The 71,034-nt window shown below is 45.6% G+C and overlaps 2 protein-coding genes across 3 annotated transcripts; one reads left to right on the top strand and one right to left on the bottom strand.

The window, feature by feature from the left end:
* The first annotated feature begins 13,937 nt into the window (after window positions 1-13,937).
* CD37 (CD37 molecule) lies at window positions 13,938-32,303 on the top strand. Its single transcript, XM_044447790.1, has 9 exons — window positions 13,938-14,092; window positions 18,408-18,482; window positions 18,645-18,717; window positions 18,970-19,094; window positions 21,776-21,850; window positions 24,128-24,232; window positions 25,201-25,389; window positions 26,984-27,067; window positions 30,684-32,303. The coding sequence occupies exons 2-9, from the start codon at window positions 18,417-18,419 to the stop codon at window positions 30,759-30,761; spliced, it is 795 nt and encodes a 264-aa protein (XP_044303725.1). The 5' UTR covers window positions 13,938-14,092; window positions 18,408-18,416; the 3' UTR covers window positions 30,762-32,303.
* Window positions 32,304-33,615: 1,312 nt separating this feature from the next.
* On the bottom strand, window positions 33,616-56,929 carry TEAD2 (TEA domain transcription factor 2). 2 transcript variants are annotated; one of them, XM_044447788.1, is made up of 12 exons: window positions 56,658-56,929; window positions 46,019-46,228; window positions 45,502-45,566; window positions 45,323-45,385; window positions 43,433-43,558; window positions 42,250-42,308; window positions 42,029-42,093; window positions 41,794-41,927; window positions 40,339-40,512; window positions 39,343-39,498; window positions 37,012-37,167; window positions 33,616-35,396 (listed from the first exon to the last, which is right to left on the bottom strand). In XM_044447788.1, the coding sequence occupies exons 2-12, from the start codon at window positions 46,164-46,166 to the stop codon at window positions 35,283-35,285; spliced, it is 1,260 nt and encodes a 419-aa protein (XP_044303723.1). In that variant the 5' UTR covers window positions 46,167-46,228; window positions 56,658-56,929; the 3' UTR covers window positions 33,616-35,282. The 2 variants fall into 2 exon arrangements, with proteins under 2 accessions (XP_044303723.1, XP_044303724.1); XM_044447789.1 differs by having other exon boundaries at window positions 39,436-39,498.
* Window positions 56,930-71,034: the final 14,105 nt, after the last annotated feature.

The raw sequence follows: 71,034 nt of genomic DNA, 5'->3' as shown, positions 1-71,034 counted from the left end.
TTGAATTCCTTCTGACACTTGGGATTCATGTGTATACTACACGGATTAAAGGGTATTATTCCTTCAGTAGTAGTACACTAAGGATTTATTTATAATAAAATAATATTTTAATAATCTAGCTCTGTTTCATTACTGTACAGCTTTCATACATTATGTGCATTAGGGATGGAGGTGAGACGGGAGAACTAAATTTAAATCAGGTGTACACTACATACAATCCTCTCTCAGTTAAGATGATCAGAACATCTTCTTTTAGGCTGCTTCTGCAAAGTTACTGAATAAAATTCAAGTTTTAAAAATAACCAGTGAGCCTTAACTGATGGGCTCCAGATGCGTTGGATCGCAGCTCATACAATTCTCAGTCTATGCACATCTGGAGAGGACCAGATTGGGGAAGGCTGGGTCAGGTGCCTTGTGGTGCTGACACAAACATCCATCGAAGAAACCCTTGTAAAGCCTTATGAAGTTTAGATCAGAAGGTGTCGGGAAACAGGCATGTTTTCATTGGGTGTGCAAGTCCCCTGGTGCTGAATTAATTGCAGCGCAGCTGGTGAGCCAGCAGGCCATGGCGTCTACTGCTGCTCCTTCTCACCACCTGCATTGTCTCGTCCAGAGCAAGAGGCATGTGAACAGCAGGTTGCAGCACTGAAAAGGACTGCAAAGGTCTTTCCAGGGGACCCATGCTGGGGTGTAGGCCTTCAGCAAGTGCCTGGTCATGCCTACCCTGACACTGGCTCTGCCCTGATTCACAGTACATAGCTGCCGACCGCTCAGCCTGGGCAGCCCCAAGCTGCCAATCAGATAACAGCAGCAACATTTGATTTGTATGCCACTTTGCCACGAAAAGTCTCCAAAGTGGCTAAAAACACAACAGCAATACAAAAACAAGAAATAGGCAGCAACTTCAATCACCCTAGCCTATTGTTACAATAAACCAATCCAAGCAGTTAATGATGCTACTACTAACATTACAGCATTTCCAGTTAATTACAAAATACAGACCAATATCTATTATTTATCAGTAATGTGTAAGCTGGAAGCAAAGACACAAAAGATCGTATAGATGCCAGGGCACTAGACTAGGGTCCTCCAGACCCGTGCTTGGGAACTAGTACGGGGCCGCAGGTCCCTCTGAACTGTGAGGCAGATGAGCGTTAAAAAGGAGTCACACTTTCCCTATTAAAAATAATAATAATAATTTATCTCTGTTCCTGGCCCCCTGAGTCTGATAGACTCTGAATCCCCGCCTGTCCAGCATTCTGACCAATCCTGAATCAGAGTTTGTTTGATGGACAGGCCTAGCTTTGAGCATGCTCAGTCGTGCTCTTTACCTTCCTGGTCATTCCAGCTCTGGGGAATTCAGGGAATGGTTGTGTACTGAACCTTGCCTTTGCTGGGAATTCTTTGGGCAGCCTGCCTGCTTGATCCAGAGGGGCTTATGGAGGAATCTCTGATTTTATTCTGAAGGTGCATTTAGAGTGTGAGGTGTTGAATCCTGTGGGTTGTGAGTGAAAGGATTTCTGCCAAGGTTTTGGGGTGCCCCACAGTACAGCAATAATAACATTATGATGCTTATGGTGGCCGGGCTTAGAGGCAAATCTCTGTTCTGTCTGCACTGTGGGTATGGGAGTTTGCTGCCATCAGTTTAGTAGGGACATTTTCATTCTACACCAAGAGAATAATGGATCACTTTGTGGCCAGCAGAAGCAAGGGGGATGTTCAGCCAGGGACCTGATGTGACCCTGAGGAGCTTGAACCTTTGGGCAGCTGTTCATCAGAAAGTGTCTCTGAACAAGGGGCACTTCTTCCTCTTCCTCATCCTCCACCCCCAATCCCAGCCATAAAGACTGCCAAGCCATGGACAAGGTAGCCTTCAGCCCTAACGCCCCAAGTAATCCATGTTCCAAACCAATCCTGTTGCTGCACATGAAGAAAACAGTGTGAGTGAAGAAAGTTTGGGCCAGAGGGAAAGAGCCATGAGATTACTTTCCAACCAGGACCAAATAGAGAAAACGACTGAACACAGCACGCGGTATGTGGGTTGCACTGTCCTTATATGGGCCAGACTGGGCCAAGTTAACACCCCGAGATTTTAAATGCAGTCCCTTGTGGAACCTTTGACTTCCCATTAAGGAAAGAAGTAATCCACCAAATCCTTACAGTAATTCACCAAAACACTTTGACCAATGAGTTAAAACAGCTTGAATTATCTTACAGATCATCTCTTTCATCTTACATGTCACACATCCTCAGCTAGGCACAGGGGTGATTGTTATTTGTATGCTTATGTGTTCTAAAGTGTCAAAAATTCATTAGGATGGGTGGGATGTAAAATCAGAATTAATTAATTAGGTCACAAGAGAATCTGACATTGCCAAAATGAGTCCTGGGGGGAAAACATTTGAAGGACTTTGCTCTGGACTCCAATAGGATACATTGGAGTCCTAGACCTGTTCTTGGCTGCTGGATTGGATGCCTGCAATCCTCCAAGTTCAGGAGGGTTTGGGCGACTACTCAGATGGCAGGGTGGATGTTCCTCACACTTTGAGGCATCAATAAACAATGCAAGCTACTAACAGGAATACAAAGTGTGGAAAATATCAGTCAAATTGCTTACAGCCTGAAGAGGCTGATTGTCGTCATTCCCCACTCTCTTGTGCTGGAACAGCTGTCAAGGATCCAACAGAGACTAAATCTGGTGCTGTTTAGCCTCTTTCCTTGTGCTGCAGCTCTTTCAGTGGCTTTTCATGTTCTTGCTTATGGATTGCATGAGCATGTTGCACGTAACATCACTGTAGTATCAAATAAGAAAGTCAAACCTTTATGGTTTTTAATGACACATTCCAGCTCCACCACTGAATCACAGCTATCCACAACGGTTGAAACAAATCACAGAAACATTAGTTTGTGGCACAAAAAGGGGGAAAAAAGCTGAGGTACAGATCTTTAGAAACCCACATTATTTTTACAGGCAGACTTCCCACATCCACTGTCCAATCACAGGTTACACTAGGTGGCACACTTCCCTAGCCATTGCACAGCTTTACGGGAGACTTATTCCAACCTACCCAAAGCGAGATCTGTTCTCAGGCTTGTAAATAAATGTATTTGTACAAAATGCCACATTCTGAGGCTTCAGGATCCCTCCTCCAAATCTTCCTGCTTTTAGCAAGCACAGGGTTAAAGCATGTTATGTCTTCTTACTTCCCCAAATTAAGCCAATAGACTATTTGCAGAGGTCAAAGAAAAGCTATTCCTCCAAACGTTGTAATCCTGCATTGTGCAAACCCAACTTCTTGTTTGCTATGTGGAAAATGCAGTTTGCCAAAGTTCAGCATTTAGTTCTCTTTGAGAACTAAAGACAAACAACATTTAGTTTGTCTTTGAACAGTATGTCTTTGGCACAAGAAGAAAATGAGGCCGGGGAGAATAAAGCGGATCCCTGAGGATCAAGAGCCATGTTTTTACACCAAAAGCCACTGTGGTTGGAATTGGAACAGTGCAGTGGGTAAGAATGAAGATGAGCTGTGCTTATACGGTGGATTGCTGTAGCTCACCAGGAATTGTCACCAGGATGACTCCACATCCTTGTGCCAGATTTGGGATTTCTATGGGACTGGCCTTTGCTGGTTATTTACAAAGCATGATCGATACTCAGTGTGTTGCTATACAAAGAACCCTGCCAGGCCAGCATCAAGGGCAGCTATGGCTGGGCAGCTGCCAAGGCCCCACACCCCAGTGGGAGTTGACGGACAAGCCCCCCCCCGGAGTTCTCCCTCCCCTTCGCCATCGCAGACTGCTTGCTCGCCTGCTTCTCACCCTGGCCCAGACGAGGAGGAGGAGGAGGAGGAAGTGAAGGGGATGCTGCAGTCTGCTTGCTCCTTGGCTCTCTGCCTCTCAACCAAGGAAATGATAGCAATGATGAGAAAGAGGTGGAGGAACAAGAGGCAAGTGGTTACGGTGGTGATGAGGAGCAGATAAAGTTACTAAAGAAGGGGGTCCCCTGAGGGTGCGTTGGCCAAGAACCCTCCAAAACCTGGGTCCAGCATCAGTCTTGGCTCCACCGCGTTTGCAATCCACATGCTGACACAGAGGAAACAATAGAGGAGGAGGAGTGTTGGGGAGGGAGTGGAGCACACAGGAAGGAGAGTCAGCTCAACAGTCTATCAGGGGACTCTAATCCTGGGACCTCCAACATGGCACCTTAAGATGCCATACTGTCCATGGCCACTTCTGCTGGCCCCTGCCAGCCTCCCTGCTCCTCTTGATAGTCATATCTTTAGAAGTTTTATGTAGGGAGAGGGCGGTGGGGAGAGAGGGGCAGGCTGACCTGCTGTGAAATAGCTAACCTCTGTGGCCATTTTTATTTCCCAGAATGCCTCTGGGTCCCTGTATGTCATTCTTCCCTGCATAGCTATACACTGCGCTTACCTTTGCTAAGATGGAAAGCTGCAGGTCTGCAGCCCGATGGGTGACCACATGTGGAAGTGGAGCAGGGGGATGGGATGGGCTTGAGGGCCTTATCAGCCCCTTTCAACTCTTCTCTTTGCCTCTGAGGCTTGTCAGTTTGCTTTTATAAAATTTATATTGAATCACAATAGTTTGAGTTCAGAAGAGCAATTTTGTGCTTTGGACCCCGCTTCTGTCTTGTACTTAGATTCTTGGCCAAGTTATTTTTCTTTTAGCCAACTGGGAAATGGGAGTTTTGTGAATAGCCACATATACCAGGGTAGCCAAATTATATGAACACACAACACTCTCAAAATCCCACCTGTTGTCACTATTCCAGCATGTTTGGAGACACCTCCTCTAAACACATTTAGCCATGTGGCTTTGTTGTTGTCATTACTGTCAAATCATCTCCAAGTTACAGTGACCCTATGAATGGAAGCCCTCCAAAATGTCTTTTCCATGACAATCCTGCTCTTATAAATTCAGGGCTGCTGCTTCTTGTATGGAGTCAATTCATCTCATATTTGGTCGTCTTCTTTTGCCTTCAACCCTCACTAGCTTGATTCTCTTCTCCAGAAAGTCCTTCCTTCTCATCAAGTGCCCAAGGTAGGACAGCATCCACTGTGTTGTTCTTGCTTCTAGGGAAATCTCTGACTTGATTTGATTACCTTTCTGTCAGTCTGGGGTTTTCGCACTGGTCTTTTCCTGGACCATGTTTCCAGTGCATGGATTTTCTTCCTGCCAGCTTTTTTCACTGTCCACATTTCACACCCATACACAGTGATTGGGAATACAATTGTGTGGATGATCTTGGCTTTGGTCTCCAGTGAAACATCTTTACACTCGATGAACTTGTTTAGTTCACGCATTGCTGCCTTTCCAAGCCTCAGTCTTCTTCAAATTTTGTGGCCACAGTTTTCATTTGAATTGGTGACTGAGCTGAAGTATGGGAAATATTTCACAGTTTTGATTTCTTCGTTACTAACAGCAAAGGTCTGTAATTCTTTGGTGGAGACTATTTTTGTTTTTTTAATATACAGCTGCAGTCCTGCTTTGCAGTTCCTTCTTTCACTTTTATTAGAAGTTGCTTCAGTTGTTTCTTTCTGCCAGTAGCAAGGCATCATTTGCATATTTTAAATTAGTGATACTTCTCCCTCCAATTTTCACTTCTTCCTCTGATTCTAACCCAGCTTTCCTTATCATATATTCTTGATACTGATTGAACAGACAAAAGAGATAAAATACACCCTTGTTTGAAGCCTTTGCCTGTGGGAACCATTCAATTTCTCCATATTCTGCTCTAACAGTAGCTTCTTGTCCACAGTACAGGTTAGGCACCAGGACAATCAAATGCTGAAGCACACCTATTTCTTTCAGGGCCATCCATAGCTTCTCATGATCCACGCAGTCTAAGGCTTTGCTGTAGTACATAAAACATCAACTCCCCTTCTTCTGAAATTCTTTGGTGCATTCCAGTAGCCAATGTATATCTGTGCTATGATCTCAAGTGCCTTTTCAGAATCCAGCTTGAACACCAGGTATTTCTCATTCCATACAGAGCAGGGTTCTTGGTTGTAGCACCTTGAGCATTACTTGCTTGCATGGGAAATTAGAGCAATGGTCCTATGGATGCTGCACTCTTTTGCATTTCCTTTTTTGGGGATTGGAACATATTCTGAACATTTCTATTCTGTGGACCATTGTTTTGTTTTCCATATTTGTTGGCATATTCCTGTTAAGATTTGGACTGATTCAGTCCCTGCCGCTTGGAATAGCCTATTTAGTCTGGGTGCTTTATTCTTTCCAAGTGCTTCTAAGAGCAGTTTTTGCAGGCTCATTGGATTCCTCTTTGAAGAAGTCTGTAGTCTTTTCATCTCTTCTGTATAGTTCTTCCATATATTCTTTCCACCTTCTCTTTATTTTTTCAGATAGTTGTCTTCCTGTTTGTCTTTCAGCATTCCTATACTAGGTTTGAATTCTCCTTGATTAATTGGATCTTCTGGAAGAGGTCTCTTGATTTTCCCCTTTTGTTGTTCTCTTTCATTGGTTGCACTGGTTATGGCCATGCTTCTTTTTGTCTGTATGACCGTTGCTGAAAAGTTGCCTTCAGGATTCTTGCCCTGTTTCTGTCATCTTTTGCGTTTGCTTCTTGCCCACCCTTAGCAACAGTGAGTATTTCTTCTGTCATCCATCTAGGCTTTTACTTTCTTCTTGCTACAGGAATTGTCTTTTAGCATGCATCCACAGTTCTTACTTATAGCCAATTAAGTTAAGTAATGCAAATCTGCTCTTTATGTGGACTTTAAATTCCTCAGGAAAGTTAAAGTTGCATTTTGGCATTATGTTCCTGTCAGTGATCTTTTAAGCTTTACTCTCATTTCTGATATTAAGAGTTCATGGGCATTACTGCAAGCTGCTCCTGGCCTTGTTTTGTCAACAAGAATTCCCCTTCTCCATTTTCTACTTCCAATTACAGAGTCAATTTGATTTTTGTATTGGCCATCTGGTGATGTCCATGTATACTACATCTGAGCGGTTGCTTGAAGTATGTATTTGCAATAAACAGATTGCTGGCTTCACAGAATTCTTTGCACTGTTTTCCTGTTTCATTTCTTATCCCAGGCCAACTTTTGCTGTAACGTTTGATTCTGCTCTGTTTCCTATTTTTGTGTTCCTGTCTTCTTGTTTTAGAACTGTGTCTTGTCTTGGTGTGTTATCAATTTCCTCTTGGACATCTTCATAAATGTTTTCTGTTTCTTCTTCCTCAACACCTGTTGGTGGAGCATAGACTTGATGGCGGTTATGTTGAGAGATGTTCCACAAATTCTGATTGCTGTTATTCGGTTGAATTTGCATGATAGCCTCTGACTGCTTGTGCTACATCATATATTAGAGCCACTCCATTTCGTCTGAGTTTGTCACTTCAGGAGTAAAACACTTGCTGTGTGTCCGACTGGAAACAACCCATTCCGGTCCACTTTAGTTCATTCACACCAATGTTTCACAGTTCCGTTTCCTGCTTTCTGGCTTCTGGTTTGTCTCCTACTCCTGTTCAACGTATGTCTTGTGCAGCATCAGACTTTCCCTTCACCTCTGTGCATGTTGGCCGCTAGACTTCCTTTTGACTTTGATCTGGTTGCGTCACTGGCAACAGTGTGATTCGTACTTGTCCTTTGCCTTTCCCCAGTAGCTCACTTCCTGCATTCTAACCTGGAAATCTCATCTTCTGGCACTGTCTCATGTTTCATTTTGGATTGTTTCATTGTAGGGTTTTCAAGGTAAGGAAATCCAGGTGTGGATTACCAGTGGCTTCTTCTGCAGGGGATTAACCAGAGTTACCCTGAGCATCTCTGTGGAAGGTCCTCTGCCCATGTGCTCTTCAACTGCAGATGCTGCCCAGTAGCTGCCCTTCAGGGGTTTCTCTCACCCCAAGAGATCCCCATTCTCTTCTGCTGATCGGGCCATCCTCCTGCAGGGGGAAATACATCTGCATCTGGGGTCTCTGCTTCGCCCATTCCACCCTGAGCGAGCCTGCTAGGAGGGTAGCCCAGTCAGACCATCTAGTCTCCTAAGAGCATTGCTCTCAGCTCCTCTGGCACCCTCAAACTTCCCCACCTTGTTAAGGTGCTTATCCAAGAGAAAGAATGTGGCTTCATGCTTGTATTATCTCTGTTGCATTTTCCAAAACGGGTCTTGTCATACAGCTTTGCTTGGAAAGTAGCCTATGAGCAATGCTTTCCAGGTGGGTGAAAACAAAATATGTCTGAGCTTGTGGGATACTTTTGTCCAAAGGAAACACGCAATGCTAGCAGAGAGAAGCAACTGCTTCAAGAAAGCCACAAAGAAAGAAACAAAATTATTTTTTTTAAAGGAACCAAACCAAAACAACACCTGCAGCATTAAGAACCCAAACCTCAACAAATTGCAGGAAATACAGAGAAACACAGGCTTCCCCATTGTGATGCACTTCAGTTGTGTTGGACAACAACTTTCATCATCCCCAGCAAAAGCCGTACAATCCTGTTTTGAAGGGTTCATGTAATCTCTGCTCAGAGGACTAAATTCTGGCTGAGCAGGTAAACAGAAAAAGAAGGGCGAACCACTCCCTTTATGACAAAACATTAGGATTATGTATGCATTTGTTTATTTCAAGATTTTCATCCTGTCCCTCAGCCAGAAAGGCTCTCAGAGTGGCTTACAAGCAATCAATAAAAAGATATGTATGTATCTTCAGGCTTACAATGTGCACAACATAAAAGGAGAAAGGAATGGAAAGGGAAGATGAAAGATGACTCAGGTAGTCAAGGTGTCTTACAGAATACGTTCCGCTTACAACCTAAAATCTGACAGAGGGAAAACAACAGAAAAAGGAAAGGCAAGGCTAAACAAGGGGGAAAGTGCAGGATTGCTTCAGTGATACACTTTTATGCTTCCTTTGCTAAAGGCTGAGGTTCCTAAAGGCATGACTTTAATCAGTCTTGAACACCATTAACTTTGCAACTGCTTGTTGTTGCTGAAGCTTTCACAGTGCTTTTCTTCCTTTGACATTGCAAGATCACAACTAACTCCTCAACCTTTGGGATTGCGGGAGGAAGAGGAGGAGAATAAAAACTTTAGGGGTGGTAAACAGGGGCACCTTGAGGCGTTTTTGAAGTCAGAGTGCCTGGAACCCAAGGCCAGTAAAGTGATTTTGACCCCTGAGTCATGACATTTCACAAGCGCTTCTCTTCCTGCCCGGTGGTAAGATGCTATAAAAGTATATTAAACAGTCAGCAATTTGCTCCTGTCCTGACACTCTGAAGTGGCTGCTTTTTGCCATACCCTCCCTCACAATTCCACAACTTCAGAAATTTATCCAGTTCCGGAAACAGATCCTCAGCAGCAGAAATATTGGTGGAAGATCCATTCCTCGATCCAGGCCCGCTTTTCAGAATGCTCTGAGTTCATCAGCATGGAATCCACCACAGGACTTAGACTCCATTGGCAGGATAAGCCGGATTTTGGGAGGGTGACCAGGTACCTTGTGCAAGCAATGAGAAACTTTAAAACTGCCTTTCTTTCCAAGAATTCTTAGGCTTCTGAACATGACAAGCAGTAATAGCTATAGAAGGAACTGGGAGAATGCTCCCTTCTCCCTTAAATTGTGAAAGGAAAATTGATGTTTATTTTATAGCAGCCTTTCCAATCTGGATCTCACTGGTTGGATGGTACCTTTGGCAGTTGTACCCTCCAGGGGTTACCAGGTTGGAGAAGGCTGCCCTTATAGCAACAGAAGTGTCAAAAGGGTTTCAATGGGTGACTGGGGAACATGGGAGATGTAGTCCAAACCCTTCTGGGGGGGTTGCCAGATTGGGCAAGGCTGCTGTTACAGCAACAGAAGAGGCCCAAAGGGTTTCAACAGGGATGCCAGACCTACAGCAGAGGTTTTTGTTTCTGCCAGAGGAGGCAGAACTCAGCCATGCAACCTTGAAACTTCATTTAAGTGCTTGTCTGATTAAGATGAACAGATTGGAAGCACTCTTTGTCGTTAACCGGCTCCCTTCTTGGCTGGTTGCTAGCTCTGATGCGCTGATAGACTAAGAAACCAAACCCGAAGCAGCTGCGGGCACTGCCACATTCTCCAGAGAGGAAGCGATTGTTCTCTCTCTCTCTCTCTCTCTCTCTCTCTCTCTCTCTCTCTCTCTCTCTGGTAGCACCACCAACCATCCATGTTCCTTACAGGGCAGTCTGTGATGTAAAATGAGCCTTAATTCTCTGTTGTCCTTCCACCTGCACATTTGTATTCAGGCAGGACTTTGGCTGGTAACCTGGTCTGTCGCTGAAGGAGATTTTAATAGCCCGGTGCCATTTATTTTATCGATTGTTATGGTTCTTATGTTACCCTTTGAGATGCTGTATTCTAGCTGGCTTTTAGCCACCTAGAGTCATTTTTAGGACAAAGAGGTAGGAAATAAATTAAATAATTAAAGAGACAATCCAATGCAATTTCAGGTAGAAAAAAGGCCCACAAGTCCCAGCTTGTCTCTGGGAGTTGTAGGCATTTTTCCCTGCCTGAGCTTGCTTAGAATTGCCCCTGTAATAAATCAACCTTCCTTGAGTGTGAGAAATTGATACTGTGGTTGTTATGCTGAGTTGTTTTCATGTTCCTTGCTTGCCCCCAAATAGTCTGATTCTCTTATAAAGTAAACCTAACTCCTGTTTTTGAGAAAAGTCGAGGAGTGTATTGTACCTAAACAGAACCAACCTGGTTCCACAAAGTTTGAACCTGTTCTCCCCTCTGAAATATTTATTCCCTTCCCTGCAAACCTGCTACCCCCTTCCATCTTTTTCAACTCCTTCCCCTGACACAATTTCCCCTCCCCTTGCTTTCTCTCTCATTGCCCCACTAATCACGCAAACCCAAGCCAAAACAAACATTACTTTAAATATGTGTTGGATAGCTGTGCCTTTTCCCTTTTTCTCTTACCCAAGAGTGGGTGCAGAGAGGGATAATTGGAATCTTAAAATAGCCCCTCTCAAACCAGGGGCCCAATATGGACTGGGGTCCCTGCATCTACCTCTAAAGTAAAAATAGAGGGGACCAGAAAGACACCTCTTTTAAGTAAGGTCTGTTTCTGTCTTCCCGCCCCTGCCTGTAGCACCATCAATGTATAATGATTGATTGAATCACAGGATCATACAAGGAGCCTATAATCTAAGCTTTGATGCAGGGGAGTGTTGGGAAAATTTGGATAAATCCTGTCAGAAAAACATTACTTCTGTGTGCCTTTGCATTGTGGGATCAAATCCTGTCTTCCTTCTCAAAACCAAGCTAAGTCACTGTTTAAAATGGCATCCCCCGCTCCTTTCTCTCACCTTTAGCTGTGGGCTACAGTAGACAGGCCATTCAGTCCAAATATACATTGTAGATAGTCATTGTTGGAATTCAGTTTACAATAATCTTTTGATAGCCCAGAGGGCTTCATGTGCCCTGATCATGCAGAATGTTTAGAGTCGAATTGAGATTCCAGGATTCTGACAGGAGACAACAGAGGAAGGGCAAAAGATAGGAAAGCACACTTAGAGTGCCCATGCATATCATTCTATGCTATGTTATGTGTAATACAAAAAGATGTGCTATGACATTCATTGTTCTGAGCCTAAAATGATTCAGCAAAGCTAACTACTGGGAAAGTAACTGTGTGGTTGCCCATCTCATTCTTTGCTAATCTGTTTATAGCAACAGCTAATGAAATGACACATCCTTAACATTTCCTATGTATGCTTAATCAGAAGTAAGTCCCAAAGACGTCAATGGGACTTATTTCCAAGTAACTATTTCTAGAGGACTCTTCAGTGCAAGAAAGCTCAGACCATAATCAGTATGTTATTTAATTTATTTAAGGTACAGTCCTCTGCCTGTTTAGACAGACGGGATGCATTCACACACCACCACCAGCAATGCCCTGTAGTTACCATAGTTTGTGCTTTTTTATCATGATCTACCTAATGGACTATCAAGTGGTTTCTACTTTATTGTGGTTTTTACTCTCCCTGCTCAGTCCTCCCACTATTGTCATGTATCCCATCAGCCACTGTGCCTGAAATTCACTCTCTGCCTACTAAACCTCCTCTTTTTCATTGGCCCACACAGAGCTAGATGACTAGAGCAGCTTCTGCACTTGCCACTCATTCCACAGGACTCTGTGATAATTGCATACCAGGCCTGTAGAAATCATGATACAACAAGCCATGATTGTACAGAAAAATCATAGAACAAACCATTGTTTCTTATCATGGCTTCTAAAGATCAAACTTAACATTGTGATATACCACAACTGTGCTCAGACAACAGGACAGACTAACAGTGTTAAGAAAGCAGCATAGCTTGTCATCTTGTCTGAACCCAGCCTATGATCTGGCTGGGGCATGCAGGGTTGTAGGCCTTTTTTCCACCTAAACCTTCATAGGATTGTACCCCATTTAATCAATTTATCTACCACTTACCATATCAAAAACTATCTCTAAGCTTTTTACTTCAGAATTAGTCGTTAAGGTACCACAACACTGTTGTTTTTCCACACGCAATGATATACTGAGTGTGGCTTTCTTTGCCTATTTGCCTAGGAAAACATTTTTTCTATTTCCTGTGGAAAGCAAAAAAAGTTCCTATATCATACTAGTAGAAGGAGGCCTGTAAATTGGACAAACCAAGTAATCTGAATGAACTTAAACCCACAGATAAAATGTTGGGTATTTCATGTTACATTAAAAATGTACTGTGTACTGTAGTATACACAGTATTATTATTTTTAACCTTCAAATAAATGGTGTTTGACTTGAGACTTGAAATGTCTAGATGCTTGCAGCATTTTTTTAATGAAGGCTTGAAAAACCCAACACTCTCCATTAAAAAGGGTGGAGTTCATTTCTTTGGCTGTGAGAGGACAGAGGTTTAGGATTCTCCAAGTAAAAATCAGAGGATTTGTCCCCAAGATCCAGGCTTCTTGTGCAGTGGAAGATCCAAAAATTAACATAGTGCTGTCTATTTATGAGCACTGGTTTGAGGCCTGATGGGGAATTTGGGATCTTTCTCCTTGTAAACAGGAACAAAAATGAGTACCCCAGTTTTAGATCCGGACTTTTTAGAGCCCCTTGGACTGCAAGGTGATCAAACCAGTCAGTCCTAGAGGAGATCAACCCTGACTGCTCTTTAGAAGGCCAGGTACTGAAGATGAAACTCAAATACTTTGGCCACCTAATGAGAAGGAAGGACTCACTGGAGAAGAGCCTAATGCTGGGAACAATTGACGGGAAAAGAAGAAGAGGACGGCAGAGGATGAGGTGGCTAGATGGAGTCACTGAAGCAGTTGGTGTGAGCTTGAGTGGACTCTGGGGATGGTGGAGGACAAGAAGGCCTGGAGGAATGTTGTTCATGGGGTCGCAATGGGTCGGACATGACTTCATGATTAACAACAACTCCACAACATACAGAAGCCACTATCTGTAGGCATGGATCTGAACAGTAGTTTGATGCTGGATGTGAGGTTTTTTCCTCTCCAAATAAAAACTGTAAGGAACCATGAGGAATGGCTCCTTGAATATGCAGTTGCTTGGTTTGGGTGCCTCAGAATGTTTGATCTTTATGGCGCTGGTTTTTTGGGCTAGAAAAGAGATTTGTTTGTTTGTTTGTTTGTTTATTACAGTGGAGATCCACAGTTCTGGGATGTTACCATGGTATGCTTGCAAAATTCCTGTGAATTTACAGGAGCCCGATTATTTCATTAAGTTTCTGGGTGTGAAGAGCGCAGGAAACGCGCGTCAGGAAAACTCCAAAACCACCTTAAGAAACCGTTCTACCTTAAAAAAAAAAAAAAACCCATATAAACGCTCTCAACCTCCTGGGGGAGGTTGGCTGGAAACTACAAGGCCTGTGGGTGGAACTCTGGAATATATTAATTTTTAATACATAACTCCGCCTACATTTCTTTCCCCTCCCATGGGCAGCCAATGAGAAACAAAAGAAGAGACTGGGGAGGCTTCGGGTGGATGGGTGAAGTTTGGAAAGTTCGCGTGAGTCAAAAGAATCGGAGGGTGGTACGTGCCTGTTGCGCTGTGGTAAACGAAGCAGCAAGAGAAGAGTCGTCTGTTGAAAAGCAGGGTAAGCCATTCCCCGCTGATGAACATCGAGAAGTGTTAGGGAAGCGGGTTGGAGGGTAAGCGGAGGGGTCTGAGAATGAATGGGATATTTGCATGACATATTTGGGGAAGGGAGTTGGAGATGTAGGGCGGGAAGTGTTGGCTTTCACCCCAAGTACACGACCCCAAGTATCCCCCTGTTGATTAAAAGAGCGTGCTTGTGCTGAAATGAATCTATGGGACATAGAATTAGTGGGTAGAGTTCGCTGAATGTTTGCTATACTTAATCTGTTCTTAATCTTTTTTTGATATCCGTGATCACTGCTCGGAAAGTTTCTAAATGAAGAGTCGTCCAAGTATGAGAACTCTGCCTGCCTGCGTGCGGGGGGTGCTTATGGGGCAGGTAGCTGAGAGGGGACTGTGGGGTGTTGAGCTTAGAGACGGCCATGTTGGATTGGCTGAGAAGAGAGGGGGCTCTGCCGACCGGGCTTCGACGTGGGGTGCTAGCTCAGAGGGGTTTGTTGCAAGGTTGCACTCTCTTGACCTGAGAGGGTTTAGGTGGGGTGACATGAAGGAGAGCCTGCGGTGTTCGGAGTGGCGTGCTGGCTTTGTAAAATATGCTGTGGGAAAGGAGCTGAGGGACATCTGTCCCCTTGGATGCCAGTATGCGAGCACCAGGAATTGGGAGGATGGGGTACAGGGATGGGAAGGTGCTGCTGTATTCGTGTCCTGCTTGGATTTGCTGTTGGGCATCTGCTCGGCCACCGTGTGGACAGAATGCTGCACTGGATGGACCCTGGGGCTGATCCAGCAGGACTTTTCCTGTCCTCTTATTTGGATCCTGTCTCTGTTGGTGTGTGTGTGAGAGACAGAGAGATTTTGTTCATGGTTCAGTCAGTCCAACACAAATGGGTCCTTGTCAAACTGCACTTGTGACAAAGCAATTACCGTGTCCCGTGAGACACCCTTGTAACTGAAAGTTGGCTTGCCTTCTTGGTGCAAGAGGCCAAGTATCATTGTGAATATGCATGTACCAGAGCATGCTTGCGCACACAATCTGAGAAGCTCTTGTGCAACCTCAGAAGTTCTCATGAGTTTAAATGTGTCATGGGGGGGGGGTTACATAAGTGGTACCGATTGCACATGTTTTTGTATGCGTAATGATGAGCGTACTTGAAACTTCTTGCCTGAAATAGAGTGTGAGTGAGCAAAATCACTAAAGAATTATATGGTTGAATCAGGATATAAGTACAGCTGAATTTTTACATTAGAAAGTGCATGTTGAATTATGCAAAAATGTTTGTGCCAAAAAAAGTGCCCTTGCCACTTCCCCTTTGCTTCACCACATTAGACAGTATAAGCTGTCTTAACAGCAGGGCTTGGTGCTGAAGCCTCTTTCCGGTGTCATAAATACCTGACATAAAACGAGAGTGCCTTTGGCCTAGAGCAGGGGTCTCAAACTCAACTTACCTGGAGGCTGCTGGAAGTAGAGTCTGGGTGAGGCTGGGCCGCATCAAGTATTCCACCACTGCGGTGGTGGTGGGCCGCTCATCCCGCGTGGCTCCCGGAGGCCGGCCCAGGTGCCGCCGGCGCTTTGAAAGCCGCAGGGCCCCTTCCCCGTGCCCTGCCCGTCCCGGCGTGCGGCTTAGAGGGAACATTGCGCCCAGGCTAACGACTCACGCAGGTGCGTGTGAGAAAAACACGTGGGCCGCACTATCACTGAACTTTGATATCAAGTGGGGGCCACGAAATATCGTCCCACGGGCCGCAATTGGCCCGCGGGCCGCGAGTTTGAGACCCCTGACCTAGAGTGTATTTTCTTCCATCACCAGTAGCAGTGGCTTATCCAGCTACAGGAACATGAACATGAAAAACCTGTGTTAGATCCGGCCAAAAATCTATCAAGAAAAGTCTTCCCTTTCCCAACCTGAGAGTGGATGATGGGAGCTGTAGGCCACCACACCTGGATTGCACCAGGTTTGGGAAAGCAAACCTGTCTCAACACTCTATTTTCTACAGCAAGGTAGACAGAAAGTAAATCTTCAGATGTTTTGGACTCCAGCTCCCAGTATTTGGGAGTCAGCACGCTGAACAAATAGAGATATAACTTCTGTCCACCGGGACCTCACCCCCACCCCCCCATCCCACACACACACACACACAAAGGCCATTGGGAACCTCTCACACAAGAGAGCACCCTCTCCTGCTGTTTATTTATTTATTTAAAACTTTTGCATGCCGCCCCTTATGCATGGCATCCCGGGGCAGCTTACAATCACATGTTGTTTCTCCCCAGCATATGCAGCAGCGGCATAAATGGGACTTGCAACAAAATGTTGCAGCGCGGAGAGCTGCTGTCCCAGATTACAGCCACAATTACAGCCCATTTGCCGAATACTCCGTTCTGCCCTGCTGCCTTGCCCCTGTGGTTTCCCACCTGTGGCTACTGACATTGCTCAGTTCCTCCAGAGAGGCCTCCCTTCCCCTTTGCAGTTTTTATGTAAATATGGCACTTTGGTATCTGTTGGCTTCTACCCAATCTGCTCATGCCTTGATCATACCTGAATGGTGCATCCATAGAGCTCCACATTTGGGGGATGAGTTTGGGAGACAGCAGTGCCGGATGTGGAGTGTCCCCGTTGCCACCATTGTTGAGAGGTAGCTTCTTAGGTCTGTGTGGATAGTGTCAAACCCATGGAATGCCTTACTTTGGAAATTAAGCAGTGCCTTGCTGGGATGTTCCTGGTTCCTGCCTTTCAAAAGACATCCATTCATTCCTTTGCCTTCTGTGCCTCCCAGTAGGCAGAGCTCTTTGGGCTGTTCACAAAAATTAAAACCCCACAGACGGCATGATAAAAACAATATAGAATCTATACTACATAGAAATTTAGAACAACTGTGTGGATATTCCATCGGGTCCCCCTCCTTGTGTTTTTATGGGTTTTATGTGGTAAAGGAAAAAAAGGAAGAAATTGGAGGTGAGGGGGAAGTTGTGAGAGAATGAATGAAAGAACAACCTGATAAAAAGCCTTTACTGGAAGCACCCTGAAAGCAGAACTGTCCTTGGACTAACTCCAGCTTGCTGTTGGCCAAGATTTTTTTAAATTTCATCCTCAGACAGCTTGCTCCTATTGGACTCCATTGGTCTGGCGTTTTAACTGGAACTGTAGAGGCTTGGAAACAACAGGCATTGCAGCTTCCAGACCTTGGCTCATGCAGCCAGGTTAAGGAACATGATTTTGGAGTGTGTGTCTGAGTGCGTGTGTCTGCTAAATGGGCTCCGTAGCGGTTCCACCCGCCGCAGTTCCTTCTCATCCACCTTCTCATCCCTGCTACTCCTTCCATGCTTCCCAGGGAGAGGAGAGCTCTTCCTTCCCACCACCACTGTTGTCTGGGCCAGGATGGAAGGCAGGTGTACAGGCAGCGGGCAGTGATGGCAAGGAAAAGCGAGTCCAGCTTGGTGGTGGCCCCTGCAAGGATGTGGCCCTTTGACAGACGCCCAGGTGTGCCTACCCTTGATGCCAGTCCTGTGTGTGTGTGTGTGTGTGTGTGTGGAGTGGGCTCACTGACTGACCAGAAACCAAGCGCAACAGCTTGAGGTATCTTCATGCATCGTGCAGCGATGTGCAGACGAGGCTTCCCACAGCATGGAAATGCACTTCGTTCATTCAGAGACTGCATTTTTATCCTGTTCTTCAGCCAAACCTTCCAAAGGACAATCCTTGTCTGCTGGCTTAAAATCCGCGAGGCATGACACAAAGGGGACGGGGATTGAGGAGGAAGAGGCAAAGTAGCAAATCCGGCTCTACATTCTTCATTGCCATGTTTAACAATTTCACATTATGGCCTACTAGCTTTGCATGTTGAGCTGCTTTTGTAGGCACAGAAGCAATAGCCAGTTTAGGTGCTGACATCCCAAGAGAAGGCCTGAAAGGATGGGTGGGGGCCTGTTATCACTCGGAACCAGCTGTTGTTGTTGCTGTTATCAGCTCCTTGGATAGGAGCTCTTGAGCAGCCAGAGAAAGGAAGATGGGAAACAAACCCTCCTTGTTCATTTCTTGCTGTTTCTTCTCCTCAACCTGCAAGTTCTGGAACAGAAGATGGAAGCCACTGCTTCCCTAGCAACCAACTGGGCAGCTATTGTGACCTGGCCCTGCAGGTTCCTGGGTTACAATAGAAGTCTAGGCTTTGTATTTGTAGAAGGCCTTTTTACAAAAAATCCCTCAAGGGATGGGGTCAAGATAACATGCATGGCTGTGGAATGAGTCTGAGAGGGGAATGGAGCCAAGCTACACCACGCTGAACTGGTATTTTGTCTCTCTTTTTCCTACCCTCAGGAAGGAACCATGTCCCGGAAAGGATGCCTGAGTGTCACGAAGTATTTCCTCTTCATTTTCAACCTCCTCTTCTTTGTAAGTAGCAGGGTGCAGGCAGAGTTTAGGCCAGCCCAGCTGAATTGGCCCACTTGGCAGTGGGTGGGAAACAGTTAAAGAAAGAGCAGAGTAGCATTTGCTAATGTAGACATATAACCCCCGTTTTTATTCTCTTCTCTCCTCCACACCTCTTTTCTCCAGATCCTTGGCAGTCTTCTCTTCAGTTTTGGCTTATGGATACTTTTTGACCGAAATAGTTTTGCTTCAGTCCTTGGTAAGTCGGGGGAGTTCCCAATTCCATGCTCTTTCCTCTTCCCTTCCCTTTTCTGGATGACTGATGGCCTTCTGTGCCAAGTGGCTGTTAAGCCAGGATTGCTTCCCCCGAAATCCTTTGTATGAAAAAGAACAGGAAAATCAGGTTCCTGGAGAAGTGGACTCTTGAAATCTTCTCCACAGCATCCTTGCTCTCTTGAGTTCTCTGTCAAACTGGACTCTGGAGTGACTTACCTGTTTCTCCTTCCCACAGGGTCATCGTATTATGCCCTAAAGGTCTGGTCCTATATTTTCTGTGGAGTTGGTATCCTCACAATGCTGATGGGATTCCTGGGATGCCTGGGTTCCCTCAAGGAAGTCAAGTGTATGCTTGGATTTGTAAGTTGTCTCTTCTGAAGTTCTCTAGAAGAAGCAAAGTGAGGGTTGGAGTGGGGAATGGTGGCAAATGGTTTCGGTGGAAGCAGGGCCTGTGAGAAGGGAAATTAAGAGTGGGGGGGGGGTCAGTGAAAAAAGCAAATTCCATCCCATGTATTATTAGAAAAGGGATTGACAATTATACTCTATCAATCTGTGGTGCATGTACCCTTCTGGTTGTCCCATCTCAAAAAAGATCTTGCAGAGCTGGAAAAGTCCCAATAAGCAGCAAAGCAAAAAGATTGCATTGTTGGTGTGGTTGGACTCCCTTTCCGGTGGGGAAAGGCAATCCTAGACAGCATGCGGGTTGTATTGCCCCACCGGGGCCTCTCTCTGCTCCTTGCCGCCACCATTTTCACTAATGAAATTCTGCAGTGCAGTGGAAGCCAAAAGCAAGCAAGCAAGCAAGCAAACAGCATTTTTGCTAGAAAAGGTGCGTGGAGATGCGTGGGAAGCAAAGGGTGCTCCCAGGAGGTGACAAGTTCAACGGCAGTGGAGGAGACAGGAGCTCATGAGAAGGAAGCTGCACGTGGCCCAAAGACCACATGTCACCACTCTAAGCTGTCCAGAGACCCTGGTATTGGACGGCGTGGAAAAACCTCAAACGAACAAACAAACATTTACCAATTGGTCCAGGGTGGGGACTGTGAGAGGATATGGCCCATAAAAACAGCAGGCTCCCTGCCAGTGTCCCTGGAAGCCATCAAAGCCTCCCCCACCCAGTAATGCGGTGCCAGTGAGGACTCCCCCCTTCCATCATGTAGCCTGAAGTGCCTGATCCTGCCTAATCTTGGAAGCTAAGCAGGGTCAGGCCTGGGCAGAAATGGGATGGGTGACTTGAGTGTATGATTCTATGATTATTGCTGTCAACTGCCTAGAGAGCTTTGGCTATGGGCAGTATAAAATGTAATCATAATAATAATAAAAAATAATCCATGCATGGGGAGAGCCGGTGTGACCTCACAGTGATGGGGATGCCCCCTCCCCCTGGCAGTGCTAGATGCTTGTTCACGACACAGGCAGCATTTGTAAAATTGCTGCACAGCCCCCCCCAAACCATCAGTTCCAGTGGCACAGCCAGTAATGACCGGTGGTACTCCCAGTCCAAGCAAGCCATCCCTCCAGGCAAGGTTCAGATCCCCCTTTGTTCCTCACAAGCACTGCTTTGGAGCACAACACATGGAAAAGAAGGAAAGAGAAGCCACGGAACAGGGTAGTTTTCCCGGAAGTTTTTCATGCAACAAGCGTGCTTGCCCATATCTGCAATTTGCAATAATACTGTCCTAGAAGATACACCCTTATTTAGGATATGTCTTCATTTATTTCTATTATACACACACAATACACATAAAAATTACACACAAAAATTACACTAAGCTGTGTCCTGAAACAAAAGCAGGGCAATTGTTTCTTAGGATCAACTGAACAATCACGAAGTAGTGAAAAACCTTTTAAGTTCTCTTAAATGCTTCCTTAAAATGGGTGCTAAGTGAAAAATGGGGGGTGGGGGGAGAGTTGGAGGAGGTGATCAGGGTGAAGAAGCCCCAAAGTCAGCCGTTTGTAGAAACCTGGACAATTTCATTCAACAGGTAACTTCTGAGTAAATACCTTGGGATCTCACTGTTAAGATTGTAATAAGCTACAGCCATTCTCCTTATCTGCTCCCCCCTGCCTTTATTTTCATTTCCAAGAAGATTTTGTAGCGGAAGTGCTTTGAAAAACAACTCCATCTAACCATACCTGCAGTCTGTAATGTCCTAGGAGATAGGCCATTAAATTCAAAGGCGGTTACTGTAAGTGTAAAATTGCAGCTACAAACTGGAATGCAGATAATGTTAAGAATCCTACCAGCCCAAAGCCATGCATGTATACTCGGAAATAAGTCCCAGTGTGTTAAATGGGGTTCATTCCAGTGTTCAAAGGGTTGCAACTTCAGTTGCACCAAGGTCTACTGAATAAATAGCTTTATCTGCTGTCCTCCTGCTCTGTTTTGTTTTGCTTTGTGATGGGGAGGAGAGGAGGTTTGCCTTAACATTTCAGCCTGCAGGAGATTTCCAGAGAGATGAAAACTGGCTCACTAGTCTGAGCCATTTTAAATGGTCTTATTCCAGATCTTGCTGTACTGTTCATTACAATGTATATATTGTACTTCATGTCGTTAGACTAAGCATATCTGATTCATTGCTTGTGTCAACTGACTTCCCTCTGCAAGCTCTTGCCATGTCCCTTGGAGAAAGGGACTTGGCCAGCTCTTGCAAAATCTAGTTCCTAAAAGCATCAATAGAAGGCCCCTTTGCACAGAGGAAATAAAAGAGGAAGTGGGTATGGTATGGCTGCGTGATGTCATGAGAGGGATTTGGGGTGAGCTCTTGCTCCTTTGATGCCCCCCCCAAAAGCAAGGAGAGGTGACCTATCCTGAAATTTGAGTGCACCCCTTGCAAAACAGGTATTATGTCATTGTGTCACCTGCAGACTAGGACTTACAGCTTTTGTAATGCTGTTCTCAATTCTCCTTGGAAGCCTTTTTAGGAAGGATATTAGTGAAAATGGGGGAAAAATTGCCTGGTTTGCCTGTTAAAAAAAAAAAGGCAGAACCCTGGTCCTGGCTGAGTTTTACTGACCTCTCCCGTTTTCTTTGCCAACAGTACTTTGCCTTCCTGTTGCTTCTCTTTCTTGCTCAAATCACCATCGGGATCCTCATATATACTCAGCAGAAAACGGTGAGTGCTGTCACCAAATTCAGGGGGAAGGCCGGCAGCCGGTTTCTGTTGGGCTCATGGGAGGCTCACAGTGGTGCTGTCCCAAGGATCTTCTCTCCACCCTCACCAAATAGACAAGTGTGGTCCCCTCTCCCCCTCACCCCACCTTGTTTTTACATCCTCCGTTCCTAGTTTCTGGTCAGGCTTACACACTCAGTCCTGTAGGCTCCATGTGCAGGCAGGGTATGACCTGTTCTGCTCCCTTCCACCCCCTTCCCTTCCACCTGAAGACAATAGGAGATGTTTTCACCTGGCCAGTGTCACTGGGGCTGTGTATCCACTCCAGAATTCACCCGGAGCTGTCCATGGTACTGAACCTGTTTTCTCCCTCACCCTATGGATAGCTGTGGGGTAACGTTGGATGCACTGCCCCAGCAATGGCAGAGCCACCAGCTTGCCTGAAAGTCAAGAACTGACTTACACTTTAAGGAGAATGATTCTAAGCCATCGCGCTTCCTGTATGCTATTTTTTCACTTAGAGAGTTTCGTTTGACAAAGGGGAATTCTTTTTTCTTTTCTTTGTTGTGATTCTGTACCACCAGGTGCACAGTTTTACTACCTCCTTCTTTTGCATATGTAGGCCCAGCCCCACCTGTCTGCCTAAGTCAAAGAATGACCAGGATTCTTGAAGAAGGAAAGTTTGTTCTGCCCCAGCGATCTCTGTTTTCTTTTCTGAGTAGTCCCTTTCTAGCAGAGACTTCCCCCATCTGGGGCATACCCTTCTTGGGGAGATCCACCTGGCATCTTTTATAAAAATAAAAGATCTTTTATCTTTTAAAAATAAAAGATGCCAGGTGGATCTCCCCAAGAAGGGTATGCCCCAGATGGGGAACACACACACACACACACACACACACACACACAGAGCTGTCAGGTTAAGAACCTGCTCCTCTGGAAGCCATTTCGCCTTTAATCTGTTGCCCTGATGATTACCTTCACTGCTGGCTCTCCCCCACCCCGCCTCCATATTTAAGGTGCAAATGCAAATTTAGACATTAAAATTCTCCACTATGGCATGCTGGGAGTTGTAGGACTTTTTTCTATGGAAACTTGTTTAGGATTGCACCTTTAATTTGTAAATTTTCATTGTGGATCTCTTGTTTTGGTTGATTATTTTATTCTGCTGATTTCGTTATCATTGTAAGGGGTCCCAAAGGCTTCTGCCTGCTGGGTAGTACATAAATTGAAAAACCAAATGCGACTTTAAAGAATGAATTAAACTAAACTAAAATAGTGGTGCTGAGAGTGGGGAGTGTGGGCAGGCAGGACATCTGGGCTTTTCTGTGGGGTTTCTCTGCTGGAAGCCAAACCTACTTTTCTCCCATCCTTGGTCCTGAGGTTCAGCTCCCAAAACAGATTGTCTGCATTTCGCCCAGGCTCCAGCCAGGCCTTTGGCTTAAAAAGAATCCTTTCTGAGGCACCCAGCGTGCTTAGGCAATGAACTATTTATTTGCACTTTTAAAGGGTGAACAATTATAACAATTAAGGGCTCAACCCAGTGCAAGTTCAAACAGAAAAAAGTACTGCAGTTCTCACTTGGCTGGCTGGCTGGGGAACACTGGATGCCTGAGGACCTTTTTCTGTCTCAGCATGTATAGGGTTGCGCCCTTGGTCTTAAATTACCCCGGGGGTAGGAGGAGCGGTTGGAAGGTGGCTGCATGGGGCAGTATCCACCTCCTTCCTGGGAAGGCAGGGAGAGGCACAGTGTTGTGACGGTGGTAACTGGCACTGGGTTCAGTTCCCTGCTCCTGGAAACGGGGGAACCGGTTTCTTCCAAGTTCAGTTGGGAAGTCTGTGGGATGACAGTAAATCCAGCGCAGGCTCACCGCTGAAGACAGCTACATCCTATCTTCACCCAGCGCTTGGGATTGTTCTAAGGAACCAGTGGAAACTTGGTACCTGGGGCTGGATCCTGATTTTGTCATACTGTAGATCAGTTGAACTCCATGGAGCTGTTGTTCGTCATGGTTGCGTTGCATCGTATTGATTTCAGTGGGTCTGCTCTGAGTATGACTGGATCTGGAGGGAAACCTTGGATCTTTACAGCCTGTCTTACAGGGGCCGTGGCTTCCATTGCCTAAACATGGACTGGGTGCAAGTAGCATTCATAGTCTTTGGCCAGTCTGTCTGCATTTTTGGTCATGTCGGGCCAGGAGGACGCGGCGCAAAGTTGGTTTATTCCTCCTGCCTTTGCTACTCCTGGCAGGGCTGACAGTAACCCTTCTTTTACCTACACAGCTCAGCACAGTGGTTACTGACTACGCGAATGACATAATTGAAAATTATGGGAGAAAGAGTCCACTCTCAGATCATGAAGAAAGCTGGGATTTTCTGCAAGAACAGGTAAGATCTTTGCATTGATGAGACGTTCATCCCAGGTACCTCGACCACATTGTTAACTCCTGCTAACTTTGGTGTTGGCTGTGGGGTGGTACAAAAATACAATGAACGGCAACAGCACCACCACCACCAAGTGTGGCCTTGTTCATGGATGACTCTCTTTAAACCAGGACAGCAGAATCTTGGACCCATGGACCAAATCTGGCATGCCTGGGGGCCTAATCCAGCCTTCAGGGGCTTCTCAAATGGCCTCAATGCTCCCATTTTCCTGGCCACTGATAATTTGGTGGTCTCCCCCTTTTTGCACATTTTGCACTGCATTTTACTCACCGCTGGAATGCATTGCTCAAATTTTCTCCAAAAATGGAATTTGGCGTTTAGGCTGAAAGAGGTTCAACAATTGTTTCTCCTCCTCCTCCTCCTCCTCCTCCTCCTCCTGTCCTGCCTTTCTCTATTGTTGTGACTCAGGAATGAAAGGTGGGGTGGGGTGGGGTAGTCCAAGGGCTGAATTCCAATCTAGGAACAGTCTCAGGAGCTGCATTCCTTCTCTGGGTGTGGTGAAAGGAAAAGTGGGCAGGGCCAAAAGTGATTTTTTTTTGGTACTAATTACTCAGAAGTAAGCAGGGCAAGGCTCAGAAGGAAGCAGAACTGAATCATTCAATGTCTTTCCCAGGCCCTGGCTGTTCTCCTCAGCAGGGAAAAACTGATCAGGTATCAGAGCTCCCCTTTGCTGGGAGAGGTAGCAGGACCTGGGGAGGAAGCTGGCAGGCCAGATGGGAAACCACGATGGCCCATGTTTGACCCTTGTGCTGGACATTCTCTTTGCCTGATACAGGAATCCCTACGGGGTTTCCTATCCAAGCTCTGAGCAGCCCAACGCCAGTGTATCTTCAGCAGGGTAGCTCTTCCTCTGGCTCCCAAGCCTTTCGTCCTCCTTGTTGCCTTCAGCTCGGCACCTTGTTTTGTTCTAGCTCCAGTGCTGCGGATGGTCCTCCTACATGGACTGGAATGTCAACCAGGCAGTCCGCAATGCCTCCGAAAAGCTGTATCCCTGCTCCTGCCGTAACATCTCTCAGGCCATCCATCCAGAGACCAATCAGACTGCGGGCTCTGAGAATGGCTTCTGCAGAGCTGCAGGAGAATGGCCAGTCAACAAAGATGTGAGTAGTCTATGCCCTGCTTAGAGCCGAAAGGGGAGCTCACAGACACGCTGCACTGAGCATTCTAACCTTGTCATTAGGAGCATCCGGGAGGCCCTGGCCCAAAACCTGTTGCCTAGGGCTTGGGATCCAGAGTCCTGAATGTTCCTTCATGGCATTCAAAGCCAGAAAGGTACTTGGCATAGCTTTTTCATCATGCAGGGGACATCATGCAGGATCACCGACACCAATTCAAGGTGTTGGTGATCACTTATAAAGCCCTAAACGGCTTGGGTCCTGGCTACCTGAAGGAGCGCTTATGTCCATATATGCCCGCCCGCCTCCTGAGATCAGCGGGAGAGGCCCTTCTCCGGGAACCCTCCGTGAAAGAAATTAGGAGGGTAGGTACTCGGAGGAGGGCCTTCTCTGCGGTGGCGCGCAATCTATGGAATGCGCTCCCCAGAGAGGTCCTCCTGGCGCCGTCGTTATTTGTTTTTCGGCGCCAGGCAAAGACCTTTTTATTCAAGCGTCATTTTAATTGTTAATGTTATTTTTATTTTAAAGTTTTTTAGCCAGGGCGACTTATTTTATACAGTTACGTGTATATTATATTGTTATTTATGTATTTTAATTTATTTATTTGTAAGCCACCCCGAGGCTTCGGCGAATGGGGCAGCCTAGAAATTTTCTAAATAAATAAATAAATTTTCTGGAGGGCAGGAAGCAAAGGATTAGCTTTCTCATTGCCATATGCTGCAATACTCTTGCCCCGAATCTTTCTTTGGATGGGAATGAAGCTTAGAAGGAAGCATTGTTCTGTTGCTTTGAATTGATCTGAGGCAAAGTTCAACTTAATTGACAAAATAATTTATATGAGAAGATATGGATGAGAAGTTAATTGGCTGGCTTTGCCTCCTGTGGAATTCATAATTTCAACGTTTTGATATACAAATGTAAATCAACATATGGCAACTTTTTGCTGATGTATTTTATCCAATGAGCCTGGATCTTAAATCTTTTAAATGTCAAGTAATACACTTGCTAATCATGGACTTTATTATTTTTAGTTCAAAAAAGAAAGAGACAACTAAAGGAGGTGGGTGCATTATAGGGATAAATAAAACAGCAAATGGGTTAGAGAAAGGTGTTGTTTTCCCTCCACTACTGACTTTCCCTTGCACGACTCTGAAACTAACTATGGGCAGCACATTCAGAATTTTCCTTCTCAAATATTTCAAGTCAAATACTTTGTAAAGAGTTGGAACAAAAAAATTGACGCAGGTTACTTTTCCTTTTAATTCATGTTGTTGTTTACTAATGCTAAATTAGACCACCCTCTGGGGCAGGGGTGGATAGAGACTAGACTTCTAGACATTTGGACTTCTGTTCCCAGTATCCTCAATCATTGATCAGCGTGTGCCAGCAAGGGTTTCTGGGAAGTGGAGGCCAAAATAACTGGAGATCTGCTTTCCCCCCACTCCTGTTTCACTGAAAGGTGAAAATTTTCCAACAGGTATTTGCACAGGATGATTTCCTGATTGGACATTTTCTAGAAATCCCCCAGTCATGAGTCTCAACACCCCTCCATTCATAACACACTTCTGTCCAATCACAGGGCTGCGCAGAGAGTGTCAAGACCTGGCTTGCCAACAACGTCATCACTATTGTGGCCATCTGCCTTGGAATCGCTCTCCTGGAGGTAAGAGGCCACGAGTAGCTGCCGCAGTTGGACAAGGCGGCAGGGAGGGAGGGCCCCTGGGTTGCCTCCAGTGTTAGACAGGAGACCCGCTGACATTAATGGGACAGATCTGGTAGGCCTGCAGCTGCCAAAAGCCGTTGGAGACATTTACCTGTCGATCGCCTGCCCCCAGTATCTCAGGCACTGCAGGTTTCCAGCCAGAGGTGGTTTTAGGGGTGGCAACAAGGGCCTGAGATCCAGCTCCTTCATTTGGCACCCCAAATCTGTGGGAAGCCACCTGCCCAGGGGCACCTGCTGAAATAAAGGTATGGGATCCTGATGATCTTGGTTGCTGGATGGGAACCCGGATTAACTGGCTTTCAGAGCACAGGTGCTTCACCTGCTGCTGCCCGCATCCCTGAATCTTTCTGTCTGACCTTTTTTCTGAAATCAAATACCCTCTCTATACTTTTTGAATAAATAGGAGCGTCTTTAGAAGATAAAGGTCTTTAAAAAGACACAGGCAAGGTTTTAAAATGTAAACAAATGAGCATAGGCAAATATATTCCGGTTTTGGTCCTGCGGGCCTGAGCTAGGATCTTTTGGGCACCTACCTGGCATCGTCCCTGTTTCCAGGGCTGGCCTGATGTTTTGCTGCCAGAAACAGAGCAGGAAGAGAATGTGCTATGAGATGGTGCTACTGAGCAGAACCGTAGGTGGTGTCTGTTGCACAGCTCTGGTCTTGGCCTCAAAGCCCTGTTGGAGGATCGCTGAAACATCTCCCTCGGGTGAATGTGTGCAAGGGAGGGAGTGCAGTTTCTCCCATCCTAAACCTTTTTTATAGTTCCTGAAGTTGCTGTGCATGGTACTGATCTGCGCACTAGAGGGCAGGGACTTCCACAGTGGTGGCTCCCAGGAGATCCTCTACTTCCCCAGCAGGTGGCGCATGGGTGCATTTGTGTACATGCATGGGTGTTTCTTGCTTTCTGGCATGAGAAACTGCTAGAAAATGCTCTGGTTTCCCTGCTAGAGGAACTACATTGATTTCTGTCCTGGTTTGTGTGTGGCTACGTTACTTCCAAGACGCCGCCACCACCATTTGTGTGGGCGGTATTCGGCTCGTGCATGCATCTGTCAGGACGACACCTGTTTTTGTTGTGTGTGTGTGTGCATGGACCCGGGACATTGCTGTCATCGCAAAGGATCCTGATTGCAAAGTAGGTCCATAGCCCTGCCTCCAGTCCCCCCATGACTACACAGCTCTCACGAATGACCGGGGTCATGGATGAAGAGTCCATATTTTGGGGCTTGAGAGATTTTTCCTCGTTGGCTGTCTGGGTTGAGCGTGTGTGTGTGGCCTCTTGCACCGAAGGCAACTTCTTTCTGCAGTGGGCATAGGCTTGGTTTCCTGTCTAGTCATACTTAGAGTAGACCCTCCTGTTCAAATAAGTAGGACACAATCATGACTAACTTTAGCCCCATTGATTTCACTTGATTTAATTAAATGCAAACAAAGGATGGATTTTAATATATTCAGGGCACGAGTCTTGACTGAGCAAGCCGCATATTGCTTGCACCACACCAGTCAACATATGGAGGAAAGAGGGGTGAGCCTACGGAGTGACTTCCCCAGTTACTTGCTTGGGGTCTGGAATCTGTGCAGTGTTGCTTCAAGATGTGGCTCCAGGCTCCAAAAAGGAGAGGCCTAAAAGCTCCTCCTCCTCCGCTCAGCACGATGCCCCAGGTCTCCCTTCCTTTCCGAGTTCTGCCTTCACTGCTGCCTCCAGTGCAGCTCAGCTGATGGGACCATCTTTTCTCAGTTCTTAGAGCATTTTTGTTGGGAGATGTGAAATCTGTACATGCCCAGTGTTGGGAATGAAAGAGCCGGTTCTTCTTGGTGTGCTGTTTGGGGCCAGGGTGGCACCGGCTCTTTTGATGAGGATGGTGAGGCTTGGGGAATGAGGTCTGCGGGCACAGAGATGGCCGAGGAGAAAGCACTTATCTCGAGACTCTTGTCTCCGGGCAGACTCTGGGAACTGACAGAGCTTGGAGGTGCTGGGAGGGGGCATGGAAGAGGAGCCAGAACTGCTGGCCCGATCCCTGACCCCATGACGCAGCATCAGGAGAGAAGGGCTGGCCAGCTGGAAGGCCTGTGTGGACCTGGGAGTCTTGCCCATCTCCAGGGGGGCACAGCGGGAGGGGTGGGGCCAGGTTAAAGAAAAGGAGCCTTCTCGGAAACAGCCTTAGCTTGGGTTCAGCAAACGGCTCCTGTCTGCTCAGAGACTCTTCCTTGTTGGCTGACAGCTTGCTGGATGGACACTGGAGATGCAGTGTTTTTGCCAAAGAACTCTCTGTTGTTTTAGAGAGGAGGGAACCCAGTGCCTGACCTTTGGTAAAGATACAGAACACCCAGTTCACATGTATTGCGCTGGTCCCTTAGTCACTGTGTGGTCCTCACTGCACATATTCCTGCATATGTGTAGATGCTGTTAATGTGGTGTTTTATTTTGATTGGCTACCCAAAGGGACATAAGTCAGAGGGTGCCTTTCGCATGTTCCCTCTTAGCCATGTTCTGCAGGTCCCCCATCCCTAGGAACTCACCCAAGCCCATTCCATATCCCCTTAAATGTATTTTCAATTTTTTTCACTACCTGCTGCAAAGGGACATCCACCTGGAGTACTGGCAAGGTAATTTACTCCAGGCCAAACCAAATGGCTGTTTTACTGTTTGGCAGGGGATTTAGCTTACTTTATTTATATTCCACGTTTCTGCTAAATAAAATGCTGCTCAAGGTATCTAATGATAAAGAACAGATTAAAAACAAAATAAAAACAAATAGTTTAAAATCACAATTATTAACACAATAGCTGCTCCTATCTGTATCAGCATCTTTCCCCCCACTGTCCTGGTTTCCTTCTTGCAGGTAAATGGCATGTACCTATCCTGTGTGATGTTTGGCAGAAAGAGTTTTGGTGCCCCCAAGGGGCGAGGAGAAACACGATACAGGACGACTGAGCGCAGATGTTGCACTAATCGGAGCAGTCGACAGGGGGCGCTAGAGCGCCAGCAAGTGCACAAGACAGCGAGGGAGACCGCACACAGCAGAGGGCAATAAAGAACCCAAAAGACTAAAGCCTGACAGGGAGTTTACAGTGAGGAGTGATTATTTCAGGGATGGGAGGCAGCCACAGAGATCCAGAGCAGTAACTAAAAAGGGAAACTGAGCCAAATTAATTCTGGAATTCACTGGGGAGGGTTTGGGGGGCTCAATCCATCCAGAAACACTCCTTTGGATCACTCTCTTTCTGATCCAGTAACAATCCCCATTGCATGGAGAGGAAAAACCAAGGAAAATAACTTTAGGACCATTCAAGCATAGCAAGGAGATGAGATGGCCTCTTTCTAAAAGTACGCACATGAATGCGTGCATGTGACACACACATTTTTATCTCTCCCCCCCCCTTTCTTTTTTTTCTTCCTTACTAACTTCAACCCCCAGGGTCCAGTCTATGCAGTTCCAATCTGGGGAGGGCTTTGATTTTGTTTTCTGCCGCCTTGCTTAATGAACCCTAGGCCTACCTCTTTCACAGGATGGCGACAGCCAGTCTTAACGAAGATTTTTCCTTTTTTCACAGCTCTGCCTCATGACACTATCGATGTTTCTGTGTAGGACCATGGGGCCCAACTATGACAAACTCGCCCGCTATTCTTAGGAGGTGAAGCCCTGTTTCTCCGAGTCCCTCCTTTCGGGAGACAGCATCGGAAATAATTCCTTGCAACTCAACCATTTCACTTCAGGAGTTTAAAAATATGTGACTGCAGGGCTGCAAGTTTCCTTGGCAAGTTTTTGATCTAAACTTACCTTGTTCAGCCCTCATCATGGTTAATGAAACTAAACCTGCAGGCACCAGCAAGACGTGAAAATCATTGTACTGTGGAGGCATTTTGCTTCACATGGCTGAACAGATTATTTAGCCCTTAGATCACCTTGGAAAGCCACAGCTTTGGACATGACAACATTTGGCAAGTACAGTCTCAAAATAAGACCCCTCTCCTACGTTATTACCTTTCTTTTTGAATGTCTGGGTCCTAACATTAAAGGCAAGAGATTGTTTCATTAAGGAAAAAGCTGTTTGGCAGGTAGCAACATATTACTAGGATCTGGTTCATTACTACATAGAGCCTGGATACCAATGTGTTTTTTCCAAGCATTTAAAAAAATCAGTTTATTGAAAACCCCATACATTCCTTAATAGGCTTGTTTTGGCATGAAGGCCTATCTTACCCTTTATTGGTGTTAAAGCAAATTAAAATGCAAATGTGAATTTGGCAATATACCACTTGGTTAAGAACTCTGGCAGTGAAACAAGGCCAGTGACAATCAGGTTGGCAAACCACGTCTCTGGGGGACTCCTGGGATGTACTTTTCCCAGTTTACCCAGATTCAGAATGGCATTCTGGACACTGGGAGAGGTGTATGCAAAGCTTTTCCTAATGTGTCCAGAACTGGATTGATGTCTGTTCCATAGCGCTGCTATAACACACTTCAGTGGTGTTTATCCTGCTCTGTTGCAGTTATCTTAAATCAATCCAACTGAATTGGCACACGATGGAAATGCTGCAGTAAGTTTGCATTTCCCCCGTTTGATGCAAAGTTTGTTCTAGCTCAAGCTGTACATCCAAGCACCTTGCTTCCGGCAATTCAAATGGACTTTCATTCCGAAACACTTTGCACATGCAGGAATTACAGGGCCTGTAGCTGGCTAACTTATTTAACTTGGCTGCTGGGACATGTCACTCCCTGAATTCCCGGTCATCTGGGCTTCTGCCTTGGAAGGCAGGCAAGCCTTGCTTGCACCAGGCATGTGTGGATACAAATCTATGTTCTTCCAGTATTTGCATGGAGCCATGGCACTTTTATCCCAATGTGGGGCTAGATAACTGTGTGAAAGGATCCTGATTGGCTGAGTGTGATGAGGGTCAGTGGTCATGGCTTTGCATTCTCTGCTACATCCACAGGTGTAGTGACAGACAATACCTACTTCTTTCTTCTACAGCATTTGTGTATTTATGTATATATGCATTTGAAAGTGTGTTTATAGACTTGTTTTCCCTTACAAGTTGAGAAGAGGGTGAGAAATAGAATAAGGTACACTTCACCTTTCTCCTCCACTTTTTATTCTTAAAATGCTTGATTTGGGGTTGGCTTGTTTTGTATTTTCCCATTTTGTAATTAAATAAATTAAATCCATAAATGGTCATTTTTTGGCTCTTTGCACTTGGAAGGTGTGAAAAAACAAGAGGACTGCTAGAAAGAATGGCTAAACAAGGCACTGGGCAGCTTTGCATGACAGAACAAACCACATTTTCTTGCATGGGGTAATTTTTGTATCATCTGAAACTTGTCATGGTAATTCGGCACAGTAGGTTTGCTTTTAGAAACTGCTAAGAAGCAACCGTCTATTCTGTGCTTTTACGCCTCACTACGGGTTTGGTGGTCATCCATGGTTTCCATGGTCCTGGTATGCAGCTTGTAGAGTCCCCTGGAAAGAACAGCAGCTGCTGCAAGAGCTGTGTCAGCCATCTAGTGTGGGATTGAATTTCAGGCATGCTGGCTGATGGGATATTTGCCAACAGCAGGACGACGGAGTAAGGAGGATGGAAACCGCATCTGTAGAAACTGCTTGATGGTTTGTCCAAACCATCTAGGCAAAAAACCATGCACCACGGAAACCTCACAGGTCACCATGTGTGAATCTAGGCGCTGATAGGCTTTAGGATAACATCAGTCAAGCAACATCAGCCAACTGCAGTGGGAGGCGGGGCCATCCATGCATTCTTAGCCACACCCCTTACTCCCATTGGCTGTTCCAACCTAGTGGCTGCTTTAGTGTCATAAAGGCGTCTCCTGAGACAACAAATGGGGCTTCTATGGACTTCCATACTGGAACTGAGACTGCAGGCAAAGCTGGCCTGTGGCAGGACTGAGTCGAGGGACTTGTCGTCCTTTTTATATAAGGATTTCTTCTGTATCCTGCTGCGTTGAAGCTGTTCCACAAGTGGTGAGTGCTGAAGTTTCTTTTTACTTGTGGGATCCAAGGACCACAGCATCGAATTTCTGTGACTTGCCAGAGTTTTCTTCCAAGTTTAAAATTACTTTGGTTCAGCTATGGCTGTCAATAAATTATTTTGCCCCCAAATAGTCAACCCCAGTAGCAAGTACCACAAACCTACAGCAGGTATATAACATTTCCTAATATGTTCCAGAGCAGGTCTGTCTCAAAAAGGGGACAAAGTTGGGTTTCTACAAGGGTCCCAAGATGCAAAGAGGGATCCTCTACTTTAACAGAACTTATTTCCACTTAACATAGAAGGCCAGGTATAATCTAAGAGTTTCCAGTTTGCATCACCTACGCTTTTCATGGACAGGTAACCGATGGAAGCTTGGTGCTCTCAGGTACCCCCCCCCCAAACATCTGGGCCTAGCCGTGTTCCAGTGGCAATTCACCGCAGTGGTGACTGGGGCAGTCTCACTGCTTTGTGCTGAAGCCATTCAAAACACCCATATTATGTCAAAATAAACTTTATGCAAGATCACATCATTTCCCCATTTCCCACCAAGGTGGGAGCCTGTTGCAACCTTGCGAATGTTAAAAGAGGACATCATATCATGGAGGTACATGGAATCTGGATTAATCTCATTCATGCTCCACTTCAAACAATGCTAAGCTCACTCTTACACTTGGCTTGATCTTAGGCTGGGTCTACACATGCAGCAAAACAAGGTGGTAAAATCGATGGTTAATTCCTGATTGTTGGCACCTGCAGGGAATGACCACACAGCGCAGGGAATCGCCACAGTTGTATGCATTTTTAAAAGTACCCCTACATATAACCTCCCTGTAAGTAGAAAACTAGTGCAGAAAAGAGAACTAGACTATAGCCTTTCTTGCTGAATTTGCTAATATGCTTGCAGAGAATTTTAAAGTGCAGGAATAATTAAAAAATCACATGGCTGCAGTCCAGAGGGAGAGCTCACTCCCATCACCTGACTAGGCATTTGTGTGCAAACTTAAGTTCCAAATTCCATCTGAAAACTTTTTCTGTCTTACACCCATCTCAGAAATTGCAAACTTCCTTTCATGTCTGCATGAAAACATGTGCCTATTTCCTCCAAGTGTATTCATCACATCTGCAAAACCTCCTCCTTCCATCCGAGTGTTTCTGTGCATTCTTCCAAAATATGCATTTTTCCTGCACATTTTTCATGCTGCTGAACCCTTACTGTGTCCTGCTGATCACATTGCACAGACATGTATAGACTTTCCCTATAGCTGGTGTTCAAGTCTTTGTTCACCTAAGGAGCTGAGAGCTGGATGCATCCTGATCAAAAACTAACTGAAGCAAATGACTCGTATATCCCTGCGTGTTACCACATCATCCTGGTGCATGTGCAGAGGAAGCCAGAAGCGGCTGCAAGAGGATACATTTTTGGCATGGCCAGTGTCTCCATCACTGGTAGCCTTTCTGCTCAAGAACAGCAGAGGAGGAAGTAAACTGCTTGAGCAGTACCATCTCAGATTGCTCTGGGGTGAGCAGTGAGCCATTAGGACTGGATAACCCTGCAGGTAAAAACCAGCTTTGTTTGGAGGGAAGAAGGCTCCTGTGAACAGTCTGAAGTGGTACATCCCAGCTTAGCCCAGAAGCAGTTGGCTGCCTTGTTTGCTGATTGTGAGATTTGGGTATCCACGACGCCAGACTCTGCCTATTGCATCCCCCAGGAGTGTTAGGAAATGCCATGTCTTGTTACAACGGAGTGTTAAATCCCAGAGAAACATCGCTGAGGGGAAAGGTGTGTGTGTGTGTGTGTGGGGGGGGTCTTCGAGCAGGTCTGCACTGGCAGCAGAGGTTAAAAGCTGTTCTCACGGGAGAAATAACCGACGAGGAGAAGAGTCCTTTCCAAAGTATGGTTGCTCAGAAGGGTCCGTGGCTCCAAGACTGTTCACTGCAGAAGAGCAGTTGTTGAGGGCTGGGCTTGGAATCTGGTTTTGGGACCGTAAGAGAAGGGAAAGAAATATGGGGGCATCCATTTGGTACAGTCGGTGGTTGGGTCAGGCCACAGCAGGCATCAAAGCAGTTTGTCCCCCGGTTGAGACAGGCTGTAGGCCAAGTGTGAGGCCAGGGGTAGGTGGGTGGCTCATTCTGGAGGGGGGGGGTGAGGTAAAAGCCGTCCATCAGTCCCGGCCCAGCCGGTAAATGTGGTGCTGTGCTCCCCTCTCATTGGCAGACACTTCAAACACAAAGGCCACGCACAGTAGTAACTCCTGAGTCTCTTGATCCCGCAACACCTGTTGTGGCAGGGAGAGATTGTATGTCAACATTTCACAATCGGGGCAAAGGGACAGGCGGATCCCTAACCTTGTAAGCCGCCCCGAGGCTTTTTGCGAATGGGGCGGCATAGAAATGCTTTACATAAAATAAAAATAAAAATAAAACCTTCTAGGCTTACCAGCACCGCTCAGGAAACTTGCTGTAATTTCACTAGAAATGTCCAAGCTTCCTTCCCACTAACCCCTGATTTCTTGTTTAATTCAACCACAAAAACCTCTACTTCATTAGAGTGCTTCCGCCTTCACTTCCTTCCCACATCTGGTTTGTGCATTGCAGCAAACAAGAACTCCAGCAAGAAACTATACTGTCCACTTCAATTACATGCAGGTTCACACCAAGTAAAGACAACACATTAAGCTTACACTAAGAGAATTGCTGCACAGGACATACTTTCAACCGCCTTCCCCAACCAGGTGTGCATCAGATGTGACGGGCTGCAAGCCCCATTATTGGGATTGATGCGAGCTGCAGTCAGGGACGAGGTTGGGGAAGGCTGCGCCGCACCTTCAGCACCATTATTACTATCTATTGTTACATGATGTTTACACCCAGCCTTTTTTCCCTCACACAAGCAACCCAAGATGGCTAACATAGTTCTCCTCTGCACCATTTAATTGTCACAACAACCCTGTGAGGGAGGTGAGGCTGGAGGAGGCCATCTTTGCAGGACTTTCTGTCTGAATAGGCGTCAGATTGCACACAAGGTGCTACAGGCATCGTTCTGCCCCCAGCCTCCTTTGGGATGTTGGAAAGGCTGTCAGGACACCCCCCTCCACTCAGTGGCCACTGGAGATGGAAGGGAAGGGCGCCTAGGACTGGCTTGAGCATGCTGAGAGCAGCGGCAGCCAACTGCAGCCTCCCCCTTGAGCAGGCAGGAGAGCCAAGACAGCAGCCGCCGCCAAGTTGACGGCCAAAGCCGTCCCACGAGTCCCTCCCGGTGGCGGCGGCAGCAGCAGCCGGGAGAAGACACACAGTTCCTTAGCCAGCACGCCAAAGTGGCCAGAGATGGAAAGTAACAGGATCCCTCGTTAGAAGCATAATGAGTAGGCTGATCCTCACTGGAGAGTTCCCAGCTCCCGAGCATCTGTGATGAAGCCACCTGTTCTCACAGACTAGCCCTTTTCTTGAGCCCCTTCCAGCTCTTGGCAGCCGGCAGCCGGCTGCTGCTCCCTGCATAGCTGGAGGAAATGGAAAGCCGGACTCTCTCCTCGTCTTTGAATCCCAGTTTGACTTCCGAGCTCCAGGCTCGAGAAGGTGCCGTTTGTGTTGTGGGGCTACCTCAGAATCACCTGACCATAAAGGATGCTTGATAGTTTTCTCCAATGCCCCCCTAATAGCATCATTCCAGACCATTGCGAGGAGCTGAGCCGGCAAGTCTCTGTGCTCCGCTGCGCAGTGGCCAAGGAGCAGGCATCTGAGGCAGCCGCGCAAGGATGCCACCCGGCAACCTTGCCAGGCTTGCCAAATGCTGTATTTCGGTTCTGGAGAGACCACCTCTTGCACTCACGACCCCTTCCTCTGAGAATTCCCTCTTGGGAGTGAGATGCCCCCAGGCTTCCTCGCCCCAAATACCTGCAGGATGGTGAAATTTTCAAGCACGCTATCCATCATTGGTTTTTCAGGCAGGGTTTGCAGTTTGCGGATGAAATTGATGAGGTACTCGCAGAGCGGTGAGCGTTGCAGCCGGAAGACAAAGCGCCCGTCTTCCCAGTGGGGAGGCTCAGCCGTCTGGGGGAGTTAGGTGCACGAGGCGAGATGGTTAGTGGCAAATAGGATGAATAAGAGAGAGTAGCCCTCCTTGCCCACTCCAATGCCCACTACCACAGTCTGGGGAAGGAAAACACCTCCCTGTCCAATGCAGGGATTGCCTTTGCCCTCAAGAAGCAAGGCTTGCAATCCTAAGTTGTTTTTTTTTCAAACTTACGTGAAACAAAATTCCACTGAAATCAAAGTGAATCCTTTTTACACTGTTCAGAAAACTTGCTTATGGGTGGGATGAAAACTTCTAACTCCCACCATGTCCAGCCACAGAACTGGATTAATTCTTTCATTCTCTCTCACTTTGCTGCCCCAGACCATTAAGTCTAAATGCCAATATCCTGCATTACTCCAATCCCCAATTTTCTCTTCTAAATCAGGGTTATGGCCTGAACTTATGCAAGAAATACTTTAGGCTCTAGGTGGGGGGCCATTAAATAGTCTCTATGGAGGGTGCAGTGCGAAACACCTCATTCCTTGCAAGTAAAGCGAGCTAGTCCATCAAAGGGAAAGGGTCTAGGCCAGTGATGGCGAACCTTTGAGAGACCAAGTGCCCAAACTGCAACCCAAAACCCACTTATTTATCGCAAAGTGCCAACACTGCAGATTCAAACATGCCAGGAAGACAGCACATTAAAAGAATCTCAGTCTCTTAATGAGAACATCTCTTTGCTAAATCTTAGATATTAAATTTCAATTTTTTCATAAGAAAGCTCAAAGCTACAATCTTGTGTTAATAAAAACGAATGTATTAAAACTCACGGCCAGTGCAAGCAAATATATATATATATTTCCTTGGCAGTGCACTGACCGGCCATGAGAAAGCTCGGACGGGCCGTGGCTAATGAGTCGCCGCTAGTGATGTCACTGCCTGGTGCCGCTACTCCTTTCCGAGCGCACGCACGGCCCCTGTGTGCGCTGTTATCCGATGCTCGGCTGCTGGGGCGACTTGGTTCGCATGCCGACAGAGAGGGCTCTGTGGGGCCGCGGTGGCACTCGTGCCATAGCTTCGCCACCAGTGCTCTAGGCCATTCATGTTCCCACTTTCTTACAAAGGTGTTTTGACACGGGACTATCCACCACTTAGGACCCCCTCCTGTTTCTCTAGCATGCTGCTGTCTGGGAACCAACGACTTAATGCTGCTGCATTAAGTCTACACTTCTAAAATTTAGGTTCCTTGAGTCCCTGGAAATCATGTTTGACTTGGAAAGCCTTCCTCGTCTAAACCCAGAACAGGTGAACCCCCAGGATGTGGCAACTTTGTAAAGAGGAACTGGTATTCTTATCATCCCCCCAGCCCCAAGTCCCTCAAATCCAGAGCTATAAAACTTTGGCTTCAGCAAGTCGGAAGTGGTTCTTCAGGGCCAGGTTCTGTCTGTCAAGAATCTTTGGAGGAGGGAAAAAAAAACAGAGAAACCTGTCAGGGATGAGAGACAAACAGGAGTCTCCTTCCTCTTCTTGGCAGCCAGTTTCCCCTAGAAGTTGAGAGGAGCGGGGAAAGCTGGCTCTTGAATGGAGGAGGGAAAAAGGTACATGAAGCTGCTGCAGCCCTGGAGGTTTACCTACTGACCTCCCAGCCCTCTCTGCTTGGCACTGGGGGAGTTTTCAGCTGTTGCCATAGCAAGGGAACTCAAGATCAGCACAGATAAAACTGGCCCTACAGTCTGAATGGATCTAAGCCAGCGTCCTCCATTCGTACATGTGGTTAAATTTTCACAGGGTGTATCTCACGCCACTAAGGAAGCTGTAGCACCTCTTTTAGCCTGAGGGCCAGAGCAGCGTTGGAGGAACTCTGCTGGGGGCAGGTGTGTTCTCCTGGTGAGCGGGACCAACAGCAAAAATGGGTGGGGGGGAAATACCAAGAGACTGCTCGCATATTTTGGCTTGAAGTTCTGCCAGGAACAAAGCCTTGGGAGAGGCATTTCTACTTTTTAAGATGGAGAAAAACCTGCAGAAAAGCCGGGAAGCCACCAAATGACCAGCGGTTGGTGGGGAAAGGGCATCTGGGGAGTCCCACAGACCTGAGGTTCAGCACCTGCACCAGTAAAAGCTACTGCTTTCAACCCAACATGCCCGCACTCTTCTCTGTCCCTCATCCCCACAACACCCACCCCACCACTGCCAGCCCTCCCCACTGCACCCACCTCCAGCTTTTCCACCACCTGTTTGCCAAACGAGCAGACCTTGGAGGTGCAACTGAGAGTCAGAGCCCTTGGGCCCTCGTATCGGCTGCTCACCCCATAGAAGGTCCCTCCTGTGCCCCCTGGTTCTTCTTCAAGGAGGGGAAAGCTCAAATCAGCCTATGGCAAGAGAGTGGAAATAGGGGAGGAAGAAAAGATTTTGCACATTTTTCATCACTGGGGCACAATATAAAGTTTTCGATGCTTTATAAGAGCAGGAGAAGCCTATCCACCACTATGGGCCGCAAGAGCTAAGTGAACTTCCATGGAAAGAAGCAGGATATCAGTTGATATTTCACCACTGTGAGGAAGTGAAACTGAAAGGGACATTTGTCCATGGCTGAAACGGGACTGGAACCCAGACCCAGGACCATGCAGCAATGCCCTTTTTATTCCCTAACAGCTTTCAAAGTGACTTGTTTGCTGTTGCCACAAATATAGCAAGGAGCATGGGAGTGCGGTGCTTCTGACACCCGATTCACCCGCTCTGAACTTCCAAAGCAATCCACTCGCCACAGTGGGCCAGGGCAGTAAATATGCATGAGTTGTACCAGCAACCCGCCCCTCCAATTAGGAACCGATCCATATTCTACACTCAGCCGCTGAGACCATCCAAGGCAGGCCTGGGGGATGGCAACAAGGCTTCTTTGGTGGTGGCCCCGATTATGGAACTAACTGTCTGCTCAGCAAGGCCAGTGTGGCATCAACAGCCTGCTTTTCAGTGCTAATCTTTCCTCTACACGTCCAGGGATTCGGCAGTACACTCTTAGCGGGTCCTGGGATTTATTGCCAATTGTTTAGGAGTGTTAAATCTCTGTATGTAACTGCTCTTCTGCTGTTATGCTGTATCTTTAGGGTTTAATCTTTAGAGCTTTGGCTATTGGGAAATACAGAACAATAATTAAAGAAATGAATAAAAATGCTGGAGGACTGTGGCCAGGAGGACAGAGAGATTCTCACCCAGAACTTGACCAAGAAGAAGGCATGGGGAGGCCCTTGGTCGTACAGGTCACGCAGTCCACCTCCCCGCTCGGGGAACTTGTCATAGATTTGGCGGACGTCCACCATCTCCAGAGGCGGGTCAGAGGTGGGTGTGGGATCGATATGTACAAAGCGGTGCTGCTGCTGCTGACACTGTGGGGAAGAAAGGGGAACTCAGGAACGCAAGCCAACACACAGAGCCTCTTGGGTACGCCCACCCAGAGCAAACACAGGTTTGCATGGAGTGGCACCAGCTGCCCGAATTTTGTATCTCGTTGAAATTACTGACAAATGCTGGCCACCTTTTTTGGTGGAAGCTCTTTCCCAAACATCACTGCCATCATCCTCCCAATAACCCTGTAAGGTAGGTCAGCATAATCCCTGTCCCGCTAAGAGATCGCAGTGTAGTTAAGAGTTGCCTGGCATATTCAGGGCTCAGGAAAGATGAGACCCGTGTCCCACTCTTAGCCTCTGGCTCTTCAAGCACCCTCTAGCTGGCATCTGAACCTCACACATCTTGTGTCTTTATCCCTCAGTCTTACTTCAGTCTATCACACTGCACTGCAGCCTTCCCCAGTCTGGTGCCCTCCAAGAGCCCAGGCACCAATCCCAGCGTTTCCTGCCAATGTGGCCAAAAGGCACCAAAGGCGGCAGCCGGGGAACGCTGCACGAGGCCATCTTTCCGCCAAAGAGCTCCTGACAACAGAACCGGTCCTCTCATTTTTATACTCTTAATAACTCCGTGGGGCAGGTTGAACCTACGTTCTTTCCTGCACGAGGTGGTGACCTTCCTATTTTCCTAGATTTTTTTTCTTTGGGGGGTTGGGTTTCTGTTTTCAGAGATGCTTTTAAAACAGAAACTCACAATCTTTGCACTGTTGCTAGGCTTGACTTTGTTTCATATTTCTATTTTATACTCTGGATGTCAACTTTTAAACTGTCTTATGGTACAGTTCTGATTGTTGAGAGGCGCCTAGAGAACATTTAATAAATAAATGGGCCGGGCCAGCCCACACCTACCCTCCTGACATGGCCCTGGCTGCCTCCAGGTATGGCTCTTTCCACTCCAGGAGAAAGGGCACCACGACTCCACCAGCTTTTTCACACAGTGATGGGAACGAAGCCACAGGAGGGGAAATGAGCTTCCGGCGCATCCAAAGTCGCCCACCCAGGGCTGAGCACACACACAACCTAGATTCCACCAAGGGGAAAGCTGAATCCAGGAGGTTAGGCAGCCTGGTTCTGTCCAGTTTTTGGCCCGAGTCCCAACCTTTGGTCCTGCTGACAGGAGTGCATGGGAATCCTAGTCCAAAACTTAGGGAGGGCATCAGGTTACCTATCCCAAGCTGACTCCCACCCCAGGCCTGCCTAAAGATAAAAGATCCGCACGGGCAGGAGCATCCGTGCCATCCGAGCGCGTGCTCCGTGTCTCACCGCATCTTGTTCGCCCTGCCGCTCCACAAAGGCAGTGAACTCCACCAGTCGAAGGGTCTCTGTACCGATGTGGCTTCCCTGCCAAGAGGTAGCGGTGGGGAGACGGGACACTCTCCCTGGGGCTGTGTGATAACCTGGTGAGCGAAGGAGAAGCGAAGCGGTGAGGCCAAGCAGACAGGCTCCCTTTCCCCAGAAGGGCGATGAATCGGTCACAGAAATGCCCAAGGCAGCTTACCTGGGACAGAGGAGGGCGCTGCGACAGATGGGATGGGGTACGGGGCCTGAAGAATAGGCTTAACGCTGGAAGAAAAGGGGTGCAAGAGTGGGATTCAGAACACTGGATTCACACACGATTCCAGAGGGGCATTTAACACAGAGAGCATGAGGGGAAAAGGACTGGGCAAACGCCACTGACGGGTTGGGGGTGTCGGGAGAAAGTAAGCAGCAGACACTTACTCTGGGCTGGCTCGGGGCTGGTTTGCATCCCCTCCCCAGAACTGGAAGAACTCTGTGGACTGTAAAAGCCAAAAGGAGAATCGGGATTAGTGATGGTGTATCTGTACTTCACAGCCGAAGCACTGGATCGAAGGTCAAGCAATTTAGGGTGCAAGCTGCTCCAGATGCTTGTAACTCTCCAAATCTACAGGCATCCTATGCAGGACAGAAGGAGCAAAGAGGCGAAGATCCCCTCTGTGCTTCTCCCACCCTGCACCCTGCTCCGCCCACACTTAAGGCCACTGATTGCAGCTGCCTGACATGCCGTGGAGGAGAGGAGGTGGCTGAGGCCCGGACAGGGTATGTCCTGCCATGGCAGCCCCCCTCCCCAGGAACCCCTCCTCAGGCCTGTCTCCCAGGCTGCTCTCATGTCTTTGGAGATGCAGCCAGTGCGGGAGGAAGGCACTCCAAAGCCAAGGCCAGGCCACAAGGTTGGAGTTATTCTCCAGTCTCATAGCTGGGCCTTCGAAAGGTTTTGCAGCTGCCGACAGACATAGGATTGCACTGTTAGTTGGTCAGATTAAATCCATTTCAAAACCTTCTAACTGAGCCAAAAGTGCCCTTTTTTTAACATAAACAAAATTTATAGAAGGGACAGCAGCATTCCCCCTTAACAACCCACAGCACGGGCTGGCTCATTTAAGACATGTGCTTCCTCTCTACCAAGGCAAGTATGCTTCTTGCGTTGAAAATATCATTTTCACTCCTAAGCCAATTTAAATTGAGTAATTCTGATATGATCAATCAACTGAGATGTCTTCAATGGGACAACAAATGACAGTTAAAACTGGTTCAGCAATCTCTTCATGTCCATAAGGAATTGTAGTTCTGTAAGGTAGAAATGAAGGTTAGAGAGCCTTATTTTTTTAAGCCCTTCATCAAACTACAATTTGTAAGATTCCTCAGGGAAATGAAGATAATTTATTCGGCCAAACTCTGGTCTGAGGTTGCAGTATGGAATGCTCTAGGTCAGCCTTCCCCAACTTGAGGCCTCCTGATGTGCTGGACAACAACTCCCATCATGCCCTGCTAGCATGAAGCTGTAGTCAAACCTATCTGGAGGGTACCAGGCTGGAGAAAGCTGCTGTAGAAGTACAGCCCCACAGAGATCCCACCTCGTCGCCCCTTTTCCAGGTATGCTTACGGTGGTGCTGGGTGGGTAGTGGGATTCTGACAGGCCCAGCTTTTCCTGGAGGACCGTGGCGGACACAAGCTGAGCGGAAGACATGGCTGCCATCGTCTGAAGCGCTTTGTCCTTCGCCACCTGGTCCTGCGAAGAGAGAGAGGTTCTTCCGGAGTTCCCCCCTGCCCTGGCCCTCCCGCAGTCACTGCTCTTCCTGCTCCTCCAAGCTTGCTGAACTGGCTGGGTGGAAGCCAGGTGGCCCCCATGTCTTAGATGCCGCAGCGCAAAGGCTAGTATTCGTGGGACATAAAATGGGAGCCACCCCCTCTAGGAGAAACCAAAGAGCTGCTTTGGTCAATCAGTGGCGCCGCTGGACACGCCAACCCACCGAGAAGAGGGGAAAGCTGGCGGGGTCCCAACCAAGAGGGCAGGGGGCCCAACAGTAGCCTGGCTATGCTGCATCTGATGGCACCATTAGCCATCTACAGCAGGCACAATGTTTTTCAGGTAGATTGTAGGGCCATAACCAATCTTCTCATCTGGAAAGCTTAAAAGTGGCAGCGACTTTCAGAGGTTGGCCACCCTGTGAGACTTTGGCTGAGCGGTGGGATACGGATAATCTGTTTCTATATCATATATATTTTTATTTATTCTGCCTTTCTTCCTTCATGGAACTCAAGGCAGCATATGTAGGGTTCTTAGGTGACCTCCATCCAGACATTGACCAGACCTTGGCTTCAAGAATGGCTGGTTGAGGGAGCCTTGCCCCACAAGAACCTACGAAGAACCAGGCTGGCTCAGAGTTGAGGATCTAGTCCAGTTTTCTGCTCAGGCAGTGACCAATCTGCTGACCATGGGATCCCACAAGCAGGTTTTGAGCACAACAACACCCCCTCACCCATGTTCCCCATCAACTGGTATGCACAGCCACGCTCCTTTCATCTGGGGGCAGGATGTGGCCTTCAGGAACAGTGGTCTCTGATAGCCTTCTCCTCTGGTCATTTATCCAACCCCCTTTCAAGCTCATGGCCTTAACTACAGCTTCTGGAAGTTAATTTCATGGTTTAACTAAGTGCTACATGAAGAAGTACTTTCATTTTCCAGTCCCGAATCTCCTGCCAATAAACTTCATGAGATAAGTTTCAGTTTTAATACTGAGAGGCAGAAAAATGCCTGCCTATCCCCTTTCTCCACCCCATGCCTAATTTTACACACCTCTATCATGTCTTCCCTTATTTGCCTCAGATCTGACTTATTAAGTATTTTTCAAACCACTTTTGTAGATCCCGTAAGTCCTTCAAAGGAAGCAGAGTCCAGAACTAGATTAACAGATCTCCCATCCTTCAACGTCAAAATGTTTATTTAAATTCCACCTCTGGAAACTAGCATTCCTGATTTCCCCTCCTCTTCTAGTCTTCCAACCTCCAAATTCTGTGGCAGAGAATCCAGGAGCAATAATTCAAGTTTGCCATCTCCCGCCCACTTGCCCCAGTCATGTACATCAGCCTTCTTTAACCCAGTGTTCTCTGGGTGCTTGGAACTACAATTCCCACCTTTCCTGGCCACTGGTTATGCTACCTGGAGCATATTCTGGTTCTAGTCCAGAATATCTGGAGGGTCCTAAACTGGGGAAAACCAGTTCTCATCTGGTTCAAGAAGTCCCCAGAACCTCACTTCTTTCCTTACCCTTCCCACCCATGGCTCCTTTCCCTCTGGGCAGGAACAGCCAGACACAAAACTTGGCAACAATGAGAAGATCTGCTGATACTTTGCCCAAACAACACTGAGCACAGAGTACTGACAAAGCATCATGGGAATTGGGGGCAAAATATCCACTCTTACTATTCCTTCCTTTCAGCAGGGTGGGAAGTTTAACATAAACAGATCAAATACGGCCGTTAAGGATCTCACCTTAAGCTTGGCCTGAATCTCACGGGTTTTCCTCCGTGCCAATACCTGGATGTGGCTGGAAACCTGTGGAAGAGGTTGGGGAGAAATGAATGAGAAACATTTGCCGAGAAGGGGCATCTCCAGGCTGCAATATTTATTTCCTCCAGCTGAAGGCTCCTTGCCAAGCCCTTCGTGCTTACCTGTTTCCTTGTTCGCGTTTTCCCTGTTCTCAGCTTGATGTAACGGGCAATAAGTTCATTCCGGCCTGACAGAGAAGAGACAGGAAATCAAAAGTACAACTCCCTCAACCCCAAGCACGATGTCCAGAGGAAGCATCCACTTCCCTTGGTTGTGCCACAGCCAGCAGGCCAACTTGCCCCTCCCCAACTCCAAACATGCTCAGAGACATGATTCCTGTGTTAGGTGTGGGAAAGCTCAGGCCTGAGAAGCTGATAAATCCAGCTCTCTGGAGTTCCTCAGATGGATTTACTCCCTACCCCGGAGCCACTAATTTGCTGGAGTGGCAGATGCTACAGTATTATCACTATGTCACAGAAATGCCTTGCTACCCATGGCTGCCTTCCTAGCTGCTTCCTTCCCTTTTGGGAGTTCCAAAGCATCTTTCTCCTTGTATGGCTTAAACCTACTGCCATACCTTTTGTTCCCAGATATAACCCCCAAAGTGATCAAGGACAGGAAAGAAAGTGTTTCACATACCGTACATCTTTCCCTCATCTGAAAGAATGATCTTGCGCCTCCCGCAGGGTGGGTAGATTGCTAGCGCCTCCTGAAAACTCTGCTCTATGTCAGGGCTCCACACCCCTTCTGCATCGTTGTCCAGACCCTTCTCCCCAGCATCCCCCATCTCCCCAGAGGGGCTGGCCCCTGCTCGCCAGTGGCCCGACTCTGCGGTATCAGGAGGAAGGCCTGAAAAAAAGCAGAGACGGCTGCATTGAGATTTGAACAACTGCTTGAAGCTTTTTTGCCTTTGTCTGGATGCTTGGCCGTACGCAGTTAAGCTCATAGTGATGCTGGAAACAACTGACGGCAAAAGAAGAAGGGGACGGTAGAGGATGGGGTGGCTAGAGGGAGTCACTGAAGCAGTCGGTGTGAGCTTAGGTGGACTCTGGGGGATGGTGGAGGACAGGAAGGCCTGGAGGAATGTTGTCCATGGGGTCATGATGGGTCGGACACGACTCTACAACTAACATAACTCTCCATTTCAATCATGTTGTCCATTCCCGAGACAGTCCAAGGACTGGACTGCCTTCTTGTACTGATGCAAATGGTTGGCCCATGTAGCCCAATAATGTTGACATGGACAGATTGCAGCTTTTCAGGGTTTCCTGCAGAAGCCTTGCCTTGCCTGACCTGGAGATTGAATCTTGGAGCTTCTGCAAATGGCAGATCCTGTACGACCCCTGTGATCACCCCCTCCCCACTCTTTGCTCCCAGAAACTGGTTCCATTTAGTAATCATGAGTAATGGTTGCTGATGGAACATAGAAAGTATCTTTCTTTCTCTTTCCTTTGAAATGAGACATCCTTACAGATTTTAGCTGAGATAAGGAAGGTCTCTGTTTGGAAAATTCCAGATCCAGTTCTCCATACATTCAGTTGCAAGTAGTTCCCATACTCAGGTCCCTAGATGTTCCTGGCTGCAACTCCCATTACTCTTCACTGTTGCCTGGGCCAGGTGGGGATTAGAGGAATTGTAATGCAACTTCATCTAGGAACCCCCAAGGTGGGGAACCACTAAGTCAGAGATCTTAGGTAAGTGAGTCTCAGAAGAGTTCTGTCCAAATTTTTGCAGAATAGAAAATACAGCGTTAAGGAAAGATGTCTAACATACGTTGAGCTGTTTCATATGTTCAAGGGAATGAAGAACAGTGCTCTTATAGGGTAGACCACTCACTGTAGTTCAGACACCCATAATTACTGTAGCCTATAGAAACTTTGGTACCCTTTGGATATTTGGGACTTCAGTGCCCATCATTCCCAGCCAGCATGGTCCGTGGTCAGGAATGCTGGGTATTGTTATAGAAAGCAATTCAAGGGAAGGCTGGGAATGATGAGAAGTAAATTAAGTCCCAAATAACTGGAGCACACCAAGTTGAGGCCTGTACTTAGCAAAAACCTGCACAAGGTGTTGATTTGGGCACTCATGGTTCTTTACTCACAGTGAATTTTGGGGATGCTTTATACAATGTTGTCAACCTCCTCCAGAACTCTTCTCATGTTTTACAGCTTTTTCCTATCCCATTTTTTTTTAAGAACAAGGATTAAGCAGCTACCATGTGGTATCATAATAAAAACAGCAATGCAATTCCAGAATTGTTTTATATCCCAGTGTTACCTTGGTGGTTGCGTGATAGAACAGGAAGGCAGGGGAAAAAAATCCCAGGAAAATAGGAGAAGGGGCTGTGGTGAAGCTCAGGGTTAAATGTTTCACATTGAGAGGCCCTTGTTGAAAAAAGTGAGCACATCAGCTGAGTACAGATGACTCAACTGCAGTCCATTACACGCTATCATCCTTTTTCAGGTTGGTAACCATGGTGTTAAGCGTTGACAAGCCTTTACGTAAACCTTGTTTTTACCATTTTTATTTAATTAGGAAGATGTTATACCGGAGCAGTGGTGAGACTAGAGCTGCACAAAACCATGTTTCAAATCCCCACTTGGTGCAGTCACTTGGTGAGCTTCATGAGCAGGTGCGCACAGCCTAACGTCCCTCACAGGGTTGTTGTGACAATGATTGGCCAGGGGTGAAAAGTCAAGTGCCCTGCCTTGAACTCCTTGAAGGAAAGCTGAGTAATAAACGCTTCTGCATGTTGGCATGTAACATAACTGAAATTAATTTTTGTGAATTCAAGAACCTTTTAACATACGCTTTTCTTTTAACAAAACAACCTTGCTCCCCAGGTCACATCTTTCAAAGCTGAGTAGCTTCTTGTAGAAACCTATTTTGCACCTTGACTCCTGACCTATTTTTGGCCCTTCTTGCTCAATGATCAGGTAATAGGTATGGAGCTATTCCAATTTATCCTTAAAACAACCCTGCAAGGCAGGTTCAGCTGAGAAACAGCAAACTGTCTGAAGATTATCTAGGAAGATTAGTATCTGAGCAGGAATTTGAACTCAGGTCTTCTTAGTCCAGGACTGGCATTGTATTTACGCCATCAGGGTCAAGCAGAGTTCCTTAATTCACCTGAGGATTCCTCTCCCTTAATGCTGAGCATATGTTTGTCCTTTGCACTGCTACTTCGCACCAGGGACCAGTTGGTAGGGTGTTTCCTGAGCTGCCAAGCACTGCACATCATCACCATTTTGTTTGCTATGTTTTAGCAAACAGTCTGGGTTTTGCAAGGGTTGGAATAGCAATTAGTTTGATATTGCAAAATTTTCAGGCAAACTTGCCCAGCTGTCAAGAGTTGGATACCTTGTGTTTGCCAAGCCTGCTGGCAAGCAGGCACACAAACCATGCCTTGCTGCATCTGTCTCCATAACCTGGAGGCCTTATTCCCCTGAATGGCTTGGAAACCTACAGACTATAAAACAAGCAGATTAGAGAAGTCTGCTTCTAGGGGCTGAAATGGTTAGCACAGGCTTCTACAATGTGTACTGTATATACTGGTTTATAAGACAAGGTCAATATTTTGGGCTGTTTTTCTGGTGTTTGTTATGTGTCAGGCATATAAGACAACCTCCAAATTTTGCTTTGCTATTTTCAGTTTCATGGGTTGTCTTATATGCTGATATATATATATATATATATATATATATATATATATATATAGTAATAACATGTGGAACAAGGGCCCAGGGAGTATGTGTCAGAAAAATACCTCTATATATTGACATATAAGGCAAATCACATACAAGATGAAGTTAATGTTTGGGGCTGTTTATATCTGTTGGGTGCATAAAATGACCCCAAATTTTCACTTTGCTAGTTTGAGTTTCAAAGTCCATCTTATACACTGGTACATATATTAAAATTAACATATTTTAAAAAACAAAATGAGCCTGAAGCATACACATCCTTAGGTCTCCTTAGCATGCATGCTAAAATTTCAAGTGTTCAAGTTTCATAGTCTTGGACATTTACTTTTATTGTTGCGGATTATTATTTATGAAGTTACATAGCTTAAAACACACTCAAGAATAAAACAGAATTAAGAAATGCATAATTTAAACCAGTTCAAACAGTTACCCATTTAAATCCAGCCATCTGTTAATACATCTTGCAAACCCAAAATCCAGCCATTCTGCCACACTATTACCCTGGCACTTGAGGCGTGCACGTGACAGCAGCAAATCATGGGTTAATTATTGCCATATGTTGCTGTTGCTTTGCTTAATTAACCTCCAATCTGCACAATCATGTAGCCCTGCAATATGCAAATTTGGACATAACTGGGATAGTTCTTAACTTATGCACAAACTGCAGGTTAACCCTTGTTCATATAGCTCATGAATAACCCATTGCATCTAGGTTTGCTTTTCAGAAATCAGCCTCTGATCAGAAAGATGGTTCTGCAAAGCAGGAGCTGCATGCACCAGATGACCAGCAAATTGTGGATCAAGTAAACTGAGAATTAATCAATTCATGATTTTCGCACCCCATGTGAATTTGGTGTCTGTCTGTTCACCCATGGTCAGCAAAAGCAACAGCTAGACAACAGCAGTGCTCTTGGCTTACTGGTTCACCCTCCCACAATTATTTAACCCTGAAACCCCACCTGCCTCTTTGCCTCAGCAGCAAATGTCATTTTGGTTGAATTCTCCCCTGAGGCACTGAAGTTAGGTCAATCTAATTTGCCTGCTCACATGCAAAAACAGCAAGAGAACCTTGACTGATTGTATTTGCTATTCAAAGGGGGTGAGAAAGTTAAATAGTCATTTTCCTGGGTCTGAGAGAAAGACACTGTACATAATGGCTAGCCTCTGGAAGTACTCCTAGAAATTTTCCCCCACCCCCACTGCCATAGTTTTGCACAGTACCAAACAATGAAAAAATATCCAGAATCTCCTCCCTTCTAGCATAACCCCCTTTAGTTGTTCATTCTTGGAGGCTCCAGAGCCATCCTGGAGGATGGCATCGTGATATCCAAAGTTATGCTAGAGGAAAGGCTTGATGGAAACAGGGTTAACACAGGGAGGAAAACACTACTTACAAAGCAACACAAGCCAAAGATACAAACCTAAAAATGTGCCAAAGAAAATGGGATATTTATAAAAGCTGTCCAACTGCCATGAATTTCGGTGCTAATATTTTATACCACCCAGTTATGGGTTAAAACATTGATTAGGGCAAGACTTGCCCATATTTTGGGGAGCAGATGCATATAGAAATTGTGAGGGAGGCCATGGTGGTCCATCAATTATCTGGTCTTGGCAGAAATTCAGAACATTTGGCAGGGTGCAGAGTCAAAACAGTAATCTCATAAAGAAGGAAACAAAGGGTTTTTTTCGCTCTAAGTGGAAAGTCCAGCACAAAGTGTATTGAGTCTCCAGAGGAACCAGATTGCTGAAAGAAAGAAAGAGCGAGCCAGCGAGGGCCTCTCTCGCCCTCTCTCCTCTTTGCTGCTCCCTGTCAAGTCGAAACCCGGTGCTCTGCCTGGTTGCTCCAGTTCAAATGACCTCTGGGGGCACAGTTCGGCAGCGAGACAAAGAAACCTTCCAGCATGGATTACATCTTGCGTTAAAGGCAGGAAGGGGGCTGGCTCTTTAATCTGTGATGAGATCCCCCCCCCCCCACGAATTGTGGGCCCTTGTTTCCTTTGCTTCCCTTGCCACAAGGCTCCCAACAGCTGCAGCCTTCCCAGACGGATAAAAACTTTTTACGAAGAAAGACACTTCCTTGGCGTAAGATTAATCACAACCACCAGCTTCCTCCAAGCTGGGCCAAGGACATGCAATTGTGGAAGTTAAAACAACTGATTTTGTTTTTGCTCTGAGGTTTCGATACTGATTTTCAGGCGACCGAGGGTGGAGGCATGTTGTTTTGACAAGCTTCACTTCCAACAAAACCCTACAGGACGCAGCTTCCTTGAAGTGCCCTCTTCCTGGGAGTATTTCCCACCCAACTGGATTTCCTGTTTCTACCACTCCAATCTCAAAACCACTTAGACACAAGTAATTTTTCCAAGGGCAGCCTAACTCTGAGAAAGAGCCATAGAATGATCTGGAACAAAGGCAATTGTGTGTTCTTTGGCAACGCATAGAATCCCGCCAAGGATACAGGAGGGAGCTGGCAAACATTTATCAGAAGTAACAAAAATCAAGACTACAAAGCGTTGCGGTTTTTTTCTAAACAATATCATAAAAGAACCAGAATACAAACACAGAATTGGGCTCCACAAGCACCATCAGCTAGAGTACTATATACTAGAGGAAAAGTCTGGACAAAACAAAATAGAAAGTTTTGCTGCAGAAATAAGACTTGATGTTTTAGTTGGAACTCCAAATATGATGCTCAGGCATATCTGTGCCAAGTACAGAACAAAGTAGAGGGAAATAGCAAAAAGCAGGTTACCCACAGAACTGGAAAGGAATGAAAATGCTATGGACAGAATAGAAACTGAATCCATGAGAGATAACTTTATAAAAAATTAACCTATGGAAAGAAAAAAAAATGACATCCACATATTACAGAAAAGTCTTCTAAACCCAAACAGTATTTGTTCAGTTCTTTTGTCTGTCAGCGTGATACAGATAGGAACATGTGAGAAATTTGCTCTATTCAGTCTTTATTTTTTTAATGAATTTACCTAGGTCCCATCTGAAATTTGTGGTCAGAAATCTGGACAATTCCAAGGCTGTAATGTGCTTTATAACAAAAGTTTTATTTAGCAAGTTGAACAAAATGTTCAACAAAATGCACATATTGTATTCAATCAAGAAATGTCTTCAACATGCACACATTTGAAAAATATGTTAAGAAAAATGTGTGTGTGTGTATATATATGCTTCCAAAATGTTCATGAACATGCTTTAGTCAATGAGTGCATACATCCAAAACTACACACTGCTGGAAAATATGTTAACTTCCATGCTGATTTTTTTTTTCATATTGTGAGCTTGTGTAGAACAGGATAGAATGACCTTGACCCCCCACACCCAAATGACAATCTAAGAAGGGCCATAACTAATCCTTCTGTCCTTGCCACAAATGACTAAAAAGAAATAAGCAAACAGAACAGCTAAAGCACACTCTACACATCTTTAAGACAGAAAAAAGGCCTACCAGACCCAGATGAAACTTGTAGGCCTTTTTTCTCTTAAAGATGAATAGGATTGCATCCTTTCTGGACTTATTTGCAAAGCAGCTATACACATTAGTACATGTGCACTCTTTTTTTAAAAAATGGCTGCTTTTTCCTTGTAGTATTTCCAAGTCAACTTCCATGCTTTCTATGGAGTGCCATGCCAGTACCGTAGTTTTGCAATACTGCTTATCAGTATTAACCACACAGGATGGAGTCTATCATTGTGAAAGAATCAGTAGCATATTAAGGCAGGATTTGCTTCTGAGTAAATTATTCATTATATTTACATCCCTAAGTCAGTGCGGTATGCACAGCTCCCCCACCCCGTCATCCTTTTATCTTCAGCACAACCCTGTGAGGTAGGCTAAGCTGAGGGATAGTGATTAACTCATGTTTGCCCACTGAACTTTCTGGCAAAGTGAGGATATGAACCTGGATTTCCTCTGTCTTCCCAGTGCACGCTCTTATCCAGTTCTGGCCAGGCTGGTGCTCTTCAGTTGTGCTGGACTCTTCTGATTTCCAAGCAGCTTACAACTGCAGCTGCAACTCAGCCTAGATGGACAGCATCAGCTTGGGGGAACAGTGCTCACACCACTGCACCACACTGCCTCACATACTTCAGATTGGATTATATGGCTCCAACCCTAGACATGTTTACTTGAGAGTAAGGTTGTTTGAACAGGTGGAATTTAATTTCTCAGTAAACATGTGTAAGATTGCAAACTTGAAGAGATTTATACAATTTAGGGAAAAGGAATTTTGCAAATAGGAAACATACTACTTTAGGAAGTTTTGAAACAAACATTACAGCTGAATAAAGATAAAATAAATGGCAAAAGATTGTGCTTAGAATAAAAAGTCCTAAGCATTTTTTTAATGGGGGATTGCGTTTAAATGTATAGATTCTCAAGGATGTTAAAAGAGAGCCAGGTTGGAGGTAAAATACATCTGAAACAATGGGCATTTCTTAAATTGTTGCATGCAAATGCCAAAATCATTTTGCCCCTGAAGCACCAGCAAAATTGGGGACCTAGATTTTTCTTTGTGTTCAGCATATTAGGAAGTTTGTGGCAGATGCACACAAAATTATCAGTAAGAATGGCGGTATTACTATCAGAAATCCCTTGGATGCAGTGTTTTGATTGGCTTCTGGCCATTTTCCTTTTAAGTGTAAAACAAAATCAGTAGTTGCATAGGAGGTTAAGAAAAGTGAGCTCCTTTTGCCCTCCACAAAGCAGTGATGGGCCCCAGCCTTATCCTGTAATTTGAGTAACACATGCACCCATGTGAAAGGTCATGTTTGTTTTTGGAACAAGTCACATCAAGGTCTTGTGCAAATGGAGAGTTCTCTCTCTCTCTCTCTCTCTCTCTCTCTCTCTCTCTCTCTCACACACACACACACACTTTCTTCTAAGCCCTCTTTGACATGAAAACATTATAAATGCAAAATCAACCACATTCACATTATGAAATTTGCTCACTTAAGTATTCTACACGCATTTACCAGATTTGGCATACATCATAATTGCAACTCCATGTACACCTCTGCAAGGGAGTAAGGATTTGGGGATGGCTTGATGGCATCATCCTTCCATCCCTTTGTTATTCTTACCTCAAAAATAAACCAACCATTGAAATGTTTTAAATACATAATAGAATAAAGCTATTCTATAATGAACAATAGAATAAAGCTATTCTCCCAAGATAAAATATGGTTTAGTCACCACTGCATGTGATCCGGGAAATAAACCATGGCCATTCTTTAAAAATCATTTCCTACGTAATTCTAGTGAAGGACATTTGGCAAAAGGGTGCAAAGGCAAATTGAATCCACATCTCTAGGGGGGACTAATTAAACTGAGAACTGGTAGATCACTGGATGATTTGAAGGGAGGGTTTCTGGCTCCCAGTAATACCAACGGCAAAGAGGCTGTAATTTTCCTGCATGCATGCTTGCTTGATCTTAATGGGCCAATTCCCTCTCGCTGAGCCTTGGCATTCCTCAGCTGTAAAATGGGACCGAATATTTAGGATCCCTGACACAACTTATTGCTTCTAACATTGTAAGTGAAACCCTACGTGGACCATTATGATGAATTGCCTTCCACTGATCATTTATCTCCAAAGTTCCTCATCTGAAAAAGACAAGTATTCACTGACTGATGCTTTGACCAGATCTTTCAGCAGGCTTGCTGGCCAGTTAAGAAGATCTCCGGATTAGGGAGCAAATAGACTTCAATTATACCACTGACTTGCCTCATGCAAGCAATTTTCTGTGGGTCCAGCCATTGCCATCTTTCTACTATTAACTATTTTTTCTTATTACTACTTCTGGCTTTTTACTTACAAGAAAAATTCTATTAAGGAAAGACAGAACAGCTGCACCATGTTTTCTGCATGTTAGTGCTAGATTTCTCCAGTCTGAAGCACCCCCAAGAATCCCTGATTTATAGCAACTCAAATGCTGAGTGGGGCTTTCCAGTGTATGTGATTCATGAGGTATAGTAGATACTTGGCTTTAACCCATCAACCCACCCGGGGATTTCTTTGATTCTACAGAACAAAATAGATCCCACATGATAAAAGCTTACTTGTGCCTGACCTGAGCAGCCCCAAATAATCGGTATCTTGGCCCAGAACAGGACAAGCAGTGGCACAATTAGGGCTCAACTGTAGGGCCGAAGTCTAGGGGCCCACGGCCAAGATGGCTCCCCAAGGGCTACCTAGAAAACTTCAGGTGGAGAGAGCAGCAGAAGCAAACTCCATTTTATGTTTGTGGGCATGAGGGTGCTGTGATTTCAATGAGTTTAAAATGCCAAAGAAGTTTGTGCGTGTGTGTTCAGGGTAAGCAAGCTGTTTTTGTTGTCATTGTTCTGGCATATCAAGAAAGCGTGAAATGGGGGAGGACAAATGGAGGCTAAGTTGTGTCCTTCTAACACACATGGCTGTCTAAAGAGGGTGGCTGGAACACTAGTAAATCCGGAATCTAAAATTGAGTTGCACCCCTGTGCAGAAGGTGTCTGAATATTCCACTCTTACAGAATAAATTGGCTCCATTTGGGCCTGTGTAGCTCCAGATGTTCACTGGTTTATTTTTAAGATATTTGATCTGGCAAGGTTCTCGATGGGGGAGGGGGAGATGACGAGATGAGCCTTTCCCTTGTTGATACATCTGAATCATTATATAAGGGATCCTGCTCATGTTTACTCAAAAGTAAGTCCCATTCGTTTGATGGATTTAGTCATAGAGAGGACATTGAAAAAGTTTGCTGACTCTTGGGGGTGGGGGGGAGAGGAAATAAAGACTTCCTTCCCGAGGGTGGGGGGTGGGAAAATGGAAAAAGATAAGCGCGCACACACCCCTCCTTAGAAGTACAATTAAGGTTCAGCGACAAATCCGTACACACCCTCCATTGAAACTCACTATCAAAACGACACCCATTCACACAACGCCGCCAGCAAACTGTTGCATACTCTTAACAAGCTAATGAACTCTTGGCTTAAAGACAAAAAGTTATCCGCTTCTGTACTTTTTCCTAGACAAAGAGAAACTCACGAGCACACAAGCCATTTAAAAAAGGTGTGGTTCCCCCTCCCCCCCCAAACGCCACTCTTTGTTTCAAGATTTTGCATACAAAAAGTTCTCTTAAAAGTAAGAAGGAACTTTTTTCTAGTCGCACAAAAAACTCCTTTAAGAGCGGAGTGAAATTTATGCACACACACACGACAGAAAATTTTAAGTACCTTTTGAAAACACATAAATACACGGATAAACTGAGAATTTGTTAAAAAGAGTGTGCGTGTGACAATCTAATCTATCCACGTACCCTCAAACTTTCAACCCCTTTGAATGAAAAACGAAGATATAGCAGACTTTTCCCATAAAGAAAAGTTGAAAGTTTCCTTCCCCCGCGCTACAAATAAAAATCCAAATTTAATCACAGCTTTCCCCTTCCTGCCTCCCCTTCGTAGATGCACATTTTAATCAAGATCTTCCCTGATATTACTGATTCAGTTGTGATTAGTCACCAATTAAATAGAAAAAAATGAACGATAGAAGATGGGGGAAATATATATTTTACTTACTTTCAGAAGATACCCCAGAGGCTTGTTTCGTACGTGCTAGTGCAAGAGAAAAGGGAGAGAGGAAAGGAGAAACTTTCCCTGAACTCTGCTTTAAAAAAAAAAGTGGCGGAGGGGAACAAGAAAAAAGAGAGAAGAAAAAAATCACCACCAGGGTTAATTTTGGCTCATCCAAGAAGTTCCAGCCCACTCGTTGGGATTAGAAATGGGAAGACCCGGGACGGGTGCGCAAAGAAGCAACAGGCCTGAGTGGTATTTTGGAAAGGTGACAGTTTTCCTCTGGAATCCTTGGAATGAAGCAGAGGAATTAAATTAGTAGCAGTGAGTCAGTTTCACATGGGGGAGGAAGAGGAGGAGCTAAGGGGTGGGGGGGCGGCTTAGGCCACATAGGCCACACCTCCCCAGCTGGAAAATGTTGCCCAGGAAAAGGCGGAAGGATGTCATACAATAATACCTTTACTCGGGCTAGCTAAAAGGTTACAGACGAGTCATTGCTGCATAATAAATTTCTCCCGTTCCTTTTCCCAAGATACGGGAAAGGCGATTAGCTTAGAAAGGCTTCAATAGGATCTAGCAAAATCGTGGAAGTTAGGTAGGTCTAATGAGCTGGGTCCTGGATCCAGTCAACGGTAGAAACAAAAATGGCAAAGTTGAGGCTGTCATAGTGTGTTGGGCTCATCAAGAGAAGGCAAAACTCTTTGGAGAAGACATTCATGCTAGAGAAAGGCAAATATGAGATGGATGGACTTCATAAGAGGAACAGCAGCCTTGAATATAGAAGAGCTAAGCAGGGATGTCATGGACTGGACATTTTGGAGGGCCTCTATTCATAGGGTCTCCATAAGTTGGAGATGACTTGATGGCACATCGCACCAAGGTAGGCCTGGCTGAGGCTATTGGGCACTACGGATGCCTGGCTTCTTCACCAAATTCCAGCGGAACAGTAGAGAGCAAAGTGGAGTGGTTTCCCCCCGTTATAATCACTCTTTCCTTTCCGTCGGAAAAGCAAAATATTCCAGGCATGCAGAGTTCTTTTTAAAACTTTATTGCAATGAAGGGAACAGAAAGAATGGTTTCCTTCCCATTTTTCTGTTCACCTGAGCACATGTTCACACACCCCCTTTTGAACCCTGCTCCCGGCTGCTTGTTCCCTCCTCCTTTCCCCTAATTGGCTAATAGGGTACTGAGAGTTACACTCTTTCCGCCCGCCTACTCCGCGGTGCCCCAACACCGGCCCTTCTTCCCAATCCAGCCCTGCCCCTGGTGGGCTACAATAGGCTCTTTTTGTTCTGCCCAGCTTGTCAATAAACAATCAGGAAGTATTTGGCCCTCCTGCCTACGTGCCTGTTTCCCATACCTTGTGCTATCTGATTTTAGCCCCTCCCCTGCTTTGGGCTAAGTAATTTTCTTTGTTACCCTTTTAAATCTCTTTTATTCCCTTGTTTCAAATCATCCTTTCCCACCTATCACCCCAAGCCCTGTTTGCGGGGGTCACCACCCAGGAAACCTGGATGTAGTAGCATCTTCCAACCCTGCAGATACATTGGATGACAACTTCCATGGCTAGCGATAATGGAAGTTATAGTTCAATACATTGGAGAGTGCTGGGCTGGGGAGCTTTGCAATGTAATTGCTGCCTTGTAGAATCAAGACGCGGACTGGGCTGCACTACATTGACAAGGCTCCCTGGGGTTTTGGATCAGAAGTTTTCTCAAGCTTACGTGGAGATGCTGGGGAATGAACTTGGGACCTTACAGTGATGTAGCAAACTGTGTGCTCTACCAATGAGATGCAGTAGTCCTTCCCCTGAACTGGATGGACTTTTGATCTGGTTGAACAAGAGCATTCTTAGATGTCTGCCTTCCCAGGCTACTTCAGGTGAATATTCAGCTAGAATGAGGGATGGGGGTGGGAGAAAAAACGTGTTTCTGAATCTTTTAAAAAAGAAAAGAACACCAAGTTTGCACATTGGAAGAGGAAATGGAGGGAATAGTGTAGCTCAGTGGGATTTACTTCCAAGTAAGTCTGTCTGGAATTGCAACATTAGGTTGAAGCTCCCTGCCTGGTCTGATGCCCTCCAGATGTGTTTGACTGCAACTCCCATCATTCCCAGCCAGCACTAGCTGGAATGATGGGAGCTACGTTCCACAAAGCTGGAAGGCAGGAGGTTGGGGAAGACTGATACAAAGCAGGTTCAGGATTGTGCACTTTTTGGAGAAATATACAATGGGTGTTCTCTCTTTGAAATGAGAGAAGCAAACTTAAAAAAAAATTCTGTCAGAATACATGGGGACACTTGTAAGGCAGGCAGCAGAACCAAGCTAGTGCTAAGCACATTTATTTAAGAATAATTTCCACTGAAATGTGGTGGGACTTGCATCTGAATATTTTTTTAAGTAACCACCCTTCCAATATATGGATACAGAACCTACATAATCTAATCATGCAGAAATAACAAAATCAAAACAAGTTTTAAAACAATAAACAGAATAGAGCAGCAAACTGATCAGCCTGGGGAAATATGGATGTTCCAGCCTAGTGCAGAGAACATTGTAGTATTGATGCAAATACAACCTCTATAGGAAGAGCATTTTGCAGATGGGGCGCCATCACAGATAAACATTTTTCTCTTTGTGAAGGCACCTCTCCCGCTGAATATACCTCTCTGTACCATAACAGTCACTGGAGAGGTGTGTGTGGGCTTGGGTGTACTCTGGGGATGGTGGAGGACAGGATAACCTGGAGGAATGTTGTTTATGGAGTTGCAAAGAGTCGGGCATGACTTTGCAACTGAATGACAACAACCATAATATAACTTTCCTAGCAAGGTTTTTATTTCAATTTGTTTATTGTATTTTGCCTTTCAAGGAACTCAATGCGGCTTACATACTCCACATCAACCCCTCAGTCTTATTCCTACAACAACTCTGTGAGGTAGGGTGGGCTGAGAGTCAGTGACTGGCCCAAAATCATCCAGTGAGCTTTGTGGCCAAGTAGGGACTAGAACCCAGATCTTCCAAGTCCCAGTCCAGCTCTCTAACCACTACACTACATTGGCACTCTGACTTACTAGGAGAAGAGGCTTAAGGCATGGCTGATTGGTTGGTATAGGGGAGAGGTTCTCAAGGCTGTGCTGAGAAGCCCCCCAAATCCTGGAACTTGCACTAGAAGAGTTTCTTTTGGGGTATGCTATAGGATCTACAGTGGATCTCTCAACCCTGTGCCTACTGACAGGAGTAAATACCATTGAACTAAGTGAGATTTACAACCAAGTAAACATGAACAAGATACTAGCAAAGCCAAATCTGACCAGGATATTTTGTTGACCTTTCTAAATTTATCTCTAACTTATTATGACTCATTTACTTTTGTGTAAGGCTTATATTCAGTACCATTTGGGGATTCTTGGAGAGTTCTGAATGGCATTGTATTATTGTACCGCTGTCTTGAGATCTCAGTAAAGGACGAGGTAGAAATGCTTTAAATAAATAAAAAATAAATGTTGATAACTGAAAGGAATAGTACAGCTTTCCCCAAGATGGTGCCAGCAGAGACATTGGACTACAATGCCCATCAATCCCAGCCAGGCTGAAACAGTAAATAAAGTATTAATGTCTTTATTATGCAGACATGGCCAGCAATGTGCTTTAGAAAGGTTGTTAACGAAAATAATTAAATAATGCTTTGTGAGGGTCTCCATCCTTAGGGGAGACTTCCCACTGTCTCTCTGAATGATCCACTGAGAAAGGTGCCAACTGATAAACTCTTGTCCTTTGAATGGCCACTTGACTTGCAGAAATCTGCAAGGGAGCCGAAATGTCTGCTGACAAAGCTGCTGTTCAAGGTGGAGGAGGAAGAGCAGCTTGTCAAATTATAGAAAATGCTCTGGCTGGTTCTCTTTATAATTAATCTGTGCTCTGGGTAAGTAATATGATACTCAAGTGTGATTGGATCACTCAGTAATTCCCAATTCTACAGCAGAATTACTTGCCCTAGGGGGAGGTTTCCTGTTGCATCTATGTATGAGTTTCCTTGGCAAAATATTTTCTATCAAAATACATTCCCCTTTTTTCAGCTGGCTGCCTCCTAGGTATTTTGGAGCCAGTATAGTGTGGATGTTGGAATGCTGGACTTGGGTTCTCATCCCAATTCAGCCATGAAGCTTACTGGGTAACTTTGGGTCAGTTAGTGCCTCTGAAATTTGCCTACCTCACAGGGACTGTTGTGCGCTTAACAATGGAGTGATGAGAACTGTATAAACCCCCTTTGGTTCCTCACAAGAGGAAAAAAGTGGGATATAGATTCAATATAACAACTCCCATCATTCCTGAATACCAGCCATTTTGGCTGGGCTGTATAGCAGTTGAGATTCCAAAAAATCGGGAGAGCCTAAGACAGGAGAGTGCTGATTACCCAGTTGTTGAAATATTTTAATGAAATAAAATACTATGAAAATATTTCTTTTGAAAAAAAAATCAAGGTTGTGGTAGGTCCTAGGACATGATAATAGGTTATAATGGGGAGGGGATTTTGTTTGAACCATCAAACCTGGTAAAAGGCATTTCTCCTTTGATCAGTATCTCTCAGAGAGAAATCCTATGGGCTGTATATATATATATAGAGAGAGAGAGAGACCGAGTAAGCGCAGGCCTACTTCTCTCGGAGGCCCAGGCCTACTTCAGAAGGAGCCAGAGAGCCAACCCCTTTCCCCTCCCACTCACTGGGGGCGCAGAAAGAACCAAGCCCACTGCCCTCCGACCTTGGGGAAGGCCAGAAGTGGGTGGGGAGAACAGGGGACAAGCTATCCTGCATCTCTGCTAGCCGCCTTCCTTCCTCCTCTGAAATGCCTTTGCTAGAGAAAAGGCAGCGTGGAAGGCTGGACGGTCGAAGACTGCTTCCTCCGCTTCTCCCTGCAAAAGTCTCCAAGTCGGAGGGCTTATCAAGGGGGCAATCGATAGGACTGCATCCTTATTTTGCTAAATTCAGCCACCCAGTTCTTTAAATTAACCATTCCTTCATAGGTTATATGATACCAGCAAATGCCCAGTTCTTGCTAGGACAATCTTAGCTGCCAATCGTGTCCAGACACGAAAGAGAATAAGGGTGTAAATGGGCTCACAGAAAAAGTGAATCAGATGCCTGCCTTATTTTATAATTTTAAACATAAAAATGGTGTGTGTTTTAAACCTGATACTTGGTTCATCTGATGCACTGTTTTAATCGATCAAAGCAGGGTTGGCGTTGATTAAAGGGCTGAGTCGTTCATGACACACTACTTAGGAATTGAACCTAATTAAAAAAAATAAAATGCCCTCTCCTAGTTTCTCCATAGATGCTTCCAGATGGATGAGTCTGAGTGCTCCCCATGAAAATACAGTGTGCTGTTATTCCATCTTTTCCTCTTTGATAAAGTTTCTGAGGTAAGGGAAAAGATGGAAGAAACAACAGGAAAACAAGGGAGAGTTAGAGCCGGAAGATAATGCCATCTAGTCCCCTAGTAAAATTCCATGAGGAGGCAGGGCTGTTTGCACTTTAAAAGCCTCACCTAGAATCACACTATGTGGGGATATTAGGATAGAAAAAAAAAGATGTAAAATTGACAGACTTTGCAAGCATTTTTAATTTCATTGTCCTGGTTAGCTTCGACAATGTAAACTTGGCATTGTAAAGGCAGAAAAAGTGTTGGGGTTCTGGATTCCCTTGATTACTTCTCCACATTTTGTACGGTACCTTCAAAACAAAGAAATGAAATAATAAGGAGAAACGCTCTTCACGTACCTAAAGGCAATTGGTTACTTGCATTTTTTAGAAACTCCTTCAGTAGGAAAGGAAATTTTTATCGACGTTTAGCAGCATTTAGCCTGAAGTTTCAGAAATATTGCGAAGAAAAAGCAGCAACTATACCAACAGGAGAATTGGAAGTTTCCATCCTAGTGTGAATATTTTCACTGATTTCCAATCTATCGTATGAATTTAGGAGTACAGAATGACGTAATCTTTCACTATTGTGTTTCTGCGCATGCGCGCACACATCCCAGCAGGGAGGGAAAAACAACATTTCCAGGCATTTTAAACATGGTGGAATTTCTGGATAATGCATGTCGATTTCTCCGAAATCCTAGATCACCACCTAATGGTGACACAGCAGAATTGCTGTTCCCACCATTGTCCTTATGGAAATGAGCAACTTCCGGATGAGATTTCAGAGGAACTGCTTCATGTTGATACCTGAAAGCTTCAGGGTGCAGGTTTTGCAATTTCACGTGGAGGAGACAGGTGGGCTAAGCCAAACAAAGTGCTACAGAAAGCTAACCCAAGACTCAGGGAAAAATAGTTTGGAGGCTGTCTTTCTGTTAGCAGATACTGCAGATCCCAAAAATTTTTTTGCAGCTGTGAGAACATTTGGGATTTTAAGAAACCTCATGACTGCAAAATTTCTGATCAGTAGATTGCTGTTCTCAGTGGTGGCCCCTGTCTATGGAACAACCTCCCTACTGCAGCCTGGCTGTTGCTGAATCTTTCATCTTTTTGGTGCCAGGTTAAGGCAGCCCTCTTTTCTAAGGCATTTAAAGACCAGGGGGCAGTGGAGGGTAGCCTATCCCTTGTGTTCTGGCACTCTCTTTGTTACTGTCTTTTTTAGCTGTTTAAAACTTTTTTAAATTTTATGATTTTTGTTGCCTGCTTTTATAGTTTATTGTAAACTGCCCAGAGAGCTTTGGCTGTAGGGTGGTGTAAAAATGAAATAAATTATAATAATCTATTTTGGGGGGGAGAGTCCTACAACTCTCAGCTACCATAGCCCTTTTTTCTTTCTAAACTTGCATAACTTATATCCATCTTATATTAGAGAAAGTAGGCTTATTTATTTCATACATTATGTCTAGTTTTGTTTTCCTCTTAGAAAAACTCAAAGCCTAGTCCTCACTTCCGCTTAGGTTTATCGCTGGTTTCAATTTATAATCCTTAACCAAGATATCACTGCAACACACCTGCAGCCTCACATCTGGAGAAGGGAGCTCCTCCTCCCTTGGACAGGGACTGAGTCCAGGGAGAATTTGGAAGCGGATGGTGGGATCTGATTGAGCCTGAATGAGGCTTCTTTGGAGAAGATCCTTCTAGTGTCAGGTTGCCCAGGGGAATTGGTTTTTGTTAAAACGGGAATGACAGCTTAGAAGTTTAGGGAGGGCAGCTAAGGGTGTTGTTACCCTTGATGGCTCTTAATAGTTGTACTTGGGAATGGAAAAGAGAGGCTTGCCCTCAGGGACTCTCACTGGCCAATCTGATCATCTGGCATGGGGTAGAGAGAATGGCATTTGAGCTTTAACCAGGATGTTCCTTGTCAGACAGGCAGAATCCCACATGAATGGATGGGCCATGCAGTCTGCAGTGGCGTCCAGCCATGTGGAGCCTGCAGTTGAAACTGAGAAGATAAGAGGCCCATTGGGACCAGACACAGGTCTGGCAGTGCTGCCTGGCAAGGACAGCTTGGGAGGGGGATGGGAGAAATCTGGAGGGGGCTCCAGCCCCACAATGTTTATGTACTATTACATGTATCTACCACCCAGTAGCCAAAAGGCTCTCTGGTTGGTTAACAGAATTAAAAAGCAACAACAAGCACAACCACCACTAACAAAAAGCAACCAACAGCAATATTTTGGCCACAGCTAAGCTGTGGAAAGGAACAGCAGCAGATAAAAATAGTGTTTTAACCAAAGTAAAAACCTATCAATTATTAAAATACCTGGCAAAGAGAAAGGTTTTCACCTGGCACCAAGGCTTCTCTTTGTGGAGCTTATTCCATAAATGGTGTGCCACAGCAGAGCAGACTCTTCTCCTGGTTGCTGCCCTCTTTACAGCATCCTGAACTTTATAGCATGGCTTGCTTTACAGCCTATTACTATTTTTAGTTCCTTTTTTTTTTTTGCAGATTTCCATATGCAATGATCCTTTTAAACATTACCAGATGTAACAAATTCAGTATATCCAGAGTCACAAAGTCACCTGGTCTAAGCCTATTCCAAGAATTAATAAATGGAGTCCTTTAAAAAAAAATCTGTACATAATTCATCCTTCCATCCCTGAAGAGTTTATAAGTTTCTGTTTTGTTCATCAGCATGACATATTTCAGATAGATACACCCATTGTTCCACTGATGGTATGCAAGTAAAATAAGTAATAATACTTTGCTGCTGTTAAAAAATATTAACTGACTGAGTAGGAGATGGCAGCATTGCTTTTTCCACAGGTCACCTGGACTACTGCTAGTTAAAACAACAGAGAGTCTGGTGGCCTTAAAGATGAACCCATTCATGGTGGCATAAACATTCCTGGACTGTAGTCCACTTCATCAGAAGCATGGAGTTTTATGGAGAGTTTCACAGGGTTTATACCAGGGATGGCCAAACCGGGGCTTGTGAGTTTATTTTACAGCTTCCTGCTCACTGTCCATAGGTGCCCACTTGCGGCTTTCAAACACCTGACATTTACTGCATGTGGCTCTTCCATTGAGTAAGTCTGGTTATTCAGTACAAATACGTGGTGACTGAGGTGTGGAGAAAATTGTAAAGTGTGAGATCAGAGGGAAATGCAACCCAGAACAGTTCTGATGGTCACACCCATTATTAAGAGGGGTCATTTATAGTACCACAGATAACACAACCATGCTGGCACTAGTTGAGCCAATAAACACATGCACTGAGATTAAAATACACACCCTTTAATCTTGACTCAAATCTCTGAAATCGAATCCTGATGATGAACTGTAATCTAGCAGCCTCTTTTATTTTCCTTTGTTCCACAATTGCCACTTGACTGGTGCCAGAGCATACTGCAAATTGAAGTATTCTGAATTCAACCCTGATTGCCAGGCAGGTCACATCTCACAAAATCCCTGCACCTTGGTCACCTGCCCACCTTGTTCTGCATCTGCTACCTGAATAGCATGGCCACTTAGAAATCCCTAAGAAAGAAGTCACATATAACACAGAAAGAAGGGTAATGGTTTGCATAACATCGCAAGTGCTATTTACTATGCATAGATGCAAAGTTAGAAATAATCATTACAACTTAAATGGGAATACTGCATTTCTCCACAGTGCATAAGACTGTGACCGGGTCAACTGGATGCCTCCCTAGTCATCTGCTAAGGGTGGATGAGCAACAATTCTTTTGGCTGTGTCTTTAAACTAGAATTGGGCAGGGTAACCCCTTAAATGGAAACACATCCTCTGCAAAGAGAACGTGTGCCTAACCTGCTGTCGCCTGCCACCCTCTGCCTGCTGACAGGGCCAGCCCTGCTGACCTGATCAATGCCGTCAGGTTCTGGAATCAGAACTCTGTTTCAAATCAGCACCTTGGCAGAAACTGACCGACTGGCCTTCTTGTGCGGTGAGGGCTATTCCAGGCTGGTTACTGAATCAAGGGAGTAAGAAGGACCAGATCCAAGCTGAGTGTGGAGAAGGGGCTGTGGTGGATGACAGAGCATTGTGAGTGGGACTGAGGGGCAGTATGTTTGGCTGGGATGAGGGGGAATGGCTTCCACACATGTAAACCTGGATACATGGTTCATTGTGGAGCAGGATAAAAAAGGGATGCCTCTTAGACTGGACTCCCGTCCCCCATGACCATCCAGAGGCTACAGCTGTTGCAAGCAGTGGCCACTAGGTCCTGCATCCACCACTCAGTCTGGCATGAGCATGCTGGGGGCACAGCATTTATATTTTATATATAGGTGTGTGTGTGTGTGTAAATCAGGATGAGGCCAGATGGGAATGTATACAGTTACAGATGCTCACTTTATTATTTTTCTTTTTGAAAAAAGATTATTCTTTTCTAAAGCAAGATGGTGTCTACTGCTGAGCAAAAATACCTATTTAGCATTAAGATCTTTGATAACTGACTTCTCCTCCTCCTCCTCCTCTTCTTCTTCTAACCTTATTACACATCTACTGCATAAGATAAAAAGCCCCTTCCACTTTGCATTTCCAGCACTTCCCAGAATTGGTATAGGATATTCTTTCATTGATACATCACTCCTGATATACCAATCAATAGGTACAACCTACACAGATATAATCATGCAAACTTCAACATATAGCTGGACCAGAAGAATCCTTTTCTTTAGACATCCGCATGTGTGTATCCTTGAGATGTACCTGACACTCACCAGGCACCTTCCAGAGACGCCAAGCTGACACTTAACAGATAACAGCCTGAACAAGGGGTAATTCACACCACCCCACTTCATTCTCCTCCTTTTACCTAGAATAACACCGTATCTTCCTCCCCTCCTTGGAAGAACCTTCTTTCCCTTTGGAATACAGGCCAGAAAGATCATGTAACTTTTACTTCTCTAAGCTCTTGGAAAGTGTTAACTGTGTTAAGTGTAACCCTTTAATGAGCAATGTATAAAGGAGCCAACTGAGGACTGCTCAGGGGTGCCATCTGGAAAGATTTGTTGGTAGCAGATTATTCTCAAGAATAAATCCTTTAAAAGAAAACCTTCCCCTGTTGTGTATTTTGGGCATATGCACACCAGCACACGGCCCTTTCTGTCAATACAGAATATTGACAGAATCCCAGATATTCAAAAGATGGATGAAATAATGGATAACGGATTCTTATAGTCTGATGGTGCTACGATTGAATAGAGCTCAACATCTAAAACTGTACATGCTCAGAGTCTCTCTCTCTCTGAGAGTTGCCAAACCATTTTTATTTGGGGTTTTCTCTTTTTCGAACATCTCAGAAATGTAGCTGCAGTTATGAAACATGGGATGACAGAACAGGTGAGGGAGAATTGCTAATTGTGTGCACTTTACAAATAAAGTCACAGTCCTCACCGTTTATACCCTGTCTCCTTTGGTCAAACCATGACACCCATGGTCTAACGCAGCCTAGATGCATGCACCACTGGGGTAAAGGATGGGGGGATGTGTTGTGGGAATGCCTGCATAGCAGGGCGCACAACAATAGCCAGCAGGGGCAGTGCTTGTCACCATCAGCTGCTCTCAGATCTTTCCATCGGCTTCTGTCTTTTGCGCAGGTCTGGCTCAGGCAGCCACAGAACCAGACAACGATGCTGCTGCTGCCGCTGGCGTGGGGATTATGGTGCCTGATGGCTCTGAAGCAGGGGGCCCCTGCATCTGCTGCCTTCCTGCCCCCCAGCATGGAGAGGCTCTTCCAGGAGTTTAGCAACATCTTCGAGCAAAGTCGGGTAAGGAACAATGGCCCCCTCCCTCCACCAATTAGAAAGGCTCTCCAGCAGTGTATGGACATAGGTTATGTTCCCAGAAGCTGCTCTTCTGGGAAGGTTGCATCCTTTTAAAAGCTGGGAGGGTCTTTGCAAAAAGTAATGAATTTGGCAGTTCTAGAGGGGATCTGTCTGCCCTTTATTCACCCCCCCACAGCAGCATCTTTCCTCTTATTCTCCCCCCCACCTTTATTTCCATTGTGTTTCATATAATTATTTTTGTCCATACACATTTTTGTAGCCCCACCCCCACCCTCTGGGATGGATGTGTGCAAGAGAACATTCGAGCACTGATTTTTATTATGGGAATTCTGAACTGGAATGCTTTCCAACCTTTGTGAGTACAAAACCCCAGATTTTCCAGTTGTTCACAAAGAAATTGACCTTTTTGTGGAATCCTGGTTTTGGCTGCAAAATCTGATTTTGTGGATTCCTGGTTCTAGATTTTGGGAGATACAAATGAAGGAAGGGGGTATCATGCAATCTGATGCGCACGATACAGTGCATCAGATACAGAGACATTCATCTGGCAAATCAGGTCTTCTGCGCGTTTCTGAGGTGTGGCACTCAGACTTGCACATTTCAGCCAAGAATTTGTTTTAGTCTTTGTGCTGCTAAAAAAATTGCACTGGCATGAAGTCTCTTTAGCTGTCACAGTTCTCCATTTAAAAAACCTGGAAGCTTCAGATTAACACATGAAATGGCACCAAGACAACTGTATCTGTAAGATTTCTCAGTTCCATGGTAAACTCTTAAAAAATCAACCCATGGGAGAACCCTCTGGTAAAATTTGCCAGCTTCCTCCTTTTAGGACTGCAGCAATCCACTGATTGGTTTTGTTGATGGTTGCTTCTCAAATATCTGCATATGTGTATTAACACAAGATACTTTATTTCTTCACAGATACTTTATTTCTTCAATAAGGTGAAAACCTGCAAAGATGCAAACCTATGTTTATTTTATTTTTGAAAAGGAAGCAAGTGTTGTCACATTTTAATTTCCTAGTACAGGGAAATGACAGCTGCTATTTGTCTGGGCAGGGGTGCTGTTATTGCAGTCAGTAGCAGCTATGGAGCAGGATGGCCATGTGTCCTCTTTAACAGAAGACAGTCCTCTGTTTGAAGGACTGTCCTGTCCAATTCTGGTTTAAAGATACAGAGCGGTATTAACTGTTGCCCCTCAACAGTTAACACTTGGACAGCAGAGTTTATTTCCAATTATAATTATTATTTTTAAATTTGTGTTTATACATATAAATGAGCATATGCAAACCATTTATCTTTCTTGTGGGGGGCAATACTTTTTTCATTTTTGAATGATCCATAAGCAGCATTCCTAACCTTGTAGTGCTTGCTATTGATCCACGTTCAAGCCCTTTTCACAGCTGCTCTTTAGCAAGAATGCCCCCAGAATATGTTATATGCAACCATGCATTGAATGTATTATCAAGTTTGGCCTCAGGAAGTCCACCCATTCATTACACATTAAGTAGACTTTTATTTGGGAACAGAGGAAGCTGTTTCTTGCACAGGCAGGTACACCTGGCCCAGTATGGTGCACCTATACCCACCTTCCCCCACCTGGGGATCTCCAGATATATTTGACTATAACACCCATCAAACCCACTCAGCACAGCCAATGGCAATGGCTGCCTATCATTTCAGACAGGGGGCTTTTTCCAGTCCTATTTGGAGATATCATGGATTAAACCTGGAATCTTATGCATGCAAAAACTTGGTTTAGAAATGAATTACGGCTCATATTTATTTATTTCTCACACATCTACCCCACATTTCCCCCAAGGAGCCTGAGACAGTCTACACGGTCTCCCTCCTCTCCATTTTATCCTCACTATACTGACTCTGTGAGGTAGTTTACCTGAGAGTCAGTGACTGGTCCAAAGGCACCCTGTGAGCCTCAGGGCTTGGTGGGGACTAGAACCTGGATCTCCCAGGTCCCAGTCCAACACTCAGACCACTATGCCACACTGGCTCCCAGTTGGGTGACCCTGAGTTCTGTCATTACAGGACAACAAGAAACAAAATCTTTCCTTTCTGTTTTCTTGAGAGGGCCATAAAGCCCATATCTGCACATCGACAGATGCAGATTCAACCCAGCGCATCTCCATGCAAAGCATAGGAAAGAACCGTGTCCGAAACCCTAGAGAGTTACTGCCTCTTCCTGAGTTCCTCTGCACTGTAAGAAAGGATCGCTCTTTGTCCTTTGTAGGAAGCGCTGGGGACAGACAGGTTCGAACCTTCGGTGGATATTAGCAAGTTGCCCTCCAACTACCACAATGAGGAGAAGCAGCAACGGAAAGTGGGGAATGCCACTGTGTACAGCCACCGCGAGATCAGCAAAGTGAGTGAGCTGCTGGGGGAGAAATGCGATGTCTTAAATCTTTCAGCATTCAGAGCCATGTGTAACTACACTCAGCTTGGCTTAATGGTTGGTGAGTCCTATGGGTCTGTTTCACCCAATTTGTTCTGCTAGAGTGGCCCTCTGTTTGTTTCCAGATGCCATTCCTAGTGCTGTTGGTCTTGGAGCAGACCAGCAGGAACAGTGCCAAAGGCTGGCTTTCCTGGGCACTGGCTAAGGCCCGCATCCTCAGTAGGGGGCTCCCTGCCAATCCTTGGAGCCTCCTAATCCTGCTGCTCCTCCATCATGCTCTTACCACCCATTCACTTGGTCTTCGCAAAGTGAGACAGCGGTTAGATGAGTGAAAAGGAGGACATTTGCATGCTAGGGTACAGAGGAAAGAAAATGGTAAGGAGAAAAGGTGGGGAGGAGGAGGAGTGAGCACCTTCAGGGACAGCCCCCCGAAACCTGGAGTCATTCCTATGGACTGGGGTCAGTATATCTTCGAGACTGCCTCCTCTTGCCTGCTTCAGGTAAAGGATCCTCTCCTTTGTGTCTGTCCAAGCCAGAAGATGGAGAATGGCATGAGGCATGGGCTTTTTGGTTGTAGCACCTGAACTTTTAAAAGCTTTCTTTTGGGAGGCCCATTAGACTCCCGCATCTTGACAAAGATACTGAAATCTGAGCTTAATCCCTGATGGTTTGAGGGAAGAATGTGTTGGTTGGTGGTGGGGGTTGGCTGACTACTGAACTGTTTTCTGTGTTGGCCTG

The sequence above is a fragment of the Varanus komodoensis genome, unplaced genomic scaffold (genome assembly GCF_004798865.1).
Source record: "Varanus komodoensis strain SLA01 unplaced genomic scaffold, ASM479886v1 scaffold53, whole genome shotgun sequence".
Taxonomy (NCBI): domain Eukaryota; kingdom Metazoa; phylum Chordata; class Lepidosauria; order Squamata; family Varanidae; genus Varanus; species Varanus komodoensis.
This window is presented reverse-complemented; position numbering and strand designations above follow the sequence as displayed.

Excerpts from the sequence above, each read along its gene's own strand:
- TEAD2 (XM_044447788.1), bottom strand. The coding sequence starts at position 46,166 with ATGGGGGATGCTGGGGAGAAGGGTCTGGACAACGATGCAGAAGGGGTG. Across the intron at positions 45,386-45,501 it reads AAACGCGAACAAGGAAACAG|GTTTCCAGCCACATCCAGGT; the intron begins GTAAGCACGAAG and ends CCTCTTCCACAG. Across the intron at positions 40,513-41,793 it reads GGCAGGGCGAACAAGATGCG|TGTCAGCAGCAGCAGCACCG; the intron begins GTGAGACACGGA and ends TCTTCCCCACAG.
- CD37 (XM_044447790.1), top strand. The coding sequence starts at position 18,417 with ATGTCCCGGAAAGGATGCCTGAGTGTCACGAAGTATTTCCTCTTCATT. Across the intron at positions 18,483-18,644 it reads TTTTCAACCTCCTCTTCTTT|ATCCTTGGCAGTCTTCTCTT; the intron begins GTAAGTAGCAGG and ends TCTTTTCTCCAG. Across the intron at positions 25,390-26,983 it reads AATGGCCAGTCAACAAAGAT|GGCTGCGCAGAGAGTGTCAA; the intron begins GTGAGTAGTCTA and ends GTCCAATCACAG.